At 32.9% G+C, this 72,089-nt stretch overlaps 1 protein-coding gene, 1 long non-coding RNA gene and 2 pseudogenes across 5 annotated transcripts; 3 read left to right on the top strand and 1 right to left on the bottom strand.

The window, feature by feature from the left end:
• Positions 1–3,345: 3,345 nt before the first annotated feature.
• Positions 3,346–17,098, top strand: LOC111407105 (probable LRR receptor-like serine/threonine-protein kinase At1g56140). 4 transcript variants are annotated; one of them, XM_023036411.1, is made up of 24 exons: positions 3,346–3,600; positions 6,588–6,768; positions 6,970–7,041; positions 7,179–7,250; positions 7,349–7,420; positions 7,534–7,605; positions 8,147–8,218; positions 8,323–8,394; positions 8,533–8,604; positions 8,689–8,760; positions 8,876–8,947; positions 9,188–9,259; positions 9,364–9,429; positions 10,040–10,105; positions 10,251–10,295; positions 11,116–11,180; positions 12,246–12,622; positions 13,131–13,329; positions 13,427–13,591; positions 13,864–13,982; positions 14,341–14,551; positions 14,630–14,864; positions 15,014–15,164; positions 16,524–17,098. In XM_023036411.1, the coding sequence occupies exons 1-24, from the start codon at positions 3,462–3,464 to the stop codon at positions 16,911–16,913; spliced, it is 3,129 nt and encodes a 1,042-aa protein (XP_022892179.1). In that variant the 5' UTR covers positions 3,346–3,461; the 3' UTR covers positions 16,914–17,098. The 4 variants fall into 4 exon arrangements, 3 of the variants coding, with proteins under 3 accessions (XP_022892179.1, XP_022892180.1, XP_022892178.1); XM_023036412.1 differs by having other exon boundaries at positions 14,633–14,864; XR_002705029.1 differs by lacking the exon at positions 16,524–17,098 and having other exon boundaries at positions 14,341–14,541; positions 14,633–14,864.
• Positions 17,099–17,659: 561 nt separating this feature from the next.
• Positions 17,660–21,073, top strand: LOC111407106 (annotated as a pseudogene).
• A 10,170-nt stretch (positions 21,074–31,243) lies between these two features.
• On the bottom strand, positions 31,244–31,921 carry LOC111408168 (annotated as a pseudogene).
• Positions 31,922–44,033: 12,112 nt separating this feature from the next.
• On the top strand, positions 44,034–57,711 carry LOC111407107. Its single transcript, XR_002705030.1, has 7 exons — positions 44,034–44,186; positions 44,289–44,301; positions 51,577–51,702; positions 51,886–53,425; positions 53,547–56,178; positions 57,371–57,414; positions 57,495–57,711. It is a non-coding gene; the product is annotated as an uncharacterized LOC111407107 (long non-coding RNA).
• The last annotated feature ends 14,378 nt before the right edge of the window (positions 57,712–72,089 follow it).

Here is a 72,089-nt window from a genome sequence, read left to right on the forward strand (position 1 = left end):
TAGTATTTCGAAAATTTCGATAACAAGCTAACTTTAAAAAATCTTCGACGATTGTACGCTAGTCGAATCCATAAATCTTCTATATCTTTTCGAAGCTCATTTCGAGAATTATATCGTAGATATATCGAATGATCTAAATGAATATTAAAAATAGTTAAACGAACGTCAAACGTGAGTGGAAAAACAGACGTATAACTCGAATTATTTTTTTTAAAAAAAATAATCATTTTATATTAATTTATTTTATACCTAAATAGGTCGTTCAATTCTCGACTTATTTTAACTCGACTTATTTAAAAATTAATTTTAGTACACCAAAATAAATTTTCTACCAAAAAATCAATTATTTTAACTCCAATTATTTTAAATAATCTAATAAAATTTTTTATGTCACTTAAAAAGTTTCCTAATAAACTTTTAAATTTTTTAAATGACATCTCTTTAAACATTAATGTCAAATTTTTTACATTAATGTAAAATGTCGTCTCTAGATCATTTAGGAAATTATTAAAAATTTACTTACATAAAAAAAAAAATATCATACCCTAAGTAAAAAATTCTAATAAAATGATATAAATTATATTGAAAAATTTGTTGTGCAAAAATAATAAACATTAATTAAATAATTGCATTTTTTTAAAAAGACGAGTAATAGGCTTCTTTTTAACACAGATTTGACGTACGTTAATTATTTTCGATGTTCATTTAGATTATTCGATATATCTATGATATAAATCTCGAAATTACCTTCGAGAGGATGTAGAAGATTTATAGATTCAACTAGCACACCACATTCAATGACAAAAAAATTGTACATTTTTTTTTATGAACAAATAGCCTAATTCATATAGTAATGGGGTTAGACATCATTATTTGTTTGGCACATCATCAAAGAATGACAATATTTTGTCATATTTTTTACCTTGTTTACAACATATCGAGAATATAAATTACATAATATTATTTACATCACAATGTATAATGGTGTATCAATCATGAAACGCTACTAAATATTTTCAATTATACATTTACAAGCCCCATAAGTTAATACAAGCGTCCATATTCCATAGCCTGGACACGTCCTTTCAATAGCGCGAGCTTTCTATTGTGGAGAGCATTAACTCGACACCTATTACAATCATTACCATTCGTGTTGTTTTTGGATTATAAACCTAGTTTGCAAATATTTGTCCCAAAATGTCCATCTTCGCTTAAACCAAATTGAAATTGAGCTTGCCTACTGTTAGCAATCCTAATACAAACCACTAATCATAATTCATGTTGTATGGGGCAATGCCAAATTTTGATTTTCGAAAGAAGTTGATTCCACGTTAATTATAATACACTTTCATAATCTACTCATTATTCTTAACCTTGCTCTTTTTTCACGAAATATTTTCAACATCCATAACCAGGCTCACGATCTTTTGCTTTCTTTCTTCTCTTTTTAGAGACCATTTCTTCTAAATCATCATCAAGGTCAATGATCGGTCATTTTTTTAATTTAGAAAATATCAATTTTGATAAATAATAAAAAAACATTGATGAGAGTATTTAGAACTACCAAAGAATTGGTTAACATCCTTATTGAGGTTTGTTAATCTACTGTAATTCATAACGAAATTTGTAGAAAATTCAGGACGACAACTAATAGAAATAATTTATACAAAGAAAACGGGAATTGAAGAAATATTTGAAAATAAAGGAACAAATGTTTAATTATTGCAAACTTGTACTATTAAAAAGAAGATAGTGATATAGTAGTGAGATCGTAGAGATTAGTCCTATTTATAAACCTCGATTTTTTATTTTTTATTTTTTATTTTTAAAAGAGAAGTTTAACATTTGAATTGATCATTGAGGACACCTAATTTGATGGCACCACTTAACAGCCCTAGTCATATCAACAATATCGCTTATTTAGGATTGGACAGAGAGCATTAATATTTTGTCTTAGTATTGTATTATTGCAGTGATTAGTCATATAAACGATATTTATGGGGTCCAAATCACTGATTTTCGACCTTCATTTATCATATTTCAAATTCTTGACATCAGAAGCAATGATGTCAATACACGCAGTTAGGACAGATGGCCTCCGTTATTCCACATTTTAATTATAATGAGAGAAATAATAATTTTTCAAAAAATGTGTAGTTAAAAAATGAGGAAAAGTTTTTAAATTTACGTCCTTATCTATCATCCATTATTTGGAAAATTAAAGACACTTGTGAACCCGGGGGTCACGTGACCCCCAACTTTTGAGATTTTTTTTTATTATATATAAATTATGTTTGGTATCGATTGAAATCTAAATTTTAATTTAAATTTAACAATTAACTTTAATTACATATTTCATGGCATTCACAACATTTTAACTTTTATCAAAATTTACTAAAAATCTGATTTTAACCCCCATCAAACAAGGCAAAATCATAATAAAATCGATGAAAAATTTACTCTTAACATAAAGTTGTGATGTAAAATCAACAAAACTTTGTGTTCATTTTGTGGAATGTCGAAAATAATTTGAATCATTTCATCGAGATTACATACAAATTCACTTATCACTCGCTCAATAAGATTAAATAAAGATAATTCAACTTAGATGATTTAATGAACAAATAATAATATTAATACATTAAAACTATTTTTTAGTGATATAATAAAGAACTAAATATTATTGCATGAATTATACTAATGTCAACGGTTGTTGAGAGTGGACGTTATAGCACCAAATTCTTTTATTCTCAAAGTTGGAATTAACCACAAATTAATGTTATTATAAGTAATTAAAATCGTACAACCTACCACTAATGTTATTATATATTGGGCAATTATATCCCCACAACATTTTTTTATAATTGCACCACATTTTATTCACAATGAAGGTTTTCAACATTTACTCATTTTTACTTTTACGTCCATAACTTTTTTCGAGTCGAATTGTCATTCTTAACTTTCAATTAATTAACATATTTTGTATTTAATCTCGATTTTCATCAAAATATTCCACTAAAGTGCATTGAAAAGATGGACAAATATTTTGTTTAACTTTTATGTTAGTCATTTATTTCAATTATTTAAAAAGCAAGAGAGAAATATGTCCTTTTGGCTCTCATACCAAATATTTTGGATGAATATCATTTTTATAGATAAGATGTGAAAATTTATCGAAGGTTGATGATAAAAAAATTTTAAAAAGAAGTTGAGAACATAAGTGTAAAAATGAGAAAAAAATTAGGGATATGCATTGTAATAAAAATGTAGTCTAGTTGACAAAAATTGTGATGTTAATATATTCTAAGTATCTTAATTAAAGGATAAATTGTAAATTATAAATTATTAACGAGTGTATTATTCTCTAACGTTGAAACTTCTTTTTCCAGTGGCATCAACTTCTCTCTATAAATTTTGATATTTGTAGTGTAATCTAGAAGAAGTCATCAAGGAAGACGCAGATGAAGAAGTTACGCCATCTGCTGGGTTCTCACGCGCCGTCTCTCCTCGCCCTGTACTTTGTTTTAATTAGTTTCCTCCTCCCGCTGGAGATTGCTCGAGCTCAAGATAACAGAAATGCCACGACTGATCCTTCCGAAGGTGTATCTCTCCATCTCTTTCACTATTTTAGTGCAAATTTCAGCTCTTTTTTCGAATATTTTGTTTAAATGTTTGAGAACTTGATCTTTTTTCAAGATTTTTTTTTTCTTTTTTTGTTGCTCTTAATTTCTTCATTTGACCTTGATGTTTTGTAATTGTATACTTGTACACATTTTTATCGAGGAAATTATTCAAAAAATGAACGATTTTTGACACAAAATCTCATAACAAAACAGTTTGTATGGAATTATAGTTTTTGCATAATTTGTCCCAGAAACTAAAAAGAACAATCAACTCGAACTTGTTTGAACATAAGTGATTTTCAAATACTATTACGAGCTGAAAGAGGCAGGCTTTTTCATAAGATTGAGATGTTGTTTGATTTTAACCAGCAATTTAACGGGAAACAATACATGTTTTATATGTTAAATTTAAATGAGTTGGGGTCCCCCTAAACGATACGTGTTTGGAGAGTGCTAGATGTACATATTTTTGTACAAAATGGTTTACTTAATCGAAAGGGTAGGAGCCAAATGTTGGCATTTTTTATTTCATGTGGGCTTCATGTGTATGTGAGAGTAAGTAAAATATTTTATACAAATGTGTGAGTACAAATATCTTTATCTCGTATATTTTACCTTCCCTCCCCAAAAAAATAAAATAAAAATTGGCCCTACTTACGTCATGGAGGACACCCCTTTGCTTTTGATGAGTCACGAGGTGTGGTGTTTATGTTTTAGGGGGTAGAAATGCTGTAAATTTTTATAGCCCTCTCACAAAGATCGCGAGCCCCACCCTTTATATGTGAGAGGGCTGTCAAAACTGTTATACATATAGCAGCCCTCTTTAAGGGGACATCCTTTCAGTTTGATCATGATGTGTTCTTTTATGACATTTTCTATTAATCGACCTGTTAGGATGTATCCATAAGTAGGCCTCCTACACTGTCTTGTTATGAATTTCCTAACAAATAGGCCCTTTTGATTGCTTTGAAGTGATACAAATAGGCCCTTTTGATTGCTTTGAAGTGAAACTCACGATGATTCAATTTGAGCTTTTAGATCAAGGAAAATATTCCTCTATCAGGCCTGTCCCCCTCTCTCATTTCTCTCACCTCGATGTGGGTCCCGATGCCAAAAAAAAAAAAACCAACCCCATCTATGTGAGGGGTCGGTAAGACCCCGCAAGTGCTGGGCTTGTACGCCCAGTACGACTCTTAGATCAAACACCAACAATTACATTGGTAAAATGATTTCTATTTTCGATATCATCAGTATCAACTCTCAATTCGGATCCCCCACGTTCTCAAAATTTTATTATTGTGGATCTGAATTTTAACATTCATTTCATTAAAATCTTCGAAAAATTCCAAATTCCTGGTCGAATAGTCTTGTAAGTTTGACATTTCTCATTATTTTAACATTTTTAAAATAATATCTGTGTAGGTCCATGCTGTAGAAACTTGGTCGAAGATTAAAATATCGTAAAGTGATACAGACTTAACTAATCTAAAATAATTGTTAATTAACAGTTTCCTCTGTCATCATCAACTTCTCATTTTCTTTTTTATTTTACAGGTTTTATGCTTATTATATATTGGGAAATTGATGCAATAGTTCCTCAGTTATTTATTTTTGTGTGATTTCGGTTTTAACATTTTTTTTCTGGGCATAGACGTTTCCAACTTACGATTATGTGCATAAATGGTCCTTTTTCACTATTTATATTATTTGACTATTAAAAAATGCTAAATATATTCACAATACAATTTTTAATAACTAGACTATGTTTTAATTGCATAAAAGGTTCATAACCTTTACACATTATCATATTTATACCTCAAACTTTTTCATCATGAAAATATTTAGGATTTTGTGGTGTTCGAATGGTGTTTGAAATGGTGAGAGAAGGATTGATAGCTTAAAATTGGAGTTTAATTAAAACAGAGTAAATTATATTAAACAATTGATTAAAATGGATAAGTATCACTAAGAATAAAAATGAAATGTATTTCAATTTTATCAATTTTTTTTTTATATATACATTTTCTACTATAGCTTTTTACAGTGCTAAAATGCCCAGTTAGTTTGATTGTGTTAGCCCAGCCCAATAAAATTTAAAAAAAATAAAAAATAAAAAAGGACCATCTAGATTGTCTTGCCTTTATTTGGCTGCTCCTATTAGTCCGGTTCAACTGCCATGATTGTGGAATGTGTGGGTCGATCGAACCAATTTCATTGAAATTGTAATCGGTTCAATCCAATTCCAGTCACAATCTTGGCCAGACTTCGAACGTGCCAACATTTAAAGAGTAATATATCGTTACCTGTCCGTTAACGGACACATAAATTAAGAAGTCCACTATTACCTAAATTAATAATAGAATTATTAATTTTACCTTATTTTGGTTGCATTTTGAAGCTATTCTTTTTCTCTCACATGGCTTAATTTATTTATTTGTCTTAATCTCTTTAAAATTTGATGTTAGTTTAAATGCTCCATATTAATAATTTTGTTGTTCTAAATAATTCACTTAATATTAAATAAAGATTTTATAATCTTTATCACATGCTGCTTTTCTTAAAAAAAAATAAAAAATTAAATGCTTGTTTGAGCTCCATTCTTCGATATAGAATGCATGTTGAATAGTACATTGACGGAAATGTGTGGTTAAAAAATAAGGAAAAATTTTAGACTTACTTATAATATTGTTTTATTGAAAAATGTGTGATTGAAATGAAAATGAGAAAAACAAATGTATTTTAGAAAAAAATGGGATAACGTCGACAAAGAAAGTTTTTATAAATAAGCAAACTGTAACTAAAACTTTCAAAAATGCTTCCTCAGGCTCGATGACTGGCGGATGAAACTTCATTGATGAAATGCTTAAATTTTGTGTTAAAGTGTGAAATTTTATTATGAGTTCATTCATGCATGAATGATGCACAATGCCATACTACTCAATAACATGATCTTTGATTTTGCAGCAAGAGCTGTGAATGCTATGTTTCAGCGATGGGGAATTTCTGGAACAAATCAACGATGGAACATTAGCGGCGAATTATGTAGTGGTGTTGCAATCGATACAACAGCAATTGTGGATATCAATCCGGGTATCAAATGTGATTGCTCTTACAACAATGGCACCACTTGCCGCATTACTGCGCTGTGAGATAACAATTGCCCTTCTTTTACCGATTCGAAATTAGTGTTTGAAAAAAAAAAAAACTTTAATTTGAGAGATACAGTGTTTTTAATCCTTGGTTGTGTCTAACAATAATATGATTTATTTTATTTGTTTGTTATGCACTTTAGGCGGTAATTGTTGCGTTGATTTTTGGCTCCTAACCTAACGTTGTACTTGTATAGGAGAGTTTATGCATTGGATGTTGCAGGTCCAATCCCGAATGAGCTCTGGAATTTGACTTTGCTTGATGATCTGTATGGTTAATTTTTCCATTATCTGATGGCTTATTTTTTTCTTTTTTTCTATTATTTGTTTTGCTAATTTTTCATTTGGTTGATCACATATCTATTTCTTAGATGGTGATGATACTGGGATTTTCCTTATTTTGCAGAGATTTACGCCAAAATTATTTGACAGGTCCACTGCCTGCATCTGTTGGAAATCTCACTCGCATGCAATATATGTAAGATACATTGTTTGTGATGTACGACTTACGACTTGTCAACTAACCATGTTTGAGTGTTAATTAAATATATTGCAAATTTTTATTATTGTCCTTAGGAGTTTTGGAATTAATGCATTATCGGGGGTGGTTCCGAAGGAACTTGGGAAATTGACAGACTTAAGATCGTTGTAAGAACTTTTAAGTTTTATTCTTAAGGTTTAGGCCATAATTAAATCCCATTAGTTCATTTACATATAAATTTAAGTATTTACGTATCTGTAATCTCTACTTCCTTGTGTAGGGCTTTCGGCACGAACAATTTCTCTGGTCCTCTACCATCTGAGCTTGGAAGTTTAACAAAACTAGAACAAATGTAAGTTTTGATGCTACTTCACTCTTATTGTGTCCTGCCTATATAACTATAGGAGATGCAGTAGATGTTGTTTGTCTTGTTATGGCTAGGTAAGCTGACGAAATTTTGTGAAATAATCATGGGCATGAAATTTCTAGTATATTGCCCTCATTTTTATTTAGGATTCTAGTTTCTCTACAGTTTTAACATCTGTTTAGATATGCAATCATCTCTAAACTTGACATGCGAAAATGTGAAGAACCTTTTTTTTTTTTTTTGGTTCCGTGACACGCTATTTGACAACTGTGACCTGATTTGCCTTTTGTATTCTATTATCTTCTAATCCACGTTGGGTAAGCTCATTTGTAATTCATTCAAGATGTTTTTTGGCATTTTTGATCTACTTCATAGTCCATCATAATGTTTGCTTTTAACCATATTAAAATTTTCCGAATCTTAATTTATTGATTTATGAGAAGCCACAAAATTATTTTTGTGCTAGGAGAATGAAAAAAAAGTTCCTGCTCTATTTTTCATTCATATCATGTTTGTTTCCTGGCAGTTACTTTCCCAGTGCTGGAGTTAGCGGTCCAATACCCAGAACATTTTCAAATCTAACGAGTTTACAGAACATGTAAGAACATATCCTCTCTGTTCCTTTCTTTTGTAATGACAGATAAGTTTATTGTTTCAACTTCTCTAATCAAGTTCACTGGAATAAATTTTGGGGGATTTCAGGTGGGCCTTTGACAACGAACTTACTGGTCGGATTCCTGACTTTATTGGGAGTTGGTCAAATCTTATATCCCTGTGAGACAGAAATCAAGTTCATTTATATGATTCAATGATTTATCATGCTGAAATTGTTACATGCCATCTTCATTCAAGTAATTCCTCTGGAGTCAAGATTTATGTGTAGTTTGTGATCAGCTAAAAATATTTTTGCAGGAGGTTCCAAGGAAACTCCTTTCAGGGTCCAATACCACCATCGTTCTCCAATTTAACCTCTTTGAATGATTTGTGAGTTCTGTTTTCATTTATGTTACGAATCTTTCTTCTCTATGCTTTCTTAAGCTAATATTATTGTGCAAACATGACAAGTAGGAGAATAAGTGATCTATCTAATGGAAGCTCTACACTGGACTTTGCTGGAAGTATGAAGTCGTTATCCACCTTGTAAGGAAGAAACACAGCCTATAATTCTGTAGTAATATGATGTAATCTTTCTTATAACAAATTCTCTGTTGCTTTGGGAACTTGTACCGTAATGAACTTATTTCTTGATTGGCAGAATTTTGCGGAATAATAACATTTCAGGTTCTCTACCTTCCAATTTTGGTGAATACCAGAGTTTAACACTGCTGTAAGCCTTTTTATTGTGGTATGACTTTCAAAGATTCATGGTAACTAGGGAGATGGGACTCATGCAGTCCGGCCTAATGCATTCTCAATCTCAAGTTGAGAACATTAACCACATATAAGGGGTTTTCCTAGAAATGAACTTGAAAATATTTTTTAGCTGATTGACCTCACTTACCTGTAAAGGAGCTACAAAGCTACTACATTGCCTTGCTCTACAATCTTTTATAATTTTATTTTTCAGGGATTTGAGCTTCAACAGTTTGACAGAGCGCATTCCAGATTCTCTTTTCAATTTGAGTTCATTGTCTAACTTGTAATAAATCATCCATTACTCACTTATGGTTGAGACCTCAAATGACTCTCTCGCCCAGAGAATGAGACTGGGCCCTAAATCAGTTATTTATTTTTCATCTTCAGATTTCTTGGTAATAACAAGTTTACTGGGCCCCTGCCAGCGCAAAAGCATACATCACTCCAGAACATGTTAGTATTCACACCGTTGTGCTTTTCAGATGTTCATATTTTAATCAAATAGTTCAGTTGCTGCATCCTATATCCTAGTGGTTCTGATAAAAGAAAAAAAAACTTCTATAAGTTGCATTTCTTGTCTGAAATACATGATTAGAACTTGAAGGTGTGGATACAAAGGCGATGCTTTTGGATCTCATCATTATTTGTAGGCATATTTGATTTATATAATTATAAAAGTAGTGAATGCATACTCTTAAATTTACACTCTAGATTGCTTAATTAAAAGTATTAAGTTGGCAAAGGATATTCAAATTGATACATAAAATGGAACTTAATGAAAGTAACAACTCTCTCTTCCTCTCTCATGGCCTGTTCAATATGCTCTCCACCTTTCCCCATCTGCATCAATCAGGATCCAACAAGCAGTATTTGGGGTTTCCCTCATTATTTCTACATGTTTTAAGGGAAATTTAAAGAAGACTATATTTCCATAAATCTGCACTGAATGTGAATTCATATTAAGCCTCTATATTACAGGAGTCAAATGAATATGCAATGCCACTATTATATTTTGTTGAGGTATATGCCTCCTCTTGTAATATTATTGTTGTATTCCTTGCAGAGATTTATCATACAATGGATTATCTGGGAGCTTACCATCTTGGGTCAGCGGACCAAATTTACAACTGTATGTGTGAATGAAGATGAGGATGCTGCATATTCTTTATACTCTGTGGCATTGTTCTGCTTGATATTTCATTTGAGATCACTTCATGATTTAAATTGCCCTTTTTAACAATTTACATAGAAATCTTTCTTGATGTATTATGCAGCAATTTGGTTGCCAACAACTTTACCATAGACAATTCTAATGGCAGGTAAATATTTGAAGCACAAATTTATATAGATTCACTTGCTAAACTTTACAATTGGTTTGCGTCTTGATGTAGACATGCCTGGGTTGTAATGTTTATATTGGTCATCCATATTTACTTTTGTCCTAACTTAACCATTGCAGGATCAGCCAATAGCTAAATCTATGCCTGCTAGTTTTCATCTTTCAGTAGAAATTGGTTAACTTACCATAAACCATTTTGCAAGAGAGAGTACACAATATGATATTAATTGCAACTTGCAAGTGACTTCCATATCTATGTCCACACTGTGAATGATAATGGTTCATTTTCTTATGTCAGTATCATATGTCAAAGCAGTTAGCAGCTTCACATAATTTCTTTGTACTTTAACAAAAAATAACAATAATATAACAATTCATTATGACTTGGAAAATACAGTAAACATTATTGAGAAGATTGGTTTAAATATGTCAAAGAGCATTATCACGAAGTCCTAGTAACTAGGAGAAAGACAATCTCAGTAGAGCAAGAGTTTTCTCAGCCAAAGAACCTGAGGCAATTGCGTGGGAAAAGTCCATTCTCCTATTGTTCTTGATACAAAAAGAAGAATGCTTTCCTAACCAAAGCTATAGTAAAAAGTACATCTTTATTACATGCTTGCATTACTTATATACAATAATCTTTGCATGCATTTTTCACTTCCTTCTATTTGAGAAGCGCAATTTAGTCATCTTGAGTGATTTGAAATATTTATATTCACAAAGTTAATGCTTGATGCTTCTGTAACTCCAATACAACAATTTTTTTCCCTAATTTCATACATTCTTCTTGCACTTTTTAGTGCTCTGCCTTCAGGATTGAATTGCTTGCAGCGGAATTTCCCCTGCAATCGAGGATCACCTATCTGTAAGTGATGTATTTATCCCAACATGTGTAAGTAGGTAACAGGTTTTGAAAGTCTGAAAACTAATAAGGAACTCACTTTTCCTTTTTTGAATCTAAACAAAGAGTTTAACATAGCTGTCAGGAGCAGAATATACAATGCAAAGGTCTGTGCCCTAATAAAACATATTTTAAAGGCCTGCTCTGCATTGTTACTAATAAGCAGAAGCTAGGTTTATCCAGTTTTTTGCTTAAGAAGAGCTGACTTTGCCATTATCTGTTCCAGACTATGGCTAAATAGTGAAGTTATTCTATATATGGTATATTTTGACACTTTACCCTTGTTTCTTTCCACCTATTTCCCACCAGCTCACCTCACACCTTACATCATCACCAACAGCTTCACTAGTCCCCCAAATGTGGTTAAAGTTGTCATTAATTTTAGGCAGAATGTTGCTTTGCCTAGTAATTTTGTTGCACAACTGATTGGACTTTATTTCTATATGCACATAGAGTTGTAGGCACATTAAAAGATATAGTTGGCAGTTTTAAGATTATGTGTGTTTGTGTTGGCGTATGTGTTTGTGTTTCAGATTGATATTTTGCTAACATGTTCTATAAATATTAAAATTGCACTATAATGTTCTGGAGATATAAATTGATTGGGAATAGTCCTAGAGCATTTTATTTCGTAATAAATATTAAAAAACATAAAAAAATAAATTGGGTGACCTGTACATGTCTTAATTTTTTAATCAAGGAGACACCAGTTATCTCAAACTCAGAAACAAAAATCAATATATGTATTTTGTAAAAATGAAATGTTTTAATCTTATTTTACAGTGAAGATTTTCAACCTGTTCGAGCTAAATCATAGTTGCTCGTCCTAATTTCAAAAGTTCCATCAGATTTTCTTACAAGAAGCACTAGCCAATATTTTTTGTATTAAAAGAAATTACTTCTACAAAATATGATGCAAAACAGGCCAAAATATTGTTCGCAAAATTGTTTCCACTCAAATTCTTTGTGCAAGCACTTTTGTGAAGTCGCATTGATAATTGACAAGTTCATCTGGATGATGGTTTGCAGATTCCAGCTTTGCAATCAAATGTGGCGGTCGGCAAATCAGGTCTTCAGATCAGATTGTATATGAGATGGATAATGAGACTCTTGGTCCGGCAACACATTACACAACCAGTACAAACAGATGGGCAGTTAGCAACGTTGGTCTGCCTTCTAATAGCAACAACCCACAATACAAAAGCTCCTCTTCATCCCAATTCACTGCTACTTTGGACTCAGAGTTGTTTCAAACTGCACGAATTTCTGCTGGATCTTTGAGATACTATGGATTGGGTCTTGAGAATGGTAATTACACTGTGAAACTTCAGTTCGCAGAAATCGGAATTCTTGGTCCTATGAGGTGGATGAGTCTTGGAAGGCGGGTTTTTGATATATATATCCAGGTCTGTGAAAAAAAAAAGAGTTCTTATTAAAACTATTGCATTTATATTTTTCATTGTACTTAAACTACACACTGATTTACTATCATCAATTAATATGATCACGATGGGTGTGTCTGATGGAATAGTTATGTATTTGATGCACCTTCAAGCCTCATCTTTGTCTAAAACGCCAGTTCACCTTTCATCATGTAGTACTTGATGGGGTGTTTGATATTTGATATGGGCGATATAGTATGTATTTTTCAAGGCAATACTTGCGATGGTTACCTTTTATTTTTGTTCAAAGAACATTCATGCCTTAAAATCAATGTCCACATGTTCTATTCCGAAATTTTCTCTAGTTCAAATTTCAATAGCAATGCTTGCCATGACTTTTGGTATTTCTGTAGTTAAATTTAGAATTTCAAGTATCTTGTATATTTTCCTTTTGAAGTATACTCTGAAAATCAATGTATCCTGGTTCTTCTTCATGTATTATTGAACCAAATTGTGACTTTGTGGGGTCCAGGGGAAGCTGGAGTTCAAAGACTTTAACATAGTAAAAGAGGCTGATGGGACCCCTTTGAGAGCTGTTGTGAAGGAATTGAAAGTTCAAGTGTCTGAAAACTACCTTGAAATCCATTTCTTCTGGGCTGGAAAAGGGACTTGTTGTGTTCCTACTCAAGGTACATATGGGCCTTCAATTTCGGCAATAAGTGCCAGCCCAGGTAAATATAAATTCAAGATATTTAACAGCTCACAAAAATTCTCAACTCTGATTCCTATTATCTAGATGCCAATATTGATCAATAAGCTTTTCCACAGATTTCATTCCCACTGTTAGAAACAGTCCTCCAAGTAAGAAGAAGAATAGGACTGGTCTGATTGTGGGGATTGGAGTTGCAGTTGGAGCTGTAAGTATTCTTTCTGTATTTGTGACATATTATTTGGCTCAGAGAAGAAACAGGAAGAGGAGCTATGAGGATGAAGGTAAGAAAGGAAAAGTATTGTGGCCTAAGTATCCCTTCCAGTTCAGGAGGAGTTGTTGCTTCTATGCTTTTTGTCTAACTTTATGTGATAAATTGCTTCCTAAATGTTCCACAATGAGAGATAGGTTACTGCATATTTAATTAATACCAAACTTATAATTCTTATCCTCGTATGGAACAATATTATATGAGGTAAGGAATGAATCAGCTAGGGGTTGGATGAATAATCATTGCCCTTTGGAAGTGAACAGATATTTCTCTGTGAATTTACAGCTTTCTTGGGGATGGATGCTAGACCATACACTTACAGTTATGTGGAGCTAAGAGCTGCAACAAATGACTTCAATCCTGCTAATAAGCTTGGAGAGGGAGGATTTGGACCTGTGTACAGGGTAAACTCTATTCTGAAATTTTTTTGAATCAAAGATTATAGAAATGGTGGAACAATTAAAAATCGGGCTTTATTTATAAACCAACACATGAAGTGTGTGAAGAATTAAGACAAAATAAAGGTGGTAGCAAGTCCTTGTAAGTTTCAGTAGTTCACATTATTGCTATAATTCGATGTTTAGCCCACAATGCCTTCGTTATTTTCTCCTTTACCTTTTGTATATTTGTAAATCCCCAACCTGATATTGTATCGCAAGGAATGTGTGTGCAACTGTTTCAGATCCTATCAATTCCTATTTGGTTTTCTTCTTGTAACTTCTAAGTTTAATACACCTGAACTTTTTGTGTTGTGACCAACAGGGAACGCTTGAGGATGGAAGAGTAGTTGCTGTTAAACAGTTGTCTATTGCATCCCATCAAGGAAAGAGTCAGTTTGTTGCAGAGATTGCCACTATATCAGCTGTGCAGCACCGTAACCTTGTGAAATTGTATGGATGCTGCATCGAGGGAGATAAACGGTTGCTTGTTTATGAGTATCTCGAAAACAAGAGCCTTGATCAAGTATTATTTGGTAGTAATGAGATAGCTTGTCTACAGCTTCATATTAATTTCAATATACAGGAGACTGAATCACTTTGCTTTGATTTAGCAGGGAATAGAACTTTATCTCTTAATTGGCCAATACGCTTTGACATATGCTTGGGAGTCGCAAGAGGTCTTGCTTATCTGCACGAGGAATCACGACTTCGAATTGTACACAGAGATGTTAAAGCTAGCAACATTCTGCTTGACTCTGATCTAAACCCCAAAATTTCAGATTTTGGTTTGGCAAAATTGTATGATGACAAAAAGACCCATATAAGTACCCGTGTTGCAGGAACAATGTAAGGTTCACAAAAATTCTTAATCCATGATGTTCCTTTAGTCTGTCTTAATCTTTTGTGTAGTGACCTGCATTTCCAGTTGGAATGTAGACTAGAATGGGGGTGGGTTAATTGCAGAGTTTTTCATTTTTCATTTTTCATTCATATAGTGGGTATCTTGCTCCGGAGTATGCCATGCGCGGGCACCTTACCGAGAAAGCTGACGTATTTAGCTTTGGAGTTGTAGCCTTAGAAATTGTCAGTGGAAGGCTGAATTCTGACTCTAATTTGGAAGAGGATGAGGTGTATCTTCTTGAATGGGTATGGTCTATTACGCATTTTGAACCTTTGTGCATATTGATCCTTTAGAATTTAATAATTTATATATAACCCGGTTATCCATAAGATGTTTCTTGAAAATATTGCCATATTTTCTTCAGTTTTTAGCTTTGACTTACTTACCAAAAGGAAATTGTAGGTCATTTCACAAATTTTACCTCTGCAATACTATTATTTTTATTCATGCTTGTGGTCACAAAATAGTACTGTACAATGCAAAATTGACGTTGCGAACAAGATTTCCATAATACTACTATTTACAATGCACAGTTTGCAGTTACAAACAAGATTTCCATAATACTACTTTTTGCAGTTTGATTCTTGTAGCAATGACACAATATTAGGAGACCACTTTTATTACAGTTTGATTCATTGGTCTAACTTTTCTGCTCATTCGGTTCGTGGTAGATGTCAGGTAGGGAAGTTTTCTTTTGTTTGGAATCCTAGAGAAATGCACAATTACTCGTAACTAAACCAATTAAAAGATTATAGTTGGAAAACATAAATGTAGGTGTGAGGCTCACTAATATTGAGTGTCTAGGTAGAAATTACATAATATCAAAATTCTTTTTGATGAATGTGCTTGTTTTACACCTGTTCATTTAGGTAATTTCTTTCTTTCTTTTATCTCTTTCTTGTTTGTGCTCCCTTTTTTCCACGGACATTGAGTAGTGATTTTGCCTCCCAGTGGAATCTGAGAAAATCTAAAATTTTCTTCATGGGAAGATTATCAAAAGATTGTATTAGCCGGAATAGGACGGGGCCTCAGCATTGAGATTAAGCCTTCTGAGGCTTATCCTCTTGTTTTCTTCTCCAATTCAACACCTGAGAAGGGAAATGAGGAAGAGATACGAAAGGACAGAACGAAGAAATATGCCTGAAAGTGAAAAAGCTCTCTCTCATTCTGTTTTGCACCATACTCAACAAAATGGAATTAGTTCTTCTCAACCCAATGTTTATTCAGGAAGTTCCCCTTTCCCCTTCCAAAATTTATGCAGATCTAATGTCTCAGGAATAGAATTTCTCATCTTTGATGGGGTCCTAATCAATAAAGTAAAGAACTCGTCCTTTCTTTTTAATCACCTTTCCTCCTCGCTAATAGAACAAGGGATAAGAGAATCGAACGGACTCTTTTTCAAATTCAATAAATGTTGGTTGATCGTATATTTCATTATAGTTCTATACGAGACCACAAGAGAGATTGGACCCATTAAGAAAACAAATTCCAATCTCTATCTGTTAGCGGGCACACCTCTAAAATCAATGTTTAAATGTGTGTCTGTGTTTTCCAACATCGTTTGCCTCAGTAGGTACTAATTTAAGTACGATATATGCTTGCAGGCTTGGAATCTTCACGAGACAAACCAAGAAATGGCACTTCTTGACAGAACACTATCCGAAGTGAAGGAAGATGAAGTGAAAAGAATTATAGGAGTGGCTCTTCTGTGCAGTCAAACGTCCCCCAATTTGCGGCCTTCAATGTCCCGTGTGGTGTCAATGCTTTCTGGAGATATTGAGGTGCCCCCTGTCAGTTCGAAGCCAGGATACCTGACTGACTGGAAATTTAGAGATGCAACAATCTTTATGTCAAATATGGATAGTTCAACTTCAAGAACTGATTTTAGTCATGACAATTCGTCAAAAATAGGAAGCAGGGCAACAAATCCATCTTATTCACCTATCCTCGATTCCAAACCCATTCTTCATGAGATTATTGCCGAGGGCAGGTGATGAATCATATTGTTCTATCTTTATGAGAGAGAGAGAGAGATGACATTGTGTGGTTTTTGTATTCATAGTTTAGTTTTTCCTGTACCTTTTTATTTAAGTGATGTTATTTAGCCCTCATCGGAGCTATAACCCCAATTTATGTAGAGTTAATTGACATTAAATGATAAGTAAAATTAAATAAATTATTTAACTTGTCACATAATGTCATGTGGACTGGGATTATAATTTCAGTGGAACTTTATATCATTATTCTATTTAATTAAATTATACTGTTAAAAGAACATTGTTTTATAAAATTGTTTGCATTAATGCTATAATCGTGATGGGCAATAAAATTTTTCTTTTTGGTTATTGCATAAAATAGATTTGGATTCATTTCGTTAACTGTGCCATAGTTAAAAACTTATCAATAATTCTAGTTGTAAAGAAATTATTTTACAGAAGTCTCACATGAGAGTGGATCCCATATAAAATAAAATAGTGCCAAAAAAATGCTATGTGTGTGCTGTAAAGTTTCTGTACTCAGTTAGAAGCAAATAGTTTAATTTATTTTTAGGTTTATATATATATATATATAACCTCCTTTTTTATTTTTCAAGTTAAAAAATCAATTTTTAATCCTTAATTAATATAGCGAGTCATTATTTTTGATTTCTTCACTCATAAATAAAATTTATTTTTCTCTCAATTGATCAAAAAATTAATTCTCATAACCTTATTTCATTATCACCAATTAAAAATGCTGTCGGGAGGGAAATCCCCAATTTTGAAACCCGGACAAGACAACGCAACATGCGTATCTTCCACCAAATACATCTGACGTTTCTTCGATTCCTAAAAATATTATTCCAATAATTCCCTTTCCATTTCATCACATGTATTAATTATATCCCATCGTCGTAAACTCCATTGCCATCCCTCAATTCTCAAACCCTTCGAATTCATCTTTTTTTTTTTCTTATCGAAATTCAATTTGTGAAAGCTAGGGATTTGTTCTGTGCAATGTCGCAGAGCAGCGGAGACAGCAGTCGGGCGGGGCCGGACTTCAATTTACCTGACGAGATATAGTCGGTGATGCCTACTGACCCGTACGACCAGTTGTATCTGGCGCGTAAGATCACGTCCATGGCAATCGCGTCGCGGGTAACGAAATTGGAATCGGAAACGGGGATGCTCGGGCAAAAGCTCCGGGACAAGGACCGGGTTATTGTGGAGCTAGAAGATAAGTTATCGCAGCTCGAACAGGCCGCTCAAGAAGCTGAATTCCGACTGAGAATCATGTGTGAAGATAATGTAAGTATGTATATACATTTTTGGAAAAATTGAATTCCAATTTTAATAATTTGTGGGGTATATGTTTTATAATCGGGTTCTTTTATTTATGAGTTGTAGATGAAGCTAGCAAAGGAGAGAGACTCTTTGGCTTTGACAGCGAAGAAGCTGGATCGTGATTTGGCTAAGGTAATTTGGCCTATTTGGAATTTTTTGGTTGATGTTGAATTTTTACTTTTGGAGAAACGTAGTTTACTATTATCTAAATAAATTGATTTTATTTGAAGTTTTAATCTCTGTCTCAATCATTGATGCTTTCTGCAATTAAGTTTTTGGTTCTTTAACTTTTCAATAGCTATATGGAAAATAAAGATTGAAAGTTGTTCTTTTTGTATTAAAGTAGGATGTTATTCGTTATTGTTGAAGAGATAGTTTTTAGGAAGGCGCATGTATTGAATTCATTCTGAAAAAGGTTTTTTCCTTGCTAACAATTAATCATTACAGATATTTTTTTTGTGCATTTTTGCACGGAATTCATTAAATTGTGTTCAATCTTCCTTTAAAAGTATACTTACCTGAATATGTAGTTGTTGATGCCTTAACTATTTGTTTTCTGCTTTTTTCTTATGTAAGCTATAGGATACCAGTATATTGTGATATTGAAAACTTACCAACAATGACAAACTGATTTTATATTCACAATAAATTTGGTCCACTATGTGCATCCTTCATCTCCACTTCATTTGGCTTCATTATTAGATCTACCTGAAGCATGCAATGTTAGTTTTGTCCACCCTTCATCTCTTGACATGTTTTATCAAGATCATGTAATTCTGATGAACAGGCTGCGACATCTTTAGTATATGTTCTATCTTGTTGAACCACTTCATCTAAAAGCCTTAGCTATTAGAAACGGCTACATGTATATCATCAAAATCTTGTCTTCAACATGCCATGAAGTGATTTAATTTTCCACAATTTCATTTAATGGGTGATGGCAAAACTTGAACCTAGACCTTCGTATGCTTTGATACCACGTTAGTATGGCCATATTTATATCATTTAAATCTTGTCTTTAACGCATCTTTGTCATCCTTCTTTTAATTTATCCTCAATCTGCAACAATTCCAGCTTTAGATGTACATTCTTGTATCTTATATTATTTTTTAGTATGGAAATTTAACCCTTGTCAAAAATATGTCTGTATGTTCTTTTATCTGATTGTTTTCTAACTTTTGCTTTACAGTGTGTGGATTTGAATCGATGAATTTCACATGAAGTTTGTTAATCAGAATCATAAAATTTTTGCTAGATTGCTTGTCAGCCAATACTCCATTATTGCATATTTTGGCAATTTAATTGTCAATACTGTTCTTTTATCTTCCCAAATTATTACAATAAAATGAAATGGATTATTGTATAGAGAGTTATTGTGGTTTCAATTGCATCCTTGCTGCATCAACTTCTGATTTTTGTCCTTTGGGTTTTCAGTTTTATGTACATACTGGTGCATAATCTAATTTTTGTTTTTTGACAGTTGGAGAAGTTCAAGAGACAGTTGATGCAATCACTAAATGATGAAATTTCACCTGTATGATTCCCATATAAACTTTTGTCGATTTTATGTACTGTTAACTTCTTTAAAACTTCTCAGACATGGCAATTTTTTGTCTTTTTGTGACCACTTTTTTTATTGTGCACTATGGTTACTTAATTTTTGTCTCATCAGCAAGTAGAAACTGTTGATATTGGCACTTATGACCAATCAGTTCCCAATGGCCATCCTGCAAAGGGTAATTTTAAGTTTTAACAGCACTTTTGAGGTTATTATTTTTGTGGGAAACTTTCGGTGATATTTAATGAACTTGTTTGATAATTCATAATTTTATATTTATTTTGGGCTGATATTGCCAGCTATCAGTTGTGTTGTGATAGTATATTATAATTTTATTGTAGATGACGAGGCAAATGGATTCAGAAGAAACCATTCTGTTACCGGTTCTATAGAAAGTACAAACATTACTGATAATGGTATTTGCTTCTGCTTGGCGTTTATGAAATATGATAAGCATCTGCAATTCTGTTTCCCAGTATGTGATATAAGCAATATTTTGTTTTTCGGGGTACTTCTGGTTTGCAGTCCCTAAGCAAGTTGGACATAGATTTATAACACCATCCCTTGCTCCAAAAGCATATTCTACTAGTGTGTCTCCAAGAAGATACTCGACTGCTGGATCACCTCACAAAACCTCTGGTACCACCTCTCCAACAACCACTCAATATGGACGTGGTTCTATTTCTTCATGGTACCCATCGAGTCAGCAGTCCTCGGCTGCAAACTCTCCACCTCGTGGACGCATGCTACCAGGTATGAGTACTCAAGATTTTTTATTTATTTTTATTAGCATATAGAAGTTACTGGTTACTGCTAGCCATTGTAATTACTTTACTCTTGCATTCTTGTACCATCGATGACTTCCTTCTGACTTGTCTATAATTTATTTTGAAACTTTCAAGCTCGTACTCCACGAATTGATGGAAAGGAGTTCTTCGGTCAATTGGTTGCTTTGTTTATTCAGGAGTCGTCTATCACTGGAACAGTTTAGTGCATTTCTGGCAAATGTAAAGGAATTAAATGCTCAAAGACAATCTCGTGAGGTTATTAACAAATTCCTGTATGCAAAACCCCAAAAATTATATTTCTGTTTATTTTTTCTGACTATTTATATTCTCATACTTCCAGGAGACTTTGGAAAAAGCAGGAGATTTTTTGGGACGGATAACAAAGATCTTTATTTATCATTTCAAGGGTTGCTTAACCGCAATATGAACTAGAAGTAATTCTGACTATGGTTAGTTTAATTCTATAAGCCACCTCTATTTTCTCCTTGTTCTCCAGTAGATATGATGTATGATATGCGCAGGAATACAGTGCTCGATCAAAGAAATGCCTGCTTGAGCATCCAATATAATTGGCAGAAAGCACAATGTTTCGACCTTATATTGATGTTTATGTTCTAATAATTCGATAAGCAGATGTTGATAAGTGATGTTGGCCGATTAAACATACAAAGGAATTGACAACTCATGATATCTTATATAAAATTAATTAAATTGATCAAATTATAATTTACTCCAATCTCTAATAAAATATATGTATATGATAATTAAGTTTACTAGGCATGTCGATCGGCTAGTAGATTCAAGATACATCCCACTGCAAACATAATTAATCACAATAACGATAAAATTATTAATTGCACACTAAATAAAAACTAAGGAAGCACGAGCATCTATCATAAGTCAGAATAAGGTCTACATCGTTCTAGGTCACATGACTACCACATTCTACTAAAAGCAGGAGCACAACCATTCATAATCAGGCCGTATAGATGCCCCTTCATCCAGAAGACAAAAGTAGAGAAGTTGGTCAAAGAAATGCTACATAGCAAATCATACAATCCATTTGCCTCTCCAGTCCTCCTAGTCGAGAAAAAGGATGGATCATGGAGGTTTTTGTGTAGATAATATACGGCTAAATAACCTAAAAATCATAAACTAGTAAATATAGGAATAGTTCATAATTATATGAGAGAATCTGTTGATTCAATTTTATCATCGACAAATTGGTGCTGTCTTTGAGAATAGTTTTGAATAAAGTAGACTCTATTACAGCTTAAAAAGTTTTGAAATCTATAAGATCTAAGATAAATGAGTGGGAAAATAGGAAAGCTATCATCGGAGGTTGAAATGAAATGATATAGCCGTAACAATTCAGATCTAGCCAAATTTATATACCCCTAGACGTATTATTATTTAATTTCTCTTAAAGCCTTAAATGCAAAATGACGATTTAATTTTCCTTCAACATAATAAACATCAATGACTTATTATTTTAAAATAATTAGAGCTTCATAAATATAAAACAATTAAATTGAATGTTAATTTAATTTACAAATCGAATTCAATATTTAAATATGATAATATTGAGTCTGCATTACCACAAGTTGTCATCTCGAATCATCTCACTTTTATTAGTTGAAAAATGAGAAGGGATAAAGTGGAATGAGATAATGCACAGTAAGTGAACCTCTTACAAATAATGCATGCTTATGATATGCATATGAATTACTTTAACATCGTGACCTCACTTGGTGTATCGTTTAGCCAATTAAAATTCCATGGACAATTATTAATTGGAACCTATTTCATCCTACCATAATATCGCAAAACGGTTAACATAAATATTATCATTGAACATTGGTCGTGGTCCGTTGATTCCCCACGTCTCATTTCTCACTCAACCTTTTATGACATAGAAATATATCTTCTAATAAAATATTTAGGACTTTTATACATTTAATCATATGACGTACCCATGAAAATGTGGGGTGGGGTGGGGGTTACTTACTTTGAGCCCTAGCAATGGCAAGTGGATATATCCCTAATCGTCCACGAAATTAATGTGTCAAAGTCCTAATTCATTACCACTTATTTAGAAATTTCATTATATACATATTTTTTAAACCGTCTAGACATATCTTTAATATCAATTATCAAGCTATTCAAATTTTCTCTTTGACCATTTAGTTATTCAACGATACGATATTAAAATATTTAAGTACGTTACAAGACTAAAATATGGTTTTGATTAAATCAAGAGACTAAAACATCCCTTGATATTGCCAGCCCAATGTAACTTTATAATGATGCATCTAGGCTCTTATCGTAATAGGATTTATATGGTTTTGATTTTAATTATGGATTATCTAATTAATAGCCCGTGTTAATTAGATGGATATCTTATCATTCATTGACTGCATGAAGTATGTTTGGATGATATTAAATCTGATATTTTATGTTTCCACAGTTTATAATGTCTCACTCTTTCGAGTTAATTGTTTGTTATTGGAACCTTGATTGGGAATAATTATGTGACATGGAAATGGGACGTAGAAGTAACATTTGGTCTTTTGGATTTGAATTTTGCAATAGAGAACAAGCTTTTGAAACCCAGAGATAAAAGCACTCTTGAATATGTGTCTAAGTATGAAAAGTGGGATAAGGCCCATAAACTTTGTTTAAAGATTATTAAGCGCTATATATCCGATTCCATTATAAGTGCTATCCTAGACAATGAAAATGCCAAAAGTTTTATAAATGCCATTGGAGAGAGATTTATTGAGTCTGATAAAGCTAAAACTAAAGATCTGATAGACAAATTGATGAATATGAGATATGATGGTATAAGTGGTGTTAGGGAGTATATTATGAAGATGATAAATATATCATCTAAATTGAAGGCTCTTGACATTCGTAATGTGGAACTCTTCCTAATCTATCACGTTTTAAAAAGCCTTCATAGCCAGATTAATCAACTTAAGGTTGCATACAATGCTCAACGAGATAAATGAGATTTGAATTACCTTATTACAGTAAGTGTCTAAGATGAGTATATGATGCAGCGTGAGACTGTTGAAATTGTACAATTAGCTTTTTAGCCATCATAAGACAAGGGGTTTTCGCATAACCATAAGTTTAAGTTTCATAAGGGTAATAAGTCATACCAAAATCAACAAAATAAAAATTTGGGAGGGTTAGACTTCTGGTGGTCCCAAAGTAATTATAAAAAAAAATGATCAGCGCAAATTCTGCAAAAAAGAAGGGTCACTAGCAGAAATGTTGTTTTAAGTTTAAGACTTGGTTAGAAAAGAAGAAATTTTTTGAAGGAGTTTACAAGCAAACGAAGGCCAAGTGAGAATGAAGTGAGCTTGTATGTCGGAAATGGAATAATGGAATGATTAAGTTGTTTTATAATTCTCGTTTGATTGGGAATTGCCTTTTATGGGATGATTTATATAAATTGTCTTCTACTCCTTTTGGTAAAATCTCGTGTTACTAATGCATTAAGGAAAAGGGCTCTAATTCATGAATCATCCTCTATGTTGTGGCATAAGCGGTTGGGTCACATTTCAAGGGATAGAATGAAAGTATTGGTAAAGATTGAGATACTTTTTCGTAGACTTCTTTGATATTGACACATGTGGGGATTGAATAAGAGGAAAGCTAACTAAGTCTACAAGGAAAGGTTTTACTAGGAGCGATAGTATTTTGGACTTGATACATACTGATATTAATGGACTTTTGCCTTCTTCCACGTGTGAGAACAAATACTCCATAACCAATTGATGATTTCTTACGATATGGATATGTTTACCTGATTAATGATAAATTCTATGCAGTTGAGAAATTGGAGATTTTCAAAATGGAAGTGGAGAAACAACGTGGAAAAAATATCAAAGTTGTAAGATCTGACCATGGTGGAAAGTACTATGGCAAGTATAACGAGTATGGTCAAAACATGGGTGATTTTGTAAATTTTTTACAAAAATGTGGAATAGAGTCTCAATATGCTATGTTAGGGACACCTGAGCAGAATGACGTTTCTCAAAGATGTAATCGAACTCTGAAAGATATGGTCAGAAGTATGATGAGTACCACAAGTTTGCCATAATATCTATGAGGTGAAGCATTAAAAACTGCTATGTATATTTTGAGCAGAGTTCCGAGTAAAGCTGTTGCAAAGACACCTTTTGAATTATGGATATGACACATAAGCTAAATTTGGCTCATTCAAAGTTTGGGGGTGTTCAGCCGAGGTTAGGATTTATAATCCATTTGAAAAGAAATTAGACCCGAAATTAACTCCTAGTTACTGTTAGAATTTTTTAGTCCATTACCACTAAATTTCTGGAGAATAATTTTGGTGATAGTGAAAGTTCTACATTGAGAAAATATTTTGTTGAACAAAATCAAGTTGTTGTTCTAGTTCTTATTATACAGGAAAGAGTTGGCTCTCAACTAATTGAAGTTATTAATGAAGAAAAGAACTGATGAACCAAGATGAACTTCCAATTCTTCCTCCAACAACGATTGAGTCAATTTCTGAGCGACAAGTTAGAATATCGCATAGGGAAAGGAGGTATGCATTACTAGTTATTATATTACCTATTTATTGGAAAGTGATTTTAATATTGGACATGTTGTTGATCCTGTAACTTATAATCAAGCATTAACTACTACTGAGTTATATAAATGGATAAATGCTATGGAAGATGAAATGAATTCTATGAGGTAGAATAAAGTTTGTGAACTTTTTAAACTTCATCAACATGCCAAAGCTATAGAAAACAAGTGGATTTTCAAAAGCAAGTTGGATTCTAAATGAAATGTTGAACTAAAGAAAACAAGATTGGTTGCAAAAGGGTTCACTTAGCGATGGGGCATTGATTATATTGAAATATTCTCACCTGTTTTGTCGAAAAATTATTTTCGAATTATCATGACACTTGTGGCTCAGCATAATTTGGAGCCTCATCAAATGAATGTTAAAACAACTTTTGTAAATTGAGATCTTTCTGAAAATGTTTATATGATATAATTTGAATGTTTTGTTGTGAAGAGAAAAGAAAACTTGATATGCAAATCAAACAAATTCTTGTATGGCCTCAAACAAATATCACAAAAGTGGTATTTGAAATTTGATGATGTTGTAACCTTTATTGGTTTTGTCAAAAATACAGTTGATCATTACATTTATCTCAAAACTATTGAGAGAAATTTTATTTTTCTTGTCCTATATATTGATGACATTTTACTTGTCGGTAGTGACTTGGGATTGCTTCATGAGACAAAGAAAATGTTGTTTGTTAATTTTGAGGTAAAAGATCTTGGAGAGGTTTTTTATGTGCTTGGCATTGAAATATATCATGATAGAAATTGTGCCTTGCTGGGACTTTCTTAGAAAGTTTACATACTACGTTTTCTGGAAAATGTTCAATATACAGAACTGTACACTTGTGATGTACCTATCTTAAAAGGGAATAAGTTTAATGAAACTCAATGCCCAAGAAATGAGCTAGAAAGGAAATCTATGAAGATGATACTATATGCTAGTGTTATAGAGAGTTTGATGTATGCTCAATTTTGCACTAAACTATGTATAGTCTACGCAATCAGTGTCCTTATTAGGTTTCAGTCAAATCCAAGACAAGCATTGGAAAGCAGCTAAAAAAGTTATGAGATACTTGAAGAAAATTGAAGGTTATATGCTTACATTCCAACGTTTAAATCACCTTGATGTGGTAGGTTATTCATATTCTGATTTTGCTGGATATCAAGCTGATTTGAAATCAACCTCAGGTTCTATTTTCAAGATAGCTGATGGTGTTATCTCTTGGAAAAGTGTTAAACAGACTCTAGTGGCATCTTCTACTATACATGCTAAATTTATGGCATGTTATGGGGCTATAGTCTGAGCCGTTTGCTTAAAAAATTTCATTTATGGGTTGAAAGTTGTTGATTCCATCTCGAGACCAATCACTATTTATTGTGATAATAATGCACAGTGTTCTTTTCATTGAATAATAAAAGTTTTAGTAGGTCAAAGTATATTGATATCAAATATTTGGTTATTAGAGATAGAGTCAATGAAAGATTGACGAAAATAGAGCATATGAATATAGAGGTAATGATTGCAGATTCTTTGATTAAGGGACTTGCTCCAAAAAATTTTAAGACACATGTTGCTAATTTTTGTATTGTGGAAACATTTTTTTTTTCGTTAGTAAGAGTTATTTATGTAAAAGAAATATGATTTGGCTTAATCCCTTTACGAGGTACGTAGGTAACCCATATATTTTTCGGGTACAGCCTCTCCCAGTAATAAAATATATTTTTCCTTATCCATGAATTATTTTAAGCATGCATTTTGCTTATATCTTTTTATTATGATATTATTATAATCTCGAGATATGATGGATAAAGATATAAGATGAGTATCTCTTAGAAACATGTGGCTTCATTTTGATCTGAAGCATTATGATGACCAATATAAATTAACTCAGTTTTTTTATCACATTTGGTGCTAAGTTCATACCACATATTACCACATTGATTGGATAATGGGGATCCATGTCGATAAAGATGTTGGCATTTTATAGCGGTAGAATGGTTTAAATCGTTTAAATGGTATAACGATTTTCATGTTTGATATCAACATTCTTGTTGGACCGGATGTCAAAAGTTTTATTATAGCAATCAAATATTTGTCGAAGTGGGAGAATGTTGGAATAATTCTAAATATGGGTTTTCCATTCGATTGTAAATTTTACGGGTTAGAATTATGGCTCATAATGATACGGTAATTAAGCCCAAATATGTTAAGTGATCATTTTATGGGTTATGTTTTATATGATGTGATGATTTTAAGTATGTGGGCCGAAAATAGATGTAAATTCTAATTTAGGGTTTAAGTCATAGTAGGATGGCTCAATAATTTCCTATATAAATGCTAGATCCTCTCTCCTCTTCGTATTATTTTATTGGCTTGCTCCATTGACGGTTAATACTTTGTGAGATGCAAGAAGGGGAAAATCTAGCTGCTAATATTAAAATTCATGATGTCTTCCGCAAGTATGAATTTGAAATTTTGAACTATCGATTTATTATTTTGTGATTCTTGTTTCTTAGTATGGTTATCGTTAAATTCAATATGGTCATGAGTCCAAATGGGAAATGATAAAAACAGATTGTCCATGAAAGAACATAAATTTCTGAAAACAGCAGAAGTGAGAATGAAAAATAATTAAGAAAAAAGCTAGAATATATGCATGTGCATCATATCACTAATTCACATGTTTTCATTAGTACTAAGGGCCCCTATTTCTCAGATCCTTGTATTGTCTCTATCAAAAGAGAATCATAACAGCAAAACAAAAATACCTTGGCTAATTAAAGTACTCATGACTTGAATAATTACTTTTTTTTTTTTTTTTTAAAGAATATAATGTGTGATGAAGATATGCACTTAATTAACCTAGGTAGCATGTGCCTTTGTGTAGCATTATATGAATGCATATGATTAAAAGCTGAAAACAGCCTATAAGTATATTTATATGTTGTCATGGATCAAGAAATTTCCAAGAAACTATTGAGGGAGATGAATGAGTTTGAAAGGAAGGAATGCCACGTGGCAGAAAATCAAGAAGCATGAGTATTTAATTGAATGAATAGTGCATTATATGAATTATTTTAATCATGAAATTTTCATATTTTCTTGAAAGCTGGAGTTTTATATATTATAGAAGCTTAAAAATAGTGTGAAAGATGCAAAATCAAGATCTATTGCACATGGCAAGAAATGAAAGTGGTTTTCTTTCTTGAATTTTACGAATTTCTGTATTCCACAACGCCTCAACATAGATTATGAAAAAAGAGATTAATAAAATATTTCAACTAGAGAAAGAAAGTCATGTAGTATGACAAAATCTTCTATTGTATATGCTCTACATGAGAAATACACTTGTAAAAAGCAAAATTTTGGTCTCACCGGCTAATTTTTTAATCTTTAACATGAAAATGCTGCTTTTATTTTCTTTCTTTTGGTATGCTTACTTTTTAAATCATGCTACTTGATTGGTTACTCAAGTCTTCATGAGTTAAAATCATTATTAATTAACTTCTTGAATGTTGGTTAATTAGATTTTTTGCTAACAACATTTAGAAATTCAAAGAGTCAAAGAGAGGTAGGTCATTAGAGTTGATCAAATCATAGCATTTCTTGCTGCACATATAATCACATTTTAATTAGTAATAATAATATTATTTGACTAAAATTGCAATTACAATCATTGAACAAATGATTAGATAAAAAATCAGTCCTTTTAATTTATTGACCGATGGAAGGAAATTTACCCCTCTTGTCAAGAGTTTATCAGCCAATTGATTATGCTAAATGTCAACTCATCCTACGTGTATGTGGGTCCAAAATAAGTGGTTCTATTTGTTTATTTGCTTAATTTGTTCAATATTTAAGCTTACACTAAATTGTCGCGTAAGACATATTGAATAAAATTAAGATAAAACGATATGAAATGTTGAAGTAGTACATTTGTCAACAACCAAGATATATTGTGAATCAAATAAGAAAGTCAATTACCACTTGAGTAGTCGAGTAAATGAATGATGTCTTGTAAATAATAAATTGTTTGTAATACAATAACAACAAAAGATTGTGGATATCAAATAAGAAAAGTCTTTTAACTCATTGTGTAGTCAAGTCACCGAAGAAAAAATTATAATAATTTGTATGTATAATAATAAAAAAGTATTGTAAATATCAAACAGATCATGCTACGTGTACATTATGGTTTATATCATTGTTTACACTATTCCACGTGAACACCATCATCTCCCTTGATTTTCCCAACACCTTTTCATACTACTTCTCAGATCGTGCCACATAGGGGAGGATGCCAACTATAATGTAAAGGAAAATGTACATATGGCTCACATAACCAATCATATTAGGTGCATAATTAAACGCCAAAGATAATCATAATACGGATTAAATCAAATTGACAAGTTTAATTAATTAATTAATTCTTTGACAAGGACTTCATTTCGTTTTATTTATTTATTTATAACTAAGTGGGAAATGGAATATAATACTTAATAATTTAGATAAATTTATTATTAAAAGATATAAAATATATGGAAAATATCCAGCCAGGAAGAATCACAAGAATTTATTAATTGCTTTCACATTACTCTTAAGTCATATCTTGATTTGACCATTGAAGTTTAACAGGAATTTCTCCTCCTCTCTCCGAGATAGTGAAGATTAAGTTCTTGTGTGGAAGTAATTTAAATAATGCTACTTGTAATTAATCACTATCGTAATTGTCCTACATAATATACTTGTGGCGATTAGTGATATAATATAGGAGGCAAAAAAACTACTACATTAACACATCAAATCACAAATCGTCACGTAAAAGGTTCCGTAGGACGACTACTGCAGTGTGCAATTATGAATAGCGTTACTAAAGTAATTTTGTTGAAAAATATTATAGAGAAAAGTTATAGAAAAAATTCAAAAATTAAATATTTTTATAGAATTTATTGTTTAAAATGAATATGAAAAAAGCAATTTTCAAATAATCACTTCTAAACAAGAATTGAGTACAAAATATAGAATTACAGTTTTTTTTTTCCTAAAGAACAATATTGTGTAGGTCAACTAGTGTTACATAGCCAACCAGGCCAAGCCTCGAGGCACTTAACTGGTTGTTGGTCGTCCATTGCATTATATTTTATGTCTCTCTTTGGTACATATTCCTCAAAATTTATTTTTTTCCAAATATATTTTGAACAACATTCTAGTAAAATAATTAGCGCATAATGATCCATGACTTTTCTTTACTTTTTAACAAATTCTCTAAAATATCACTTTTAACAAAAATTTATTTTCAAAAATTTTTACATCAAACAAGCTTTAAGAGCATGTTTGAACCCTTTTTTTTTTTTTTGGTCAAAAATGTATTTTGAAATAGTATTTTAATAAAGACTGTGTGATTAAAAAATAAGAAAAAGTTTTGGATTTGTGTATAATATTATTTTATTGTATAATGTGTAGTTAAAAATAAATTATAGAAGAATGTAATTTGAAAATAATTGGGCCAAACAATCTGTAATGTACGATTAGAGATTCGGATTATCATTTACATAATCTATAGGTCGCCAAAATTGTGGAAGAGAGCAAACAAAATGGAAAATACATGTAGAAATTAGAATTATAATTATGCACTCAATCGGCATATACTCTTGAGTCCCTATTTGTCATCCTTTACTATACATTATTTTTTCTACAATACTCATTTTTAATCACACATTTTTATTAAAATAATATTAAAATCTTCTTTTTTAACCACATTCTGTCCATCCATCACAATTCCATAATATATTGAGTTTTTCCATATGTACAAAATTTATTTCACAGGAGGTATACAGAAATCTCACATGAATGTAAGTCTCACATGAATAAAAAAGTGCCAAAAAATCCATCCCACCACACCCCTGCTATGAGTAGTCTGTATGGATTCTGTGAAATTAGAATCTGTACGTCGAGCATCTCTAATATATTTCTTCAAATTAATGAGCTCAAACTGAATTGAATTCATCGACACATTATACTAAAATTAGGGGAAAAAACGATGCATTTTTCAATATTATTATGTTTTTCTTCTCGCACATTACATTCATCAAAACCCTAAAACCTGATGCTTCTCCAATTAATTCGTTAATGAGCACAACGTATTTACAAAAGAAGGAAGATAACAGTTCTAAACAATTATCATCATTCTGTTAATCTCACGAATTGTTCTTCCTTTGATTTGTTTTCACTACTGTAATTCATCGGCGAGATAATTCAAGAGATCCTGGAGGTCAATTGAATCTTCAGCTCCGCCATTGATGCTCAGAGACTCCAACACTCGTTGGAAGAGGAACCACGGCAAGGGATCCGCAAAACACCTTTTTGTTCGTAACCATACTCTTGCGCCGATTTATTCAGTAGCTTTATAAAAATCGGGTGAGTCAAAAGCTCGGCACTCACAACGAAGCGTTCCATTTCCTCGCCTACATACACCGGCAAGTGTCCCTCCGGTACATCGCCGCTCCTCTGGAAAGACACAGCCCATCGACACCTCGTCCTCGACTCCGATCGCAAAAGATAGTACTGCGAAGAATCTGCCACTCTTGCTAGCCTCCCTATCAATCTCTTCATTTTTTCAAGGAATTTTAGGAAATTTTGAGATTTGAAGAGAGATGGAGAGTTTAAATAGCAGATGCGGTGGGGTCACACAAAGGCTATTGGGAGGTACACAAGGTTGTACTGGCAGGTACAATTATTGCCAAGTGTGTATTACTTATTAATGTATGGTTTACTAAGCTGGTTTTTTAGATTTGGAAGGAACAATTTTTCTCTTTCTTTGGTAGGATGGAAAAGTTAAAGAGAATGAGACTATCGAAAAATACGGCGTTTTTCACGGGAATGACTTTCATGTGACACTCGTACGGTTTTAGACTGCAAATTTTGTTGAGTCTTGTTTGACAACTATTATTTTGACAAAATGAAATTTTGAATAATGATTTTTTTTTTACGTGTGTTAAATAGTGTTAAAGAGAATAAAAAAATTGAGAATTTACGTGTGAATGTGTGATTGAAATGAATATGTAGAAAAAATAGTTTTGAAATCATGACTTTCAAACAGGGATCGAATAGTATAAAAGTAATTTTTAATTGTGAGCCATGAATGAGAATGTGATGATCAATCTTTACTAAGTATACTTAAAAAAATTACTAAAACGTCAAATCGACATGATTTGAAACTCACTTATTTATAAGCAAAATTAATGTTACGGTTTACCGAAATGTCTTTTAGATTAATAAGTAACTTATTTATTTATAAATTTGATTAATAAAAAATATATGAAATTTACTTATTCACTTATAATTAAACTCACTCAAAATTACTCCACGCTCAGTTGCTCTTATCATCAAGTAATTTGGAATTTGTAATTCTTCATATTTTTAAGGATCTTCAGTAGTTATTGTAGTGATTCCTCAAATGTCAATATTTTTTACTACTGCTGTCAATATTTTTTACTACTGCAGGTGCAACCACACAAAACATCTTGTCAAAGTACTAGAAGAGGCTATAGTTGAGTTTAATCCATATGTAAAGTTTATGGGAGTAAGTTACCTCATCTGGATGCTGCATTCTGGAAAACTAAATTTTAGAGTAGTCACATTTTTTTCTTATAGATGTCTTTACGGGAAAAGTGTGATTTTTTACACTTCATGCAATAATTTTCATAGCTCTAGATCTCCTTTTTGTCCTTCCCATTCTCTATTTGCATATACTCGCACAAGAGTGTCTAGGTGTTTATCTATAATCTACATTCAGAGGGGAATGAAATCTCATATTGTATTAATGTAGCGTCTTTAGTTCATGTTAACTTTCACCATCATCCTCATCTATTTTGGTTCTTGGGTTTTTTAGGTTGGGTGCCTAAAATATCCTGGAATTTGCATAACACGGCAGAAGAAGGAATACCCATTTGTAGAAATATTTTATAACCCAGAACAGGTAAGTTCGGGTCTATTACTTAACCTAAGAAATGTGCAATCGGGCAAGCTGGGAATTGTAAAACAACATATAATTAAAAAATCTTACACTCAGAATAAGTTGTTTCTCACTGCTTGTCATGAATTCAATTATATGCGAAAAGGGCAGATGCCGTTCTTCATCTCACTTGTGGGAAGGTAGTGTATGAGTTGGATTATTAGGTGTTCACTGTGTGCTTTTGTGGTATTTTAGCATAATTTCAACTAGGTCGAGATCAGAGTAATTTGTAAACATAGAAATTGGAGTTCCGTAACCTAAATTATGTTCTTCTCATATTCTTATTATGTATTTCGTGGTTCCATTTTCTTCATCTTTATTTTGATGTGTTTGATTTTTTCTTCTTCATGTCTTTCTTTGAAGTTTTGTGGAACTTTGGGGAAAAATGGAAGATTGATGCAGAAATTGAAGAGAAACGACATCAGGTTATAGATTTCATATTTGCTTTAGTTTTTGCAGAGGAAGGAGGTGGTGTGGTGATTCTCAAAATTTAAAAAAAAAAATTAAAATTTTTTATTTTTTATTTTTATTTATTTATTTATTTATTTTTTGTGTTTTGAGGTGGTGGTGTGGTGATTCTCAAAATTAAAAAAAAAAAATTCATTTTTTTGTTTTGAAAAACTAACAAAAAGAACGCATTTTCAATAATTTCAAAACAAACACTCAAAACACAAAACTCAAAATGAATTCAAAACTCAAAACACAACTGAAATACAAAGAGAACACCCCCTAAGTCTTCAAAGTTTAACTTTTAATGTCATTTTAAATATCAAGAGTGTCAAATTAAATTATTCATGTCATTGTGCATATAAAGATTTAGGACTGTCATTTATTTATTTGGAGGCCATAAATTTCTAAATTCAACAAATTTAATATTTTTACTTATTATTTACTCTCTTGTAGTTTTTTTTTTTTTTCCTCTTTTTTTTAGCATTTACACAATTTTTTCATTAATTGATAAATTGGTGCATGAAGGAATAAGGGATGCTGATTTGACAGTCATTTTGTAAAAGTTTGTGCAATGTACTTGTACATTCTTTGTCATTTATAATGAATCATAAGTTTCATATTTTATTCTTTTATTATTAATTTATTTCTAGGTGGAGAACTTGGTGTAGTTTTTTAAACCCAGTCTTTTAAAGTTGGGAAAATTTTCATTTTACAATATCAAAATAGTCTTCTAAGCAAGCTTTTCAAAAGAACAGAGAATGCAGTTGTCAGAGGTTTCATTTTATATTTCTATTTAGTAGTAAATAACTACGAAAAATGGCATTGGGTGAGATAAGGGCAATGATTCAAAGGAGCAGTTTTTACACATTTTCTTGCAGCAGACCATGAGGAAGAGAGGCCACATGTCATCCAAGATATGATGATTAACATCTGAATAGGAAGATCCAATGCCTACTACTTTATTCTAAAATAGCAATCTTCCTTTTTATCTGATTTTCATATTACTTAATCGATAATTTTTTGATGCGGATATCATCCTAATCGGGCCAATTGTTGGGCCATTTTATCTTCTATTTATTATTTCAGGCTTTATGTCTCATTGGGCTTGTATATGAGTTTGGTCCGATTTATTGTTTTGTGATTTATATTATTGTAATTGGGATTGAAAGTTTAGTTTTGATGAATGAAATATTATTTGGTTGTTGTAGAATTCTCCTGTCTTCCCTCGTTCTCTCTTTCTTTTCCCTCTGTGATCCCGCTTCTTCTCTTTCTTGCTACTTTTCAATTTATTCTACATCAATTCTTGATATCAGAGCCAAAACCTGGAATTCGTTATTAAAATAGCTGCAATTGTAATTGTGTTGTCCCATTCATCCATCTGCTGTTCGATGCTCTCGCCACCAGCCAGAAGTTCCTTGGATGATGCTTAATCAATGTCCCAGAACATCTGGTACTTCCCAGCATCTTCACCACTTCACTTGTACAAAACCACCACCAATCTTCCATTAACATAGCATAATCAAGTCGAATATCTACAACAACCAACATCAACAATTCTGTACCTAGTAGCAGTAATCGTCTTCTGCCTATAACTGCCAACTATCAAAACCATTGCACCAAAGCCGTAGCACAATACATGCTCTCCACGTCTTCATCCACTTCCCAAACCGACCCAACCTCCCACAACTCCTTCACTTGCTGCAACCGTCGATCTTCACCTGCACAATTCACCACATCGTCCACAACCGCAAGTCCCATACACAAAAAATAGACCCGACCCAACATACAGCAACCCATCTCCCTTGTCTAATTATTTCTTCCAGCAACCCACTACCTAAAACTTAATAACCGCACGCAATCAATCCACCACGTCCACCAATCGACTGCAACTCTTGTTATCAACCCCCATTTCAGCTTTCATTCTACCACCACACAGTTTTCCCATACAGTTAACCCACATACCTTCGTGTGGTAGCCGCGCCGTCCTCGGACGACACCCACACCACTACTCAAGTTCTGTTGCCTGCACAAATACATCACCACTGTCAAATCGTCGCATCCTCATCGTGATCGATACCCGACTACTTAAGACGACCCCTCTCTTCCACAAATCGTGACTTCAAACTCGCAAACTCCAACAATAATCTGGACCATTACCCAAAGTCCACCATAGGGGTCGCCAATCGAGCATTGAACCTCCGATCGACAGTGATTATCACTGAAAGCCGGCAGCCTAGTCGCCACAGACGTGATCTGCTTCACAGTGTTGAACATCCCTTTTTTATATAGCCTCGTTGTGATTTGGGTTTGTTTATATTGTAATTAATCAATTTTGTTTGGACAAAAAAGAAAAAAAGAGAGAGACTGAAAAGAGAGTAAAAAAAAAATTATTATTATTTTTCTAACACCATTTTTCAAGTACCTCTTTCATTCCAGTTGATTGATCACAGCTTCTTCAAACGAACAAAAGGGAAGTCATTGTTTTAATTCATCCTCAATTATATTATTGTTTATCTTGAATTGCATCGATTAACTTTTGTGCTGTAGTCTTTACATAAAATTCGCGTGATTAAACTCTTAGACCTGCTAACTCTCTGACTTGCTATATTTCCACTTTTCCCATATTTATTTTATCTGCTTCTACCATATTTATTTTACGTGTTTAAGTTGTTGCCTAGTGTTTGACCATTGCTTTGTTATTTTACATAGATCAGTAGTACCTGCTTGACATAGTTGTTTTCATAATCCCCAAAATTTTATTTAAAATAAAAAAAGGGTTAAAATTTAAATGCTCAAGTTATTATTTTTATTTCTTGAACTAGTTATTTATTGATCTCGTCATTCACTGCATTTAGCTAGTGTCACATTGCATGCATTTGTGTAGTGGTCGTTTTGTCATACTCAATTCCAATACTGTGACTGTGGACCCTTCTCAATTTGATACCCTTACTCGACAATTAGCTCAACTACAGGCTCAATCAGCAACTGTCCAAACCGAGGTGATTGCCACTCGTGAAGAGAGTAGAGAACTAGCCGCCAGGGTGAACAATTTAGAACAAACCTCTCCCTCAACCGACGCTGATAACTCTGAAGCGTCTCATAACATACCATATCCTAGTTGACATGGTGGTCGACAGCGTGTTCATCATGGACGAAGGATTGGGGAACAGGAGCGCAATCATGAACGAGACCATGACCATTATGATATTCATTCACCTCCTCACTTTGAGGAGATACTTTCGAAACATCAAATTAAACGCTCTTACTTTCGATGGCTGTTTAGATCCTAGAGTTTTTATACAATGGATTAGAGACATGGATCGTTTCTTTTCATGGTATGCAGTCTCAGAGGACTGAAGAGTTCAATTTGCCAATTTGAAATTAATTGGTAATGCCCAACTCTTTTGGAAAGGCGTTCAGGACCTTCTTGAGAGGCTTCATGCACCTTCCGGTGGAAGTTGGGAGGAAATGAAGCGCCGCTTTCAAAAGAAGTATTTGCCCCACTCTTATAGGAGCAACTTGTTGGACCAGTGGAATACCCTCACATAAGGAAATCGTCCAGTGACTGACTATGTTACCCAATTTGATGATCTCTGAATGCGATGTCACATCGTCGAGGATGAAGCTATGACTTTAAGTAGGTTCAGACAGGACCTAAGAGACGATCTTCGGCGTGAGCTTGTCTTGCGAGGTGTCACCACTCTCGATTACGCTTATTCCTTGGTTCGAGATTACGAGTCGATTACTAAGACTCCGTATGGAAGGCGTAGTGATAATCGTCCATTCATCTCATCGGCATCACCTCCTTCCGTCAAATCTCTTCTAGGACCTCCACCGTCTAATGCACTCCCTACTTTACACAATAAAGGTAAAGCTCCTAAAACTTCAAAAACTTCTTCCAATGCTTCAATTGTAAGGGCTTCGGTTATATCTCCTCTAGACGTCTGAGTCGATCCTTAGTTATTGACGAGCGGAAGGATGTCGTTGATGAGACTTTAGAAGACCAAGTCTATAAGCCTAACTTTGAAGAGTTTGACGATTTGGGTGATAACGAGGATACCTTCTTAGGTTGCCTTTGTGCCCTTCCTGTAGGTTTAGGTTCTACTTCCCTGGCCCCCGACACCTCTCAGTTGAGTGTTTTGCGTTGTACCCTTACCCAACCTAAGGATGTCGATGATTGGCATCGTCATGTTATTTTTCATACTTACATCAAGATCAATAATAAGGATTGTAAGATTATTTTTGATAGTGGGAGTTGTATTAACGCGGTCTCTGTGACCACAGTGTCCCGTCTTGGGTTGAAATCAGTCCCGCCCCCCAACCGTACAGTAATTCTTGGGTTGACACTTTTTCTATAGCTGTGAAAGAGCGTTGTCTGGTGCCTATCCAATTCCTTTAGTATGAGAATCATATATGGTGTGACGTCATCCCTATGGATGTCGGACATGTCATTCTTGGTCGACCTTGGTTGTTCGATCTGGATGTAACTATCCATGGGCGATCAAATTCATGTTCCTTTGTATTTAACGAAAAGAAGATTCACCTTAATCATTTACCACCAAAATCTGTTGACTTACACCAAGCTAAAAAAATTGTCGAGAGGAAAGGATTACATGTGATTAGCTCTATAGAATTTGAACAGACAATCGTAAATGGCTCAATCGTATTTGCTGTGATTGTTATGGAAGTACCGTCAGATTCCCCACTAGCAACCCCTACTGAAGCCCAATCATTCCTTCAGGAATTTAAGGATGTATTTCCTGATGACCTCCCTGATCTATTGCCTCCCTTACGGGATATTCAACATGCTATAGATCTGGTTCCAGGTTAGTCTCTCCCAAATTTGCCTCACTATAGAATGAATTCTACTGAACATGCCGAGCTTCAGAGACAAGTGGGTGAACTCCTTCACAAAGGCTTCATCCGTGAAAGCTTAAGCCCTTGTGCAGTTCCCGCCTTTCTCACACCTAAGGATGGTTCTTGGAGGATGTGTATTGATAGTCGCGCTATCAATAAGATCACTGTCAAGTATCGTTTTCCCATCCCTCGACTTGATGATATGCTAGATATGATGGTCAGTGCCACAATATTTTCTAAAATCGATTTGAAGAGTGGATATCATCAGATTCGGATCCGTCCAGGAGACGAGTGGAAAACGACATTTAAAACGAAAGATGGTCTATACGAGTGGTTGGTAATGCCTTTGGCGTAACCAATGCTCCAAGTACCTTTATGAGGGTGATGGTACAGGCCCTTCGACCTTTCATGGGCAAATTCATTGTCGTATACTTTGATGAGATTCTCGTGTATAGCAAAACAAGGGAACAACATCGAGATCGTCTCACGCAAGTTTGCTCTACACTGCATACAACAAGTTTGTATGCCAATGTGAAGAAATGTTCTTTCTTCACGAATAGAGTTGTGTTTCTCGGGTTCATTGTTTCCGCTACGGGAGTATCTGCTAATCCTGCGAAGATTCAGGCAATTGATGATTGGCCTGACCCCAAGAACATACATGATGTTAGGAGTTTTCATGGTTTAGCTACATTTTATTGTCGTTTCATCAAGGGATTTAGTACGATCATGGCTCCTATCACAGTGTATGAAGAGAGGAGAATTTCATTGGACGCAGTAAGCAGCTAAAACATTTCAGTTAATCAAAGAGCGAATGACAGAGGCTCCTGTTATGCGACTCCCAGATTTTTCGAAAGTTTTTAAGGTCGAATGTTATGTGTCGGGGGTAGGAATATGTGGAGTCTTGAGTCAAGAACGCCATCCTATTGCTTATTTTAATGAGAAACTAAATGATGCTAAGCAACAGTACTCAACTTATGATAAGAAGTTGTACGCAGTTGTACAAACCTATTGGCGTCATTACTTATTACCCCACGAATTTGTCCTCTTTTCAGACCATGAGGCCCTTCGTTTCCTTAATTCCTAGAGGCGATTGAATTCTAGGCATAGCCACTGGATCGAATATTTGCAGGTCTATTCTCTTGTCTTAAAGCATAAAAAGGGTGCTAAAAATCGAGCTGCTGACGTTTTAAGCCGTCACATCTCTTTGTTGTCCGTCATGAGTGTTAAGGTCATATAGTTTGAAAGGCTTAAGGAAGAGTACGAGTCATGGCCCGATTTCAAAGACATTTTTCTTGCTTTGCAAAATGGGGAGTTGGACACCACTGATGGTTTCCGTTCGGAGGAGGGCTATCTTTTTAGATCCAATAAGTTGCGCATTTCGAGGACCTCAGTGCGAGACTTTATAGTGTGGGAAAGTCATGCTGGTGGGTTGGCTAGACATTTTGGGCGTGATAAGACCATAGAGGAGATTGAACGTCAATTCTATTGCCCAGTTTAAAGACAGATGTGGCCAAGATCGTTGGCACATGTAACACCTATCAGCATTCTAAGCAAAAGAGGTAGAACACAGGCCTCTATACGCCTCTCCCTGTCCCTAGTTGTCCTTGACAAAACGTTAGTATGGATTTTGTGCTAGGGTTGCCATGTACTCCAAAGAAACACGACTCCATTTTCGTTGTCGTAGATCGCTTCTCGAAGATGGCACACTTTATTCCATGTAACAAAACTTCTGATGCATCTAAGGAGGCTAAGTTATACTTTCATGAGATCGTCAAGCTATATGGCCTCCCTAAGACCATTGTCTCAGATAGGGATATGCGTTTAACTAGTCATTTTTGGCGAGCCCTATGGAGTATGGTTGACACTAAACTGAAATTCTCTACTGCATATCACCCACAAACGGACGGTCAAACTGAAGTTGTTAACCGCAGTCTTGGTAATCTATTAAGGTGTCTAGTCCAGAAAAATCTTAGGAATTGGGACTTAATTCTTCCTACTGCCCAACTTGCATATAACAGTTCAGTGAATCGGTCAGTATGTATGAATCCTTTTGAGGTTCTTCGTGGCTTTGAGCCTAGGAAGCCGTTAGACCTTATTTCCATGTCTCCACATGTTAGTGTGTCTGTGTCAGCTGACTCTTTTGCACAACATCTGCGTGACTTGTATATTGAGATTAATAAACAGCTAGAAGCGAGTAATGCATCATATAAACTTCGAGCTGATTTGCACAAACGCCACGTTGAATTTAATGTTGGAGATTATGTTATGATTCGAATTAGACCGGAACGGCATCCATCTGGGCCTGCTTCCAAATTACAAGCTTGTAGTGCTGGTCCTTTTAAAATTTTAAAGCGTGTTGGTCCAAATGCATATGTCATTGACTTACCATCACACTTTGGCTATCATCCTACCTTTAATGTTGAAGACTTAGTTGTTAACAAAGGCCAATTTCACCCCGCTGATGATCCTTTCACACCTCCATTTCTGGACCCTCATCCTGAATATGTTATCTCTGCCCCAATTCCACCTGCTGCAGCACGTAGAGATAAAATTGATGATATTCTAGATACACAGATCATATTAATCAAGAATGGAGACATTCAGCGCTTCCTTGTTCATTGGGAGGGCCGTCCTGCTTCTGATTGTACTTGAATCTCCAAAGAGACACTTCAACAGCTTGATCCTGATTTGTTGGAGCATTATAGGAGTTAACAAGATCTTCCCTTATCGGACCACCACCCTTGCGTGTCTATAGACGCCGAAAGAAGTTTGCTCAACCACTCAATTTGTGGCTAGGAGATTGACAGCAGCCTTTTGTGTTCTACCTCCTTGACGGACCTCGGAAGAGTTGATGCAGACATCATTCTTATCGGGCCAATTGTTGGGCCATTTTATCTTTTATTTTATTTATTTCAGGTTTTATGTCTCATTGGGGTTGTATATGGGTTTGGCCCAAGCCCAAGTTTATTGTTTTGTTATTTATATTATTGTAATTGGGATTGAAAGTTTAGTTTTGATAAATGAAAAATTATTTGGTTGTTGCAGAATACTCCTGTCTTCCCTCGTTCTCTCCTCCTTCTCCCTCTTTTCCCTCTGTGATCCCTCTTCTTCTCTTTCTTGCTACTTCTCAATTTATTCTACATCATTTTTCCTTTTAACTTGTTCTCTAGGTTTAATTTGGCCTCTTCGATGAAGACAAAGTTAAAGTTTTACAGTTATAACAAATTAAATTTCCTTTTTACTATGACAATCTTTTTGGAATATCTATAGTTCCATTTATCAATATAGTTATGTTTACTCTAATTTTTAGGTTCATGATAAAGCCAATAAGGTTGAGCCTCTTCAATACATTGGCATAACGATGCGAAGCTTGTGTTGATCTTCCAACCATTTATAGTAAGCAATGAGTCTATACCATAAAATTGGTGCAAGAACCACTAATGATGGTGTGCCTTTATTTTACAGAAAGAAGGATAAATTTTATGTTCATGTCACGAGAAAAATGAATAATTATTTACATGCTGTCCATAGTTGTAGATATGAGGTGAAGTTGCCCTTCCCAACTAGCCTGATGATTTCTTTGTTGACATTTGATTAATATATTTTTGCTTTCATCCAAGAACAACAAAACTATTAGAGTGTAACATTTTGTGGATCATACTTTCCATCAAACCAAGGAGATCAAAGACTTTTAAGAGTAAATGTTCAAAAATTGCACCCTTGAGATAGAATTAAGCACTTGAGTATAGATGCTAGTAGTGGTATAATAATAGATTTCATGGAGAAGATTATGCAGAAGGTCAATTAGAAGTAAGTTTAGTAAATCAAATTTTAAACAATGTTAACTTGTAAGAAAGGTGCATTGCAAATGGAACACTCAAGACATAAATGGTTAAATAGTTTTTCTAACAAAGTTTATTGAACTTTCCTCTTAGGCCTTTTGCATACATTATTTACTTCTTCCTCTTCGTTCAAATTTTTGATTGATCCTTATATCTTTATAAAATATCATTTCTTTAATACAAATATGTATAGAAATTTTGAAATACAATCTCTCGTTAACTCTTAACATTCATGATGCTAACATTGCCTTCAGTATCATAAAACCTGTGCATTGCATGGGCCAAAAACTAGTCTATCTCTTCTCTTAAAAGAGACAATCCTAAAATCACTGTTCATTTTTGTAGCCCTGATTTTTAAGTTGAAAGTGGATATTTACTGTTCTCAACTGGTTCTCTACTGTTCATAAATCTCTTTCTAAAAAGAACACAAGAAAAGCTTGCCACTTCTACAGTTCTCTCAAATGCTAATAGAAATTGGGCATCCCTCTCTTCCACCCCACCTCCGTCGCCTACCACCCCCCCAATTGCGCTATTCAACTACTTGTTTGCCAAGTCCAAAGGCGGAAATTTGTTCTTCAAATTGAAGACATTGACTTAGAAAGACCACCCAAGGAGTTCGATGAAGCAATGATTCGTGATCTTCTTGGCTGGCTCTCGATTGGGATGAAGATTTGTGTAACCATTTTGTTTATTTTTCAAAATTTGTCTTCTTTTTGTTTATTTGTCAAATTTTTATTTTTTAAACATTGCGGATTTGATGTGCAAGCCTACGTTGGTGAGATGTACGGTCCCTACCGATAGTCTGAAACAATTGCTCTTTACAAATAATATGCAAATAAACTTCTACAATCTGTTCACGTCTATCACTGCTTCTGTTGAGATAAGTTCATCACATGTATTTTTATCTTGTCTCGAACGTAGATTTTTTACTAAATTCATGAGTTTGTATCCATTTCTATAAAATATACTATTGTTTATTGTTGACCACCAGTGGTTGTTGCCTAACATCTAGCATGTTTGTTAGCTTTTGATCCTCATGGTCAAGTTTTTTTAATTCAGTTATTGTATGGTGCAACATAGGTTGATGGAAGCATTCTTCTTATCTTCGATCAATTTTCTTATATTTAATAATTTATCTCTATGACCAATATGTCAGGAGCCGGAAAAGATAGGGATTGTGAAGTTAAAGAGTTGGGCTGTGGATGCTTCTACTCTACAACTTTTTTCTATTTTAGATCAAAATTCAAGATTTTAATTTTATCAAATCGCTCAAATTTGTTTCTGTAATTTTTCTTTCTTGCTTTTAGTGTATACTATTATTTATGCGATCTCTATATTATCCACAATTATTTTGATTTCTCGCACTAATTTAGTCACTTTTACGGCAATCTAATTTCATTTTCATCTTGATGAACACGTATTATATGTATATTATTAAATGTTCTCAAGGTGAAAACATTTTTAATGAGAATTATAACTTTTTGGGAACATTGAGTTGAGCCCATTTGCAAGGATTTCAAACTATGTACATTTAAGTTTTTCTCTTTTACTAATTTTAGTTGTGGTGGTTCTTTCATTGTGTTTATAGCTTATTTACATCAGATTTGCTTCACTTTTGCTGAATTCATATTTGAAAAATAACTTGTAGGGGTTGTTTGAAGGTTTGAAAGCGTATAAAAAATATGATGGTAATATTTTACTTGTTCATGCAGACGAAAATGCTTCGATTGAGGATGGGTACAGAGCGTATGTGCATGCCTTCTCTTACGGTCGAATAGTTTGTGGAAGCTGTAAAAGAAATTGTTTTAGCAATTAGAAGATGGGTAATCTAACAATTTCTCATTGCAGTTAAGAACGTATTTATTTATTTTTTGTATAGTGATGTTTAGGCAACTAAGTGGTTTTATGTTGTCATCTTGTTTCAGGTTCCCCCACAAGGTAAATGTTCTTTATATATTGAAGTTGAAAAACAGGAATAAGATATTTTTCATATTAACAATGAACAATACATGTGTCCTATTTATAGAAGAAAGAAGAAATAAGAGAAAGGAAAGCAAATCTCTAATGAATACACAATATTCTATCTAAGTACAATATTCTATCTAAGGAGAATAAAATCTTCAATAATCTCTTTTATTCCAAATCAATTCGGGATTTCCAACACTCTCCTTGAAGTTGGATCATAAATGTTGATCATATCCAACTTGGAGATGAAATCATCGAACTTCTGTTTTGGTAGTCCTTTGGTGAAAACATCTGCAATTTGTGTTTGCGTTGGGACATATGTCATACAAATAGTTCCTTCTTCAACTTTTTCTTTAATAAAGTGTCTGTCCACCTCTACATGCTTGGTTCGATCATGTTGAACTGGATTAAGAGAAATATTGATCGCTGCTTTATTGTCACAATAGAGTTTGATTGGCAATTTCATTGTGATATGTAATTCTTCCAGGAGCTTTTTTAACCACAATGCTTCACACATTCCTTGTGCAACAACTTTGAACTCAGCTTCAGCACTGCTTCTTGCTACTACATTCTGCTTCTTGCTTCTCCAAGTCACCAGATTTCCCCACACAAAAGTACAATAACCAGTAGTTGACCTCCTATCACCAATTGATCCTGCCCAATCTGCATCTGTGTAAATTTCGACCTCTTTTCTTTCACCCCTTTTGAAGAGTAGCCCTTTCCCTGAAGAGCCCTTGAGATACCTAAGTATCTTATATACAGCCTCTAGATGACTTTCCTTTGGGGAATGCATGTGTTGGCTAACCTGACTAACAGCAAATGCGATGTCGGGTCTAGTGTGTGATAGGTAGATTAGCTTTCCCACAAGTCTTTGATATCTATCGACTTCTACCGACATTTCTCCATCTTCATCCTTTTTCCCCACATCTACAGGAGTATCACTTGGTTTACATCCAAGCATCCCAGTTTCAATTAGAAGATCAAGAACATATTTTCGTTGTGATACGTTGATCCCTTGTCTTGATCTGGCGATTTCCATTCCTAAGAAGTATCTCATTGGTCCCAGATCTTTTACTTCAAATTCAGTGGCAAGGTTTTTCTTTAATTTCTCCATTTCTGCTATATTATCACCTGTCAAAATAATGTCATCGACATAAACGATCAGAATCGTTTTAGTACCGTCTTCAAAATCTCAAAGAAACATTGTATGATCTGATTGTCCTTGGTAATATCCTTGACTTTTCTACACTTTTGCAAATCTATCAAACCATGCTCTCGGTGACTGTTTTAGTCCATATAAAGACTTCTTTAGTTTACATACTCGGTTTCTTTCATTTTCCTTACAAAAGCCTGGTCGTAATGTCATGAATACTTCTTCTTCCAATTCCCTATTTAGGAATGCATTTTTAATATCGAGTTGTTGAAGTGGCCAATCCAAATTTGCTGCTAGTGATAGAAGAACCCGAATAGTGTTAAGCTTTGCTACTGGTGCAAATGCTTCTATGTAGTCAATACCGCAAGTTTGTGTATATCCTTTTGCAACCAACCGAGCTTTATACCTTTCCACTGTCCCATCGGCTTTGTATTTCAAGTTGAAGACCCATTTACATCCAACGGGTTTCTTTCCCTGTGGTAAGTTCATCACTTCCCAAGTTTCATTTTTTTCTAATGCTTGCATTTCTTCCAACACTGCTTCTCTCCATTTAGGAAGTTCTAAGGCTTCGTGAATATTTTTCGGAATCACTGTCCTGTCAAGATGAGATGTAAAAGCACGAAATCCTACAGATAGGGCATTATAGGACATGTATTTTGAAATAGGATGAAGTGTACATAACCGTTTTTGTTTTCTGAGAGCAATGGGTAAATCAACATCAGAAATTTCTGATGCTTTTTGGGGTTCTGGAGCTACCATCGGTTCTGACTCTTTTGGTGCTTCAGATGTGAGATTCTCTGAGTACTTTGATTTTTGCTTTCTGGAGTAAACTAGTATTTCCTTATCGTTTTATTTTTCTACCTCTCCCCTAGATTCAAGTTTCTTTCTGGTAGCGGTATTTTAGTTGGTGGCGTATTAATTGATGGGATATGTGACGTATGTTCAGGAGTTGAGAGGCTGAGGTCGAGGAACCGATCTTCATGTGAGATATCCCCCTGAAGATCGGTGGTTGTAAAATATGGGGCATTCTGGAAGAAAGTTACATCAAGGCTTACAAAGGTCCGTTTAGTGGAAGGATCATAACATTTGTAGCCTTTTGAGTAGGAGAATATCCGATCAGGACACATTTAATTGCACGTGGATCAAGTTTACTTCTGTGATTGGGGTGAACATGTACGAATGCGGTGCACCCAAACACTCTTAGGGGAAGATTAGAGTGGAGGCGAGAATTTGGGAAATATTTTTGAAATTTTTGGAGAGGTGTTGCAAAGTTTAGGACACGACTAGGCATTCGGTTGATTAGATAGGTGGATGTAAGGACCGCATCCCCCCAGAATATTTTTGGCATGTTCGTAGTAAACATTAGGGCACGAGCAACTTCTAGAAGATGTCTATTTTTTCGTTCGGCAATCCCATTTTGTTGGGGAGTGTTGACGCAAGTGCTTTGATGAATTATGCCATGAGAATGCAAGAAATTTCCCATGATGTTATTGAAATATTCCGTGCCATTGTCGCTGTGTAAAATTTGAATTTGTGTTTGAATCATAGAGTGGAAGTTTATGAACACGGACCGAACATCGGATTTTTCTTTTAATAAATATACCCAACAAATTCGAGTATGATCGTCGATGAATGTAACAAACCATTTTGCATGTGGTTTGGGACACGTGAAGGCCCCCATACATCACTATGAATCATGGTAAAAGGCTTTGATGGTTTGTATGTGGATTTTGAGAATGTCGTACGTTGATATTTTGCAAGTTCACAAATTTCACATTGAAGATTGACTGATTTTTTATTCAAAAAAATAGAAGGAAAGACATGTTTCAAGTATTGAAAGTTGGGATGACCCATTCTAAGGTGCCATAACATAATTTCACTATTTCTAAGGACAGACGCAGAATCACAAACTTTAATTTGATAGTGTTTACTCACATCAGCCTTTTCAAAGTAGTAGAGTCCTTCACTTTCCTTAGCACTGCCAATCGTCTTCCCCGATGATTGGTCCTGAAAAACATAGTAAGATGGAAGAAATTTAGCAGAGCAGTTAGAGGTTTTTATTAACTGGCTTATGGATAGTAAATTGCATGATAAATTTGGAACATGAAGAACAGGTTCTAAAGTTATAGAGTCGGAAATTTGAATACTCCCTTTTCCTGCGACAGTAGATAGAGAACCATCTGCAATCTTAACTTTAAGATTGCCAGCACATGTTGAGTACGAAGAGAATAAGTGGTAGGAATTCGTCATATGATCAGATGCTCCCGAGTCAATGATCCATGGCGTTTTAGTCTGAGTGATGGATTTTAAAGCTTTCAAAAAGTTACCTCTGTGGGTGAGTGAACTTGAAGGATTATTTGTGGAGTTTTGGCTTGACGGTTGGAGAGTAGCAAACATTTTGTAAAGTTGCTCCATCTGCTCGGGATTAAAAGCACTACTGGAACCTTGGGTATTTTCTGTAGAATAATTAACAGATGCTTGATAACTACGATTTCTATTATTTGCCTCGATTTCCAATCGGTCGGCTTTCTGTGTAAGTCCCAGCATGTGTCTTCCTTATGTCCTGGCTTACGACAGTGTACACACCAGGGTCGACCCTTTTGTTTTTAGCCTAACCCAACTGCTGACCCCTTTTTATATAAGCCCATTCCTCCAGGCCCAACATTAGTAAAATTGAGCCCAACATTAGCTGTAGCCTCGTTTTGAATTTTTGATAGATCCATTTTAAAGTTTGGAGGCCCATTATTTGGAGGCCCAATCCCTTTCACACCCATTCCTGAGCTTTCGATCCCCGACGTTGCAGAGTCGAACACGCTGCTTCCATTCATCATCACCTTCCGCCGGTTCTCCTCTCGCCTTACCTCCGTGAACACCTCTCGCGGTGATGGTAGTGGCTGTCGACCGAGGATTCGACCTCTAACATCGTCGAGGTCACGGTGAAGCCCAACGAGGAATTCAAAAACTCTCTCATTTTCCAGCTTTTTTCGGTAACAGGCGCAGTCTTCAGGGCACTTCCACTTCTCTTCCGAACTCAGATCGAGTTCTTGCCAGAGCGCAGTCATCTCAAGGTAGTAGTCGATTACATCTGGTTCTCCCTGCTTGGTTTGCCACAGCTTCGATTTAATTTTAAAAATCTGGGAGGAGTTTTCAGAATCCGAATAAGTCTCTTTCACAGCTTCCCAAACATCTTTTGCAGTGGGTAGAAACAGGTATGTCTTTCCAATTGTGGGCCTCATGGAGTTGATGAGCCACGCAGTCACCATGGAGTTCTCCGATCTCTACTTCTGAAGGAGAACTGTGTCGGTTGAGGCAGGCATCTTAGTCTCTCCAGTCAGGTACCCAAGTTTGGCTTTTCCATCGATAATCAATTTGATAGATTGCGCCCATTCCCTGTAATTTCGTCCATCCAATTTTTCTACCGTGAATTGAAAGGATGAACCTTCAATTCCTCCACTCACGGCAGAGGTAGCCTCCGTTCGTTCATTGAAAGATTCGGATGTCATTGACCCTCTGTTGGTGGTGGCAGTTTCTGTCATTGGAATGACCCTGATACCATTAAGTTGAAAAACGGGAATAAGATATTTTTCATATTAACAATGAACAATACATGTGTCCTATTTATAGAAGAAAGAAGAAATAAGAGAAAGGAAAGCAAATCTCTAATGAATATACAATATTCTATCTAAGGAGAATAAAATCTTCAATAATCTCTTTTATTCCAAATCAATTCGGGATTTCCAACATATATAAGACCATTGCTAATGGAGAATGGAGCTGCTCTAGGACTTGCACCAGCCTTGAATACATCCTTTTCATTTATGCATCGTACGTGGAAAACTACTTCAAGGTATGATAGTTCTATTCCGCATGCCTCTGCAACCATTATTCTGTTTTTACTTGAATTTTTGGCTAGATAGGGCTCAAAAGTGTATATGGATAAAGTCCAATTAACTTTGCTTCAACTGCTTTTCCAAACTTTCCACCTATACTCTACCCAATTATTCATGAATTAGCAAAGTAACAGAGTTTCTTAGGCAATAATATTAGATTTTGAGGATGTTTGTTCTTTGAATGGTAACTTATATAATTCATAAAGAAGCAAAAAGATGATCTTGCAATTACATTCTCAAATATGCAGAAAGATATCCAAAGTAGCCAAAGAGGCAAATGACTCAAAGAAGATGGAGAGTCAATAGGATTTATGTTACTGTTCACAACCATTCGATAATTTCTTCCAGTTGAGAGTACTTAGTTATTGCTAGTTCTGGTGTTGCATTTGATCAAAGAATAGGTTGTTTGGTATGTCACTCAAATCTTAATCAAAGTTTGTCTTCATACCTGCTGCATACGAAGTGAATCACATAATGATTTAAATCAATTGGTTGACAAAGATTTTCGCCTCTTAGATGCAACTGATAATGTTTACTAAAAACTATATTAAAACTCTTATGTTGTGGACATCAAGTCATTCTTGTGTTTTGAAATAATTTTATTTGGCGAATATTCTCTCTTTGATCAGTAGCATACCTCCTATACAATTTCTATACAAGTTTCTACTACGTACTTCTTCATAAATGAATCAAACGAGGTATACTCTGGACCTTGGAGACTAATGAAACTGCATTCATATTTGAGACTCTGGTGTTTGGATGATCAGTTTGTACCTATCAATGTCATATTTCATTTTTTACTTTTTTACAAGATTTTAAGCTGATAATTTTATCTTCAAATACATGCAACACGGTTGCTTTTAGTCATATCTTGTTTGTATGCATGTACTCTTTCGAACTTGACCTGTTGATGCATTTTAAAATCGACATCATAACTTAATTAACATCTCTTAATCATAATGTTGTTTATCTTTATTATGTTAACAACCTCTTAGATGAACAAGAAGCACTGGGGGATATTTTTGTGATGCTCGATTATAGTATCACTAGCTCACCAAATTTTGGTGATAAAACTTGTGCCTTGGCTAATAGCTGTTGAATAGTGATCTGGAATCAATCTGCATATTTGCTTAGGCTACTGTACGAGAAAAGTTGCATCGAATGGAAAATGGAGAGTGGAAGGCTCTTAGGGAATTAGCTTTCCCTTGTTGACTAGAGAGGAAGGCTTTAAAGAATGGAAAGAAGCTAGAAAGCATTTTTCTTTTTCTTTTATTTAAGTGAGATATACCCTTTTTTTTTTAACAGCATACGTTGAAAGAAAGCCAAAAAAGATTATTTCCCTCTTATCCTCCTCCATATCGATCAAAAGATGGAAAATAATTTTTTTAACATTGCTTAGAAAATTCTCTCTCTTTTTCTGTTGAACCCACCTTTCTCTCATACCAAACATCACCTTAGTTGTTCATTTTGATTCTTTTATAACTCTTATTATATGTTGATCATCTTTAAAGGTTATCTATGATTAGCTTATGATTGTTCTTTTGTTAATAGCTATGCCTAAATAAGCTTTTTTTATATCCTCTTTTTGAATGACTGTTATGTTGAATATATGGGATTAGCTATGCCTAAGCAAAATTTGAATGACATTGGATTGGTTCAACAAGCACCCGGTTTTCGGAAGAACTTTGAAATCACGTACCACTGCTGTTTGTCATTGCAATTTGTCCAAATATTACTGATGTCTTATTAAAAGCTGTGGGATTTCACTCCAAATCGCTTGCAACTCTATCATTAGCATCAATTTCTTTTACTTCTCAATTGTAACTATTTTGATTGCATGGTATATAATTTTTCCCTCTTTGATTTTTATATCTAATAGTATATGAGATGGGAGAAGGGGAAACTTGTCCATGCATATTCTTCTCAGAATCTTGAAGAAATTCTTGTAAATTATTTGTATTACTTTCATCCTATGTCTATTATTTATAGAAATTATTTTCAAAATAAACACAATCCCATTATTTCACGAGTTCCATTTTATGCGACTACAGTAATTTTGATATTCTAAATGTTTTGACATACCCAATATTGTGATCAGAACTGAGGCAAGGAGATATTATTTTCAAATCTATGTACCATGATTAATTTCACCAATATTCTGGGTAATCCACTTTCTCATTTCAAACTCTACATTATATTTTTTAGAGCTCATGCGAAAGAATAAGAGGATGCTTGATGAATCCATCCAAGATATCAAGAGGGAAATACAGGGTTTACAAGCTCAAAAAAAAAACAAATTGTTGAGATTAAAAAAAATGGCAAGGGCATATGGTAAGATGTTCTCTGTAGATAATATTCTTGCAGCTTCTTACACAGTATGACTCTCTTTCCTCCTAGGTCCCATCTGCTTTATTGCCCAAGTTGGTCCCATGAAGATATTTTAGAATAATTTTATGATGAAATTGCTTTTAAAGGTAGATTCATTAATGATGATTTGGTGAATTTCATCTTCAGTGTATGAACCAACCAGAAGAAGTAAGTAACTCGTCCAAATTGAAAGCTTAAATAACAGAAGTGAAAGGGATAGTGATGCACAATATTGAGATGGTACAACAGAAGGCATCGAAAGCTCAAGCCTAAGAGGCTGCTACAAGAGTCGTGAAAGAGACCTTCCCGCAAGCCTCTTGGTTCGCAACCTTCAACGTGATTGCAGGCCCACTATTGTTCTTGTAATTGTTCAACTTTCTACGAGCTGTTTTCTTGTTATTGAAATTAGTTTAAAAGCATTGATATCTCCTTCATAATTTTTTTGACTTCACTGCCATGCCTTGGAGATATATCTTCCGCATTATAAATACTCTTTGTTGCATAAAGCATTATTTCCTATTTTTTTGCATTTAGTTACTGGTATTTTATGTGTATTGATTATGTATGAGTATATGAAGCTAATCTGTCCACAAATATTTTGCATGCCATACTGGTTGGATGTACAAAGTTATTTCATTAGACGTGCTTATTTTGATTCCGTGTATATCCAATCCCATGTTCATATTAATGTGTGGTTTTATATGTATCAACTTCTGTGACTAAAATATCAAATATGTACCTTAGTTCATGTGCACAAGAAAATTTCCAGCCCAAGAAGAATCTCACACCGGCATAATGACATTTAGGAATATATTATTTAGGGTGAATTCAGCCATGAATTTCATTTACAAAGCATATGTCCAAATACTAAGAATTAGTAATTGCCTAAGATTTAAGTGAGAATTTACTGAACTTTCTAAATAATTTCATAAATATTCGACACGCTAGCATTACCTTCAAAATAATACAACTTGTGCATTGCACGGGGCATAAGACTAGTATATATATGAGAGGCACTTTGGGTTTCACCATTCATTTTTGTAACCTTCCTTTTCACACCTGAAGAGTTCATCTACTATTTACTAACTGGTTTTTTACTGTTCATTAAATAATCCCGAGAGAATGCTACTTTACTGTTCATCTATGAGTTTTGCTTCACATTTCACTGTTCATTTGATAATTCGTGTATAGACAAAAAAGGGCAACAATTGTTGACTGAGGAAGTGGGATATGACTGTTGGGTAGCTTCTCAAATACGTTTTCTCGTTCTTTTTCTCACTGTACTGTACATATGGGCAAATATCTTGCTTGCCTCAGCTGTTCATTCAGAAGACTTCGTTTTAGACCTCTCCGATTCTGACTTCGTTTTAGACCTCTCCGATTCTTACTGTTCATTAACAAGTTTTGTACTGTTTACTAAATATCTCTTTTGTTAGTTCAATGGTCCACTTGTCTCGCACGTTTAAGCCTTTTACAGTCTCTCCCTTCCCTATTCTTTTTCTTTTTGCTCTCGTGTTGAGGAAAATTATTGTTTAAAGCTCACGGTGATGAAGAAATCTAACTCAAAAGTGATAGTGAAAGCCAATCTGATGAACTAGATGAAGCAGCAGCAGAAAATGCTGAGTTGAAAGATGAAAAATTCTACCAGAGTGCTGTTTAAGTGCTTCGAAAATCAAGAAATGTAAAGGTGATATTTTCTTTCTGCTGTTATGTTGGGAACTTAAATTTTGAGTTATTGCTAAAAATTATCATTGGATTCCGTATTCCCTTTGAAAATTGTGGACCTTAGAGTTGTGAACTTAATTCAGCCTGTTTAAGGAAAAAGACATTTGGACTGAAGCAACTACGATGAGAGATAGATGCAGCCAGTGTTCCCGGGTATTGGAGGACGAAGGTGTTGGTAATTCCGACTTCGAACTTTGACCTGTGAATGGCAGAGGCTGACTGGGGAGGGATTTTGTATGGAAGGCGAGGTGTTCTTAGTGTTTCCAGCGAACGAGCAAGTAACTAGCAGGGATTACAAACTGAAGCAAAGAAAGAAATGAAGTCGAGGATTCTAAGCTCAAAGTTGAACTGTTTTTTGCCCATTCTTTTTCTTTCTTTCTTTTTTATTTTTATTTTTTGGTAGGGAATGATCTGATTGTTTTTGTTATTTAAGTTGGGTTTTTATGGTGATCTAATTCAAACTGAATCTTCATATTGGAATGTATGGGGATGAACGATGTCCTAATTTAGTTGGTAATTTACTGTCTTATTGGATAAATTGGTTTCATTTGTTCATATTTTGTCTCCTTGTTATATTTAAAGTTAAAAAATGCAAGATCACTGTATTCTTTTGAATGTTTAGGAGGTCTAATTTTGGGAAAAAGCTACTTCCAATAATTAGATGGAAATCCAACAAAAGAGTCAATATTATTTTACATTTATGTGGAATTAGATATGTTTAAAAAATATGGCCTTTACTATAATTCCTTAGAATCCCTGTATTAGAAGCTTCCCAAACCTTTTAAAATTGATGTTTACCTCCTGGACAGAGTCTAAGGTCCAGTTGTTTGTCATGCTATTATATCTTTTATAACATTAAACGAAGATTATGCTTCAAACATGGTTGTGTTTAAAGATTTGGTGATGAAGACTAATGGATTCATAATAGCAGTTAGGAACAGTAGTCAATGATGGCTAACATGAGTATGTTATTAATTAAGTTTAAGCTCATTACATACTGTGGAGTTTTTATTGCATATTCATTGCATAATCATAACGTTGGCCACTATATTTACTCCATAATAAGAGTTGAAAGAATGTTTTCATAGGGAAACAAATCTTTCAACCCTTAAATACACACACACACACACATACTTGGACATTTAAATGTAGACTTAAATTCTTGGCATCCCATAATCAAATTATTTCCTATCAAGTGCACTGCCGTTTAAATCATTGTTCATGATCTGACTTTATTTTGCTTCATTATTTGCAGATATGTGTTATAACAGGTACATCAACTGGTTTTGATCAGACAGTGCCATGGATGTTCTATCATAAAGTTATTGGGGTATCAATCTTTTTCCTTTTTGTTGAAGGGAAGGCTGCATCTCTTGCTATCTCCAAAGTCCTTGAATATATTCCTATGAGTTTTTTTCCTGCATGTACTCTTCATCTATTCTTTTGATCAAGTAACTACTCTTTTTAAGGCTGATATAATCACTTTGCATTTGCAACACAATCTACTTAAATATTATGTCATAAAATACTTTCTTTACCTTAAAAGGAAAAGAAAAATACACCTGCAAACTATGTTGGTCTTCAAGGGAATTGTAGAGAGGTGCAAAATAGAAAGATGTTTAGATTGATTTTTGGTCAACTATATAAACTATGTTGTGAAAAAAAATATTTCACGTGTTGTTTCCTTGTGCAATCATTTACACTTAACGTCTATCACTTAGTTTAAATAATAACAAATGCCTCCTTGCAAGTGGAAAATTGCATTGCTATCCCATGATCTTTTATTGCAGCTAGATCCCTGCGCCATGTTATTCTATTTGCTGGTATTAACTCATTGAAAGTATTTTATGCACTAGAAATATTTCTTGAAACTTGACAATAGGTTTTGAGTTATGTGCACCTCGAATGTAAATGTATTTAATTATATAGGAGATAGTTCTGCCTTTCTTTTTTTTTCTGAAGTCTGTTAATGCATTGTTGTAAAATGAGTTTGTGCATTTTTTTTATTTTTTATTTTTGTGACAATATTGTTAATTATTATCTAGATAAATCCAAAGAAGGAATATTCATTTGTTACTGAAAGAGTGCCTATTTAGAGATAAAATACAAATTGTGCAACAGCAAGTGAACCGAAATTGTTACTTTTAATATTATGTGATACATAAATACAGAATGCTCTCTCTTCACCTGAAGAAGTTTGAGTCTTAATTATCCTCCATGAGTAACAAGCTAAATTTTTCCACTCTTTTCACTTGTTAGATTCTTAACACCGGTGTTATGGACTGTGCTACAATAGTTTGTCTTACTAAATTGTTTATGATTTAATGATGTAGGTATTCCTTATAATACTAATCATAAGAATTGTTCTCCAATTTAAACATGCTACCAATTGTTATATTATATTCTCTGATCTACTAAGAGCTATTTGCGAATTTTTTACCTATTTTTTGTTCACAAGTTATATAAACTCTTTCTATCATTGTCCTCTTTCCTGTTGATTCTTCTGTTGAATTGATTTACTTCCTTGACTGTTGTTACGGAACCTTTTCATATGCCTTTGTAAGACCAATTCCACGGTCAATACTTATTTGGTAATTTTTCCAGGTTTTAGAATTGCAAGCAACAATGATGGAGATTATGGAAGTTGCTGATTTATAAAAGCAGAAACATAATAAAACTCAAATGAAAGCACTTGTGAGATTGTCAAAACTTGAGGTCATCATGTGATTTCTTTAATTTAGATTTAAGCTTTAGCTCTTTAGTTGACATCTTATTAGGTTTAGTTTTGATCATATAATTCTTCTTGTTTTTTGTCTTATTATTATTATGGATAACAATATGTTTTCTCTTTGCTTTCTGTATTTTGAAGACTCTGAATGCTAACCTTGCCAGGTTTCTTGATGCTGCATACCATTTCTCTCCCCTACCTCTATTTGGTTTCTTTTCTTTCTTTTTACTTTTTCAACCATAGCTAAATGATCCATGAATACCTTGAGAACACTCTAGACTAAAGGAGGACTTGGAGATCTATTTAATTATGTTTATTTCTTCATGTTTGTTTTAAGTTTTTGCTCAATAGCTAAGTATCAATAAGCGAGTAATTTATCAGCATATTGGGAAGTTAGTGTTACTTGTTCAATATGGTTTCAAAATCGACCTTGAGAAATGATTGAATTGAAATTGTACAATGGTTCTATATGGTAGCATGATAGCAAATTGATATACTAATGATTTTGTGCATGGTGGACTAGGCTGATCATATCGCTAAACTTTGTCAAAAGATTCAGTTCAAAGTAGGAACTGATAGAAGCGTGCTTTTCGTATCTTAATTGGGAAGTAACTTTAGTTTCTATGCCTCTCTTTTTAGTTCCTGTCTTATGTGTGCTTATCTATCCGTGCCAGAATGACTTGTTTGAATGTGCCCTGGTAACCCAGAGGCTTGTCACTCCAAAGAACTTGTAGTATGGTACATCAAATTTTATTTTTTGGGCAGAGACCATTTAATTCTCTTTTTCCAATTTTCCTGCACTTCATATTGACTGCTCAGAGCTATTGTGCTTTTATTTTTGTTTCGAACGATCCAACATTTTCATTTTATTTTAACATCCTTGAAGTTTAGCGTTGAACTTAATGTCAGTATATAATGGATATTATATTTTATTATTCAATACTCAATATGCATATGCGGAGTACTCTGGTTAATTATGAGATAAATAAGTACGCAATGGCACCATTTTTAGCATTCAGCTTGTATTGTTGTTCTAGAAAATTATCACTAATGGGGAAACCCTGAAAGATTGTTGAGCGTTTCATCTATGTTTTGACATATTTAACTTTGTGAAGCAAATAGACAATTTTTATTGACAAATAGAGCTTAGTTACTAAGATATATTGTTTCCTCTTGTAGAATTGAGAATGAAAATATCAGCTACGCGTCAAAAATGGGACAACGTAAGCATCTTTTGCTTCTTCATTTAGTCAGAATATTCCTTATATCTTCTCAACTAATTTTCCATGCAAATGGCTTGTAGCTGGTGGCTTCAAAACGTGTCGAATTTGAAAGGAAGATGCTTAAGGCAAAGTATTACTGTAACTAATAAAGTGGAACAAGTAAAGGTGACATACTTCCTTTTCTATTGAACATTATTTGTATATTTGACGTTGTCCTGGAAGTATACGAATCTTTGTAGAACTATCATATATCTTGTTCAGTGTATTACAAATTTTAATATAGAATGTGCTTCTTAATCTGGCTTATATTTTGAACATTAGGATTATCATGGTATTGATTCTATCATATATCAGGTGGATCCGTTCAATTTCGTAATATTTGTAACATGAATGAATAAATTGTGTGTAAGATTTGTAGATGAGAAAGGTATAGTATTCTATCCCTCAGAGAAGGCTGTTTATGACCCAGTAACTCCATGTCTACATTAAAGCCAAAACTTGTATATGAAATTGCAGTATTGGACAGTAATGCACTAGGTAATATGCAATATTTTAACTTACTTTTCTACCTCAATCTTATATTGTGTTGTCCAGTCCAGTGCAGCCTACAAACATATCAATATGATGTCATGCCACTAAGTAACTAAACAATTCCACTTGTCGATTCAACTAAATCATATTAATTTGGTTGCATATTATTGACTCATTCTTATGTGAAAGATTTCAGTGAGTAGTACGAGGAATTTGTTGCAAGTATTTCTCTTGTGACTGCCAGCCCACTCATTGTTTCCTTTCCCCTACCCATTACTAAACCAACAATACTTTCAACAGTATATTTAATTTGCAGTTATCGAAAACTAATTATCTCGACTAATGCCAATAAAGGCACTGCAAACAAACATTGAAACAATTAAAGGGAATTCAAGAATCCAACTGAACTGAAAATTCAGCTCAGCCAAAGGCTCGATCAATTGACTGACCATTTGATTCAGAAGCAAGCATAGGTTTGTCTTCTATTTGCTTTTTTTAGTTGCAGCTGATTATTATTTAGGAAATTTATTCTTGGCACGTTATTATATCATACATTTATCGAAAAAAAATTTCATGTTTCAACTTCCAGCTAAAAATAAAAGGAGATTAAGAGCATCGTTAACCTTGCTTAAAAATATGTAAAAATGTGTTTACAAACATGTTTGGATAAGTTACTTCTGCTTAATTTTAAGTAAAAGTTACTTACTGTGAAAATAACTCTCACTTTACTGACAAAATAAGAAACTTAGTTCCTATTTTGATCAATTAATTGTTTACTCAAAAGTGCACCTTTTATGTAGCCAACTATGTTGAACTGAGTTTATGTATAAACTTTGCTGTTGAAAATTATGTTTAGAATTTAACAACTGAGTTTATTGGTTGAACAAGCAACTTTTGGTCTTTTATCAGGTTGAGACACTATCCTTAGATGGAAAAAATAATGAATATGTTGAATATCTTATGCCAAGTGAGGTGGAGAAAGTTAATTTGACATTTTATGCAAATTCAAGGGAGAAGGATCATTGATGTCCTAAATATCCAATCTGATGTTCCTCCTTTCAACTCATATTCAAATAAATTGAGACATACCATTCATTTTGCCACCAATAAATCAAATTCTAGAGGTAAGGAGAGAAATAGCTCTTTTGGATTGAAGAAAAAATATCGACATTTCTATTGTACTAATAATAGAAAGTTAACATAGCCCAAGCTCACGTTTGCAAGGTGATCTCTGCAAATTGAAATGAGTCATAGTTCTATTATTGAGTTTTATTTTCAACCCTTGCATCAAATTATGAGTTTGTTGGAATGTAATAGAGATTGATATAGTACTTTTTTAAAATTGTAATATGGATATATTTAGAATGAGATAAATATATAAAAATCGTGTGGATATATTGCCCTTGTTTGGTAGGTATTAAAATTAATTCAGGTCAAATTCAATAATTGCAACGACAACGAGGACGAGCGAGGTATGAATTGTTTGACCCAATTCTTTTACGCAAATTTCTAGAAATTATGAAAAGAAAGTTGGGAATTTTTGTTCTGCTGGTTTCCAAATGATAATTTGGTTTTTGATGTAATTTTTAATTGTTTTAGGTCTATAGTGGAAAATGAATGGTTTTATGCTTATTTGATTTAATGGGATCTGATTTTAGTTAAAAAAAAGTTTGATTTTTTGTTATTACATTTCAAAAGAAAAGAAATTCATATTTGGTTTCAATGCTGTCGTGCTCAGTTGAATTTTCTTTTTAGGGTTTTTATAGATTGATTTTCTTAAAATCTATTTTCATTTTGCTGAATATTTTGAAATATTTTTTTGAAAATATAACATATAGTTAATTGTTTTAAATCATATAATGGAAAACAAATCGTTTTTATGTGTGTATGGATGTTATGTTTTGAACTTTGCTTCTTCTTTTTTTTTTCTTATATTGATAAATCTGTTTTTTTGAAGTTAATGTTTCAACCTGAGACATTTTTTGAGTGCTGTGATTTTTGTTAGGTAAGGTTTCATATGTAGGGGTTTTAGGATTTCATTTGTTTTTGGGGATTTTGAGTAAATCATTTTAAGGATCTTTGATTTATAGACCCAATGTTTTTTTACTTTAAGGCTACTAGAGTTTTTAGTACCGAGGTCAACTCTCAAGCCCTCTCTCTCCTACTCCTCTTCTTGCCTTTCTCTTTCATTTCCAAACCAATCCTCTGAGGCATATCCAAGCGTTGCTACTCAACCATAATCTACCTTTTTTTTAGATATTCTTACCCAATATGATCGAAGCAACAATGATTTCATGGAATAGTTTCAACTTCCTGAGTTAGACACACGATTATTGAACTCAGTACTATCATGTTGTATGTATCCCTTAACAAACTTGGAAAAGGAAATGACTAAAACGTAAAAGGAATATACATTAGATAAAATATATGGAATCATAGAATTGCAAAAGTAGTAATACTTATAATAATGCAAAGTGATTTGACTCTTTTATATAATAATAATAATAATAATAATAATAATAATAATAATAATAATAATAATAATAATAATAATAATAATAATAAGATCCTAGACATTCCCTAAGACTCATTCAATCTGGTTAGCACAATTGTTGTATATTTTGCTATTGTGTGAGTGCAAAATAACTTCAATGATAGTAGATATCATTAAGTATCAAGTATCTTCTTCATCAACAAAAATGCGGTAGTCATTTTGAAGGATGAAATCTCTCATGGTAGGAAGAAGTTGGCAATGAGAAAGGATACAAGATACTAAGAATGGATTGAGGAGAAGGAATAGTAGGAAATTTTGGTAACCTAAAATAAGATTTCCACATTCAAAACATTAATTAAACACTAAAAAGAAATATAAGAAATGTAAACTCCATAGATATCTGACTCCATTCTCCTTTAATATTGAAGATATTTTTTTCGGCTTCTACATTTGATGGTTTAAACTGGCTTCATAATTGGAACAAGTTATGATTCAATCCAGATTTCAATTCAATTTTTCACAAATTATGATTCCTAATTGTTCCATTCAATTCAAAAACGGCATGAGAGTTTATCAGGAAATGAGGTTTTATAAGTGCATTTCACTGTCGCATCATATTTGTCAGCTGAACACTATTTTCAATTAAAATAGTCATATGTTCAACTATTACTCAAAAAAGGCCAAATGAATATTAGGGAAAAAATTTAAAAAGAAAAATCAACTCATTTTTTTACTTACAAATTACTTTTCATGAATTTTTCTCCAAAAAATACAATCAAAGGGAGGAAACTTACAATTTCTGTTAACTAAAATTTTAGGCTCATTTTATTTAAGCACAGCAAATCATCCATATAAATGGGTTCTTCTCCCTCTTTCCACGTGTACATATAACATGAAATGCATGTACATTACTTAAATATTTATATATGTATATATACTACATACTTCAGCTTGACAGTTTTTTGTTAATTTTGCAGTCGTTTGTTGTTGTGGTAGAATTTCTATATTTTTATTCTATGTATGTTAGACGATTGTATATTTTTATCCTATAGGGGACGAAGAACAAATGTAGAGAGTTTGAGATTATGTGTAAAATTGTGATGTATTGCTGTATAGAATTTATTTCGTCAAAATAAATAAATTATAATTTTTGTGTAATATATATTTGTGCTTTCTAATTCAAATGCATATATCTAATGTGTTTTTTTTATGTCGTATTTATAGTTAGTTTAGTACTAGGTACGAGCATTTTCTTGTGCCTTTGGATTCTTCGGAGCCATCTGCAAATCAATTGCCTAGTTTTTGTAACATTGAAACCGTTCACGAAAGCACAAGTGAATCATATAATGCGTTCGTTCGTCAAAAAAAGTCAAAGACAGGCGGACAGGAGGAATCGAAACCAAATTGTGGGCATTGATCGTCGTAGAAGAGTAAGTGATCCTAGAGTATCTGAAAATCATAATCTAGGTGCTACTCAAGTTGATCAACATATAATACGTTTTGAATCTGAGCCTTCTACTTCGAATGAAAAATTGATAATTTTCATCTTTCCGAACTAGAAGGAAGTGTTAATTTGTTAAATATACCAATTACTGCATATGTATTATCGACATGCAACTATTGTAAACATTGTGGTGCACGTAAATTCTATTGGGAAAGTAAAGGTTTTTGTTGCTCTGATGGAAAAGGTAAACTATTTATATAAGATTCGCCAACTGAATTATATGATTTATTTACTTCTAAAGAGCTGACATGTATAAAATTCAAAAAGTTGTCACGTGGATATAATGATCACTTTGTGTTCACTTTGTTTGGTGTGAAGTATGATAAAGAATTTTTTCAAATATATAAAGGTATTTACACATTTAGAGTTCAAAGACAAGTATATCATTATGTAAATAAATTTATGCCAAAAAATAATACGTCTTCTTATATGCAGTTATATTTTTATGACACAGAAAATAAGCTTGAAAATCACATGAAAATTTCAGAAAATTTAGTTGAATCTACTATGATTATTTTAATTGAACTCTTGAAAGTAAATCCAAATAGTAAATTCTTTAAGTTTTTAAGTGATATGACGAACCTGCACAATCATCGTATACAAATAAGATGTGACCCAGGAATTGATCAGAGTGTTTTTAATACTCTTTCAGCGTCTCATGTAGCTACTGTATGGGTTGAGGATGATGAAAATACAAATACTAGTCTTCGTGATACTATTATTTATGGCCATTCTGGTGATTCTCATAGAGTTTATTATTATTATGGTTGTTATGATCATTTGCAATATCCTTTGATTTTCCCATGAGGCAATTTGGTTGGCATGAAGGCATACAAAGATGCAAAAACATAAATGTTCAGCCTCGTAATTTGGTCGATTGTGTAGCGGTTCCTAACACAATAAATTCTGAAATTGAAATTATTGAAAAAGAGGCTGCAGCTTTGTTCATATAATTTTTCGTACAATTTCTAATTTTTACAATGTCACTGTTGTTACTGAATATGAAATTTTTTCCTATTTTTCTCATGCAGTGCTTAATGGAACAAAGAAAAGATCTCAAGTTTCTTGTCGCAAATAGTATTCATACAAGTTGCAAATTAGGCACTCTGGTAAGTTTGTATTACTTCATACTTGTAGACTTTTTCAACAGTATGTTGTAGATATGTACGTTAAGATTAAAACTATCAGGTCAGATTATTTTCGAAAGAATCAGAAACAAATTTGTGCTGAACTCTATTAAGATTTTGTGGATAGTGTTCAAAATGGGGAAACAAGAGGATACAAAATTGGAAAGAAATTTGTTTTACCACAATCTTTTACACGTGGTACTAGAGATATGCTAAGAAAATACTTAGATGCGATGGCCATTGTTCAAGGTTTTGGAAAATCAGATATATTTTCAACTATAACATGCAATCCAATTTGGCCTGAAATTAGGCAAGAACTAAAATACAATGATGAAGTTCAAAATCGATCAGATTTAATTGCACGTATATTTAGAGCAAAATTAGAGGAGTTAAAAAATGATTTATGTAAAGAAAATATCTTAGGCCCTGTTGTTACTCCTACATATATGGTTGAATTCCAAAAAAGAGAGCTCCCTCATGCGCATTTGTTGATTTTTAATTGTGCCCATAAAATAGTATGTGCTGAACAAGTTGATAAAATAGTATCTTGTGAAATTCCTAATGAAAATAAGTATTCTCATCTTTATTCTATTATTGTAAAACATAATATGAATGGTCCATGTAGAAACCTTAATCCAAAGAATGTATGTATGTTAAAAAATACTAGTTGTAAAAATAAATATCATAGAGATTACTATAACGCTACTATATTTGATGATAATTCATATCCATCGTACAAACGTCATAAAAACGGTATTTTTATTAAAGTTAGAGGCCACATGTTAGACAATCGATGAGTTGTTCCATATAATCCTCATTTAAGTGAAAATTTTGACCATCACATTGACGTTGAAGTATGTTCATCTATTAATACTGTAAAATATTTGTATAAATATGTATATAAATGACATGATCGCATTAATTTTTTTGTTGGCAAAAATGAAAATATGGAAGTTGATGAAATTTCTGCTTATCAATCTGCTAGATGGATATCTTCACCTGAAGCTATAAGGAGAATTTTTTCTTTCAACTTATCAGAAATTTATCCGAGTGCTTATTCTTTACAACTCCATATTAAAGATCATCAAGAAGTAAAGATGATTTATGTAGTATTGTTAACAACAATGAAAATATGAGGAGAACTATGTTAACTGAATTTTTTCAAATAAATAAAATAAACGAATTTGCTCGAACATTGTCGTATAAAGATTTTCCAGCACATTTTGTCTAGAATGCATAAAAGAAAATTTGGACTCCTAGAAAACAACAATTTGTTATAGGACGAATTGTCACCGCGAATCCAAGTGAAGGGAAGAGATATTTTCTTCAAATTCTTCTTAATCACATTAAAGGGCCAACGTCATTTGATGATTTAAAAACTTTGAATGGGGTAACTTATGCTACATATCGAGAAGTAGCACTTTCACATGGTTTTTTAACGGGAGACACAATCATTGTGAAGAATGTTTATCTGAAGCTATTGTATACGAAATGCCTGGTTCTTTAAGACGTCTTTTTGCTACAATGCTTACGCTTTGAAATCCTGATAATCCAAAGTTATTGTGGAATAAATTTAAAGCCTACATGATTGATGATTATGTACATCAAAATATATCTTTGGAAATTGCTGAAGTGCGAGCTTTGGAAGATATTAGTTCAATTTTAGAACCTATAGGTAAAGACATCAATGACTATGGAATAGTGTCATTTCCTGTAGATATAGATGAGACTGAGAGATTGAATTGAATGGTTGCAGAAGAAATCATGAATTTTGATGTTGAAAGAGGCCTTGCTTGTGCGACAATGTTAAATAAAAAACAACAAATTGCATACGATACGATAATGGAAAAAGTAAAAACAGAATCAAGTGGTATTCACTTCATTGATGGTCCATGGGAGACTAGGAAGACTTTTTTATACAAAGCACTTCTAGCTGGCGTAAGATCTCAAAATTTAATTGCTTTAGCAACAACGTCCTCTGGAGTATCTGCATCTCTTTTACTCGGATATCGAACAGCTCATTAGAGATTTAAAATTCCTTTAAAAATAGCTGGTAAAGTTAGCTGTTCTGTTAGCAAGCAATCGGCTTTGGGAACCTTGTTAAAAATGTGTAAGTTAATAATTTAGGATGAAGCACCCATGGTAAACCGTCGTGCTATTGAAGCCGTGGAGAAAATTCTTAGAGATGTTGCTGATTGTGATTGCCATTTGGTGGGAAAGTCATAATTTTTGGAGGAGATTTTCGACAGGTTCTACCAGTATTACCAAGAGGGAAAAAAGAAGACATAATAAAAGCTAGCTTAGTTTTCTCAGATTTATGGCCTTTATATTTACAACTACCTTTGGCTGAAAATATGATAGCAAAATTAGATCCTGTGTTTTGCAATTACTTACTTATAATTTTAGATGTGACAGAAAAAGAATACAGTTGTGATTGCATTCAACTTCTAAACAGTTTAACTTTACCATTCGAAGATGAGATTATATCTTTAAAAAATTTGATACATCATATTTTTTCAAATATAGAAGCATATGATGATAATTTACATGACATGATGAACAGAGTTATTCTTACTCCTAAAAATGAATGTGTTGACTATATTGACAAAATTTTGCCCGATCAAATTTCTGGTGAAATTTTTACATACTATAGTTTTGATGAAGCAATTGACAAATCAAAACAGAGCTTGTAGGAAGATTTTTTAAATAGTTTACACCAAATGGTATTCCACCACATGAATTGAAACTTAAGGTAAATTATCCAGTAATGTTATTGCTAAATATCAATCATTCTGAAAGTTTATGCAATGGGACACGCCTTACTTGTCAAAAGTTTAATAGAAATGTAATTTTGGCTAAAATCACAACTGGTAAATATCATGAAAGATACGTGTTCTTACCAAGGATCCCCTTTGTACATCTTCAAAATGATCGAAATTCAATTCAATTTAAGAGGACTCAATTCCCAATTAGACCTTGCTTTTGCAATGACAATAAATAAAGTACAAGGTCAAACCTTAGATTTTGTTGGTTTATACCTTCCAGAACCAAGTTTTTACCATGGACAACTATATGTAGCATTATCGAGAGCAAAAACAAGTAAATCTTTGAAAGTTTTACTCAAACCGTCAAATGCAGACAATTTACACAACTCATGCACTAAGAATGTGGAGTACAAAGAAATTCATTCATCTATACATTCATAAAACTACAATCTTTTCATAGGTATGTATTTACTTTTGTTTTCAAATTCAATACAGTTTATTATTATCCACTAGTTTCATTGTTTTTATATGAGTTATAAAGATTAAACATCTAGATTTTACATCTTTTGTTAATTGGTTTGGAATCTGCATTTAATTCAAGAGGGTTAACTAAACATTTAGCGTCATTTATACAAATGACTTTCGTTTGATACGCTTCACTTTTATATTGCTTTTTTTTTTCTTTCTTTGTTGGTTTTTACCACCGTTTCAACCACTTTATGCTTTTTTTTTTCTCATTGTTTATTTAAGGATGGAACTTCTGCCTGCAATAACAAGTGATTGCCGACGTACATTTCCATCTTTATACTAGCAAACATGTCATCCATCAAATATAGTTTATATTTGTACGGTGAAGGATGAAGAAAGATTGATTTTAATGAACTTCTTAACAAGCTTAATCACATTCATTTCTTTTTATTCCTGGTAATGGTGGAAGTTACAAATATAGAAGTCTTCTTATTTATTTTTAATTGTCAAGCATATTTTGGGATGATTTCTTAGGATTAATAGTAATCTAAAGTTGTTCATGAGCTTAATCATGCTCATTAAAAGAAATTAGGCAATTAGCCATCCAATAGTTCGTCTATTTTTGTTCGTGTCTTTGTATCTCTTATCGTGATAAACGTTAAAATTATATTACTATTTGTATTTATTGGTGAATCGACACTTTTGTTAAGAAGACTTTTCTCTGAATAGGTAGGGTAAACAATTTACTCAATACATAGTGTCAATGGTTTTGTATTATTAAAATATTCTTATATGATGATGCGATGCCGTATGGGTTATAAATTTTTATATAATTCTCAAGTTATATGATAATGATGAAAGCAAATGCTTTATTTGTAAATTGATTAAAAATGCTTAAAATTTAAATTGATATTCGCTAATTGAGTATTTATTGTTTTACTACTTTTCCCTCATTGATTAGGTAACATCACTGGTTGCGGAATGTAATAGAGCTTATGAAAAAGACATATTGTTATGTAGCCTACTACGATGGTTTAAATTGCTTAAAGTTAATTCTTTCTACCACTCATTAGACTTCGATTGTACAGTCTTGGTAACTATTTCTTCCCGATGTTTTCTTATATTAATATATACACAAATGCTTGTCTATTCAAAATAATAAGCTAATTATCATCCTCAAATGAAAGGTCAGGGCATTTTTCAAATTTGTTAGTATAAGAGATGAAAGAGTTGCAACTCCTAAAAGAATTCCATCCACAAAAGGTATGTTTTTTACTTTTCACGCGCCTCTTTGATATCTTTCCATTCAAGAATATTTGAAAATCTTCTCATGTTCTCCCGTTTCATGAATTTTTGGATTTTTTACCGTTTGATTTTATCGTTCCATCTATTTCTTTTGTTGGAAAGTACTGATGGCTACAATTTTTTTAAGTTCTATTTTGTAGAGTTTTGAGAAATTAATTCATTCTGAGAGGAAAACTATGAATTTTGTGTGTGAATTTAGAGGATTATGCTTTATTATATTTCGAGTAGCCTAGCATGCACAAAACCAAATGTGAGAACGATAAATTTTTCAAGGTTCAGGCTATTATTGTAAATCCCTCTACTTATGGTTAGTAATTGTAATGTTGATGTATTTAAATAATAAAATTTCAATTAGTTTATTTTTTTAATAAAATTTAGTCTATAGTAAAATCATTTTACCAGAACTTGTGACTTAGAACTTAAGAAAGAGAATTGAATAGTAAGTTTTCTTATTTGCATTACATTATTATTCATAATGGATGACTTGTATTTCAAAGTTTTGTATTTGTTAACATATGTTTTCCATATTTAAAATATCGCATGCTCATGTTGCTGAAACTTTTGATATACCATCGCGTATCTTCATAATGCCTTGGATGTCAGTTTGTATTACAATTTCTGTAAGTGTCCATCTTTTCTCTTATCTTATCCTTCTAAGTAATCAAATTGATATTTTACTTTTAAGACCAGAATTTTTTATTTTCAGGAAATGTATTTTTTCATTTATTTTAGAAAAATGAGTCATGATGCATATGTATAAACATTGATCAAACAAAAAATTAAATGTTTTCGAGAGTTTATGTTTTACAAAAAGGTTTACGCAGAAAAAAAATTTTATTTGTAAAGTAGGACTATAAGTATTCTTTTATCCACATAATTATTTCATTTCTAATAGAGCTTTCTATTTACTTCAAAGAAAGATAAAATAACATACTCAAGTCAATAGCCGCACATATGAATTTCCTCATCTATTTGCATTTGTATTTCAAAGTGTAGGATATTGGTTGTGTTTAAAGTTATTTGCGAATAGTTTTCTTTTGCATTTAAACAACGTCAATTAAATTTCATAAACAAAATATGTTCCCTAATATTTCTTGCTTGTTACAGATTTTATACATTCTTGTGGATTTGGTGGAGGTATAAGAGAATATATTCATAACTTGAGAAAAAGAAACTGAAGCTTAATCCTACTGTACAGTTGATTACATAGTATCTCATTTACCAACGGGCTACATGTGTAGTTCCTATATTGTGCCAAAGCAAAATGGTAAGCGTGCCATTTAAAGTTGCACAATTAATATTAATGGTTGCTATAATTTTTCTTTGCTGGGAAACTAAATTATGCAGAAATCTTGTCTTAGTCAATGTTTTCCATATCCAATCTTATTTAGGACTAATTTTTTCCACTAATTATCAAAGTTAGGTAGAAAGCAAATTCACTATATCCTTAGCGTGCCATCCTTTTCTTTAAAGAAATTTTTGCATGAATGCCTCATCATTCAACTATGTTAGTAATTCATTATTGTGAATCTTTGCAGGTCCTCAATTAGCAATTATTAAGGAAATAGGAAAACGACTCGGGATGGGCATAAATATATACCCTTCTTGATTTTAGTTCAATAATGATAACGATGATCTTTGCCCTACGTTTTACTTAGCACTACACTAAATAATATATTAATGTTTTGGACATAGTAAGGTTTTTTTACAAATTTTGATGTCTTTTTTTGTATTCCAAAATGTATATACTCTAAAGTACTAAGAAGGACTGCTTGTACAATGACTACAACGATATATAGAACTATTTTTACTATTATTCAAATTTTTTCTATACCATTACAACAGCAAAACATACAATAATTCTATTAATCACTTTAAAGAATTCTTCAAATTATTTAGCTTATAAGAAATCAAGCATACTAATATTTCCTTAAAAAGAACACAAGCCCATGCATTTCAACTATATGATAATGTAATACTTACAATATTTATTTCTATATATTTCTTTTGTATTAGCTATTACTTTAATTGAATAATAATGATTGAATTAAGAATTCAAAAGTAAAACCTCTATGTCAAATGATAATAACAATTATATTTTTACATATTTACTTACATAAAATTTTAAATTGTACTTTTCAAATGAAATAAATAAATTTATAAAATGTTTCATACATTTAATTATATCTAATTACAATTTACAAATATTCATATTTAAAACTTTTATATTAATAAATATAAAATATAAATAAACAAAAACAAAACAACTATGTAAAAAATTTAAACTAAGTTCGCAATTTTTTTATTTCATTACTATAATTATTACTTTAAAAAATTACGTATACCAAAATTACATATTCAATAGCAGATCTTTTGTATAATACATAAGTACAATTTCTATTAAATGATGAATGGACAAGTATAATTATAACTTATATGATATTAGATATTTTTCAACTAACACGTGGTATACTTTACCTTTATTTCTCCTGTGCTTAAATTGTATATTAAAATATTCAAAATATCCATTAAATATCTCCTCTAAATGTTTTATAAATAGTAAATACCATACCTTTCTACTTGAAGTTCATTCACATATTGCACCTCATTTCTGCTTACCAACTCTTCAAAATAAACATTTTCGATATTTTTTCCATTTCCTGGAAAAAGATTCCTTCTCATTTTTATAACTATTTTTACTCTAACTTTTTGTTGTTCTCATTAACAGATATCAAAGATGGCTATATCGTATAAACTAAGCCCAAAGATTGGAACTTCAAAAATGAATTGGTCTGCAAAAGTAGTCATTATAGAAAAGTAATCGCCTAAGATTGCTCGTAATTCGACTACCAGATACTAGAATATTGTCCTCATTGATTTACAGGTACATAAGTAATAATATTTTTCATAATTTTAAACTTTTATTATACCTGTATATTTTATAACTATTTTTAACTGCACTAATATTAAATAGGGTAATTAAGTCATAACAACACTGTATGAAGCAAATATTACTGTACTTAATGATCAGCTGGACCTCGGAAAAACGTACGTCATCCCAAATGCAACAGTGAAAGATAACAAAAGTGAGTTTAAAAGCTCAACCGATGAAAAAGTGTGGACGATCACAAGAAGAACAAAAATTGAAGAATTACGTGAGAATAACTTGAACTTTGTCTTCTCACAGTATTAACTTACCCCGTTTAATGAATTAGAACAATACATGAATAAAAATATCAACATCACTAAGATTTCTAATGCATCACTTTATCATCACATTCCACAGTTATCTTATGATTGTCTTCGGATTAACTACATGTGACATATATATATATATATATATATATAACCCACTTTGGCACACAAGCTACTCTTCAGGATGTTATATTGATGGACAAACAATAACAAATAGTGATGCTAATCTTATGTGATAGTTTCGTGGACCGAGAATGTGTTGCAATTATTGAAAATCTTGCACAAAGACCCATTATATGAGCTACTAATCTTAAGGTGTCTTCATCCAATGGTATAATCTTGCATACCTATTCATTTGAAACATTCACAAAATTGCAATCATAGATTAATTACTTTTTTTTTGTTTTGCAGGCATTACCCTTTCAACCGAAGTCAAGAGCATCATCTTCATTAATTCTGATCTATTAGTTGTTGCAGACTATAGAAACTAGTGCTCAAAGTAATAACTACATTTCACTAATGAAAAATATTAATACAATAATTATTATTTTTACTATTTCTATGTTTGTTTTCTTATAGGATGGAGGTTAACAAAGAAATATTTGACAAGCTTACAGAAAATAAGCCATTTGTTGTCGTAAGCCCGTCGAAACTATCGCCTCCAACTCAGGACAAATTCACACCAATTACAGATTTACTGGGAGTGTATTTAGCGGTAATATATTTTCATTTAATATACAAGTAACATAATTTTTTTTCGTATTCTATACTGAAATATTATCAATCGATATTATCTCCATTTACTATCTATTGAATATAACTAAATATTTTTCTCAGAAAAAATTTTATTGGGTCAAAGCATATTAGAAAATCATTTCCAAAAATCAAAAGTTTTGGTATATGACTTGTAACAACTACAAGAAAACATCCAACTAGACTGTGGACAAATTTATAAATGTCGATTTTGCAAATGCGAATATGCAAAAACTGTTCCAAGGTAGCTTGTACTATTAAACATATATTAAATTTTTACATCGCATTAATGATTTATTTAAAAACTACATAATACATGCTATGTTTTGCAAAAAAATCATTCACAGAGTAAATGCTTTTGTTCATCTTTAAGACACATCTGGATGGTTGGATGCAACCATTATCGATGATAAGGCATAAAAATTATTAGAAGTTACTGCAAATGATGTAATGAACTATTTCTATAAGGTAAAATTAAAATTCTAACATTGTTTAATATTATTTATTTCAATACTTTAACATTTACTATTCTA

This window comes from Olea europaea, chromosome 13, assembly GCF_002742605.1.
Source record: "Olea europaea var. sylvestris chromosome 13, O_europaea_v1, whole genome shotgun sequence".
Taxonomy (NCBI): Eukaryota; Viridiplantae; Streptophyta; class Magnoliopsida; order Lamiales; family Oleaceae; genus Olea; species Olea europaea.

Bases quoted from the DNA above. Each gene is read 5' to 3' on its own strand.
- LOC111407105 (XM_023036410.1), top strand. From the start codon at position 3,462: ATGAAGAAGTTACGCCATCTGCTGGGTTCTCACGCGCCGTCTCTCCTC. The intron at 8,219-8,322 runs GTAAGAACATAT...GGGGGATTTCAG, and splicing joins CTAACGAGTTTACAGAACAT to GTGGGCCTTTGACAACGAAC. The intron at 15,165-16,523 runs GTATGGTCTATT...ATATGCTTGCAG, and splicing joins AGGTGTATCTTCTTGAATGG to GCTTGGAATCTTCACGAGAC.